This window comes from Pinus tabuliformis, chromosome 7 (genome assembly GCF_031772625.1).
Source record: "Pinus tabuliformis cultivar Carrire ecotype Pingquan chromosome 7, CPIR1, whole genome shotgun sequence".
Lineage (NCBI taxonomy): Eukaryota > Viridiplantae > Streptophyta > Pinopsida > Pinales > Pinaceae > Pinus > Pinus tabuliformis.
In genome coordinates, this window is record NC_142293.1 from 96,954,929 (window position 1) to 97,027,017 (window position 72,089).

At 38.8% G+C, this 72,089-nt stretch overlaps 1 protein-coding gene across 2 annotated transcripts; it reads left to right on the plus strand.

Annotated features, from left to right (window-relative positions):
- Positions 1-11,202: 11,202 nt before the first annotated feature.
- On the plus strand, positions 11,203-19,395 carry LOC149245451 (disease resistance protein ADR1-like). 2 transcript variants are annotated; one of them, XM_089457762.1, is made up of 6 exons: positions 11,204-12,192; positions 15,482-15,891; positions 16,233-16,588; positions 16,685-16,893; positions 18,012-18,887; positions 18,996-19,395. In XM_089457762.1, the coding sequence occupies exons 1-5, from the start codon at positions 11,481-11,483 to the stop codon at positions 18,848-18,850; spliced, it is 2,526 nt and encodes an 841-aa protein (XP_089313888.1). In that variant the 5' UTR covers positions 11,204-11,480; the 3' UTR covers positions 18,851-18,887; positions 18,996-19,395. The 2 variants fall into 2 exon arrangements, with proteins under 2 accessions (XP_089313889.1, XP_089313888.1); XM_089457763.1 differs by having other exon boundaries at positions 11,203-12,192; positions 18,012-19,395.
- Positions 19,396-72,089: the final 52,694 nt, after the last annotated feature.

Consider the following 72,089-nt stretch of genomic DNA (forward strand, 5'->3'; position numbering starts at 1 on the left):
TCATCAGGGCATAGTCATTATACCTTTCAAGTAGGCAAATATGTCACGTAGATCTCTTTCACACCTCATTGTCTTCACCCCTATTTTCTAAAGGTACTTTTCCACTTCTAGGTGAACTCTGACCATTGGTGATGTCCATATCACTGGATTCTTCCTCAAGCTTTTGTTGCTCACTGTTTTCTACTTCTTCTTTATTGTCTTCAACTTTAGGAAGTATGTGCCACCTTTCATAGTTGTTGTCCTTGTTGCCTTCATCTGTCTGCTCATGGAAAATTACATCTCTACTTGCAAACACTTTGTGAATAGAGGGATCAAAAATTTTATAAGCTTTAAATTTTGAACCGTATCCTACAAAAATACATTTGATACATTTAGCATCAAGTTTCTTTCCGTTCTCCTTCATAATAGGTGCAAAGCCTTACACCTAAATACCCTTACATGATGAACTACTGGTTTAAAACCATACAAGGCTTCGAATGGGGTCTTGAGACAAAGATACCTTGTTAGACTTTTGTTCTTTAAATAAACAACGATACTAATGGCCTTTTCCCAAAAAGCATTTCAAAGATTCTTACCTTTGATCATACTCCATGCACACTCCACCATCGTTCTATTTTTCCTTTCTACAACATCATTTTGTTGTGGAGTGTAGGGTATTGTAAATTGTTGCACTATTCCATTATCCTTGCAGTACTTGATGAATTTCCCCAACCTGTATTCTCCCCATTGATTTGAACGGAGGATCTTTATGAACTTCCATGTCTGCTTCTCTACCATGTTTTTGAATTCTTTGAAATACTCAAAGACGCCACTCTTTTTCCCAAGGAAGTACACCCAATTGTACCTTGTGCAATCATCAACAAACAACAGAAAATAATAATCACCCCTAGAGATCTAGTCTGCATTGGTCCACAAACATCAAAATGCACAAGTTCTAATATGTCTCTTCTTCTCATATCAGAATTAGAGGGGAATTCATCTCTATGAATTTTTCCTAATGCATAGCCTTCACAAGCAGCATACTCATTCTTCAATACAGGGGGTTCTTCAACCATTCTTTGTTTTTGCAATAACAACAAATAATGATAATTGATATGACCATACCTCTGGTGCCAAAGACTTTATGTCGACATAGTTGTAGAAGTCAGTGTTCGATGACTTTTGTTGGTGACATCAAGTTGTACAGCCCTCCGACTCCGACTCCTGAAGCAACAGGTTTGAAGTGATCTAGCAAGTCTCTATGCAATGTGTTTTGAAGAACTCAGCCTTCATATTTTGATCTGTAATTGTGGACACGGAGATCAATTTTTTTTCTTGATCTCAAGCATATACATAACATTATGAAGCGCCTAACACTACCATTTGGTAAAGTCACTAGAATATCACCATATCCCTTTATCTGATGTGCACAATCATCTCCAAGATATATGTTTCCGCCATTGCTTATTTCCTTGAAGTTCTCATATCAGTTCTTATTGCATTGCATGTGGATAGAAGCTCCAAAGTCCACAAACCAAGCATTAACATCATCTGTTTTAGAAGACAATGCAACATTAGACATAAACAACTTAAGATTTTTAAGATCAGAATTTCGAACTTCTCCTGCAAAATGTCTTGAATGTCTTCTATGTTTATGCCTTGATTCATCACTTTTCTTCTTGTAGCAATCTCTGGCAAGATGCACACTTCTACCACAATAAAAGCATTTAATTTTAGAATCATTTCTAATAGGTGACATACCTTGATTTGGCTTTGGAAATGGAATTTTCTAAGATAGATATCCACCTTTACTTCCTCCTACTTGTTTCCCTTTGAAGAACTTCTTCTTCACCACTAGTGTTGAATTCGGATTATGAGGCTTCAAGTTACTGTGCCTCTCTTCTTCCTGCATCAATAGACATGTCAATTCCTCAAAAGGGGAGCTTTCTCCTTTATTGCAAGACCTGTAATAAACATTTGATTGTCCTTTGACATTCCATTTAACATGATTGTCACAAGATAAGTACTAGGTATTGATTCTCCTATGTCTCCCAACTTATCTTTCAAATCTTTAATTCTTGAAACAAAAGCACTAAGAGATTCATTTTATTCCATTTTAATATACAGGAGCTTACTTTTTAGAAAGAGGACTCGATTTGTATTTTTTGTTTCATACAATTCCTTCAATGTATTCCAAGTTTCACTATATGTCTTGCAATCACGAATGTGAGGGATTATGTTATCTTTAACATACATCCTTAATAATATCTTTGCTTTGTTCTTCCTCTTCTCCCAATGTTGAATAGATGCAATTGTCATACCTGCAACAGGTTTTGCCTCTTCTCCCTTTGTGATGGTCCAAACGCCATAGCCTTCCATGAGAGACTGCAACTTGAATTTCCAGTTAACATAGTTGGTGCCATCTAATTTATTAACTTCATTCAGGTATATCTCTGCAAGTGGATTCTTCATTTTGACAGAGAATCCCAATCTTCAACAGTGCCCTTCTTTGCACTTCACAAGCACCACTAATTGCTCCAAATATTATGTGAAAAACAAATATAGAAAGAGGCTCTAATAAAGAGCTCACATCTCTCAATGACTTCAAAAGGAAAAAAAAATGGAGCTCAATTGATTTTAAAAATTGTACATAAAAATGTGAAGCCTCATAAGTTGTCACAAGCAAACGTGCAAATAATAAAATAATCTCGTGCATCAACCTTCTCAAGATACAAGGCCTTCTCAAACACTCACGATGGGTGTGCCGCTAAAAAAAATCAATTGTCAGCCAATGCTTCTTTCGATTCGCAGCAAATGTGTTGTATTGCAAGAAATTGAAATTTTGTAAGTTTTCCTCGATCGATGCACCTTCTCCCAAGAGATGTAAGCTCTAGCAATGTAAAAAAAAAATTGTTTTATTGACAGAGTTCTTGGGCACATTGAATGTGTAGACCATGGAACCGAACTTTCCACACACCAATCAATGAGATATTGGCACACGAAATCGAGAGAACATAGTCAAATGGGTAGAGCCTGCTTCCCTGCACTGAGCTTGATTTGGGCTCACTTATGACATAGATCGCGACTCAAATCCCAGTAGATACCGATCAAATCCAATCATATACTCACACATGCTTCCAATTAAATAGCAACTACTCTAAGTGAAATGCACAGTTAAAGGGAAGTAGAGGAATTAGACTGTATACATTGTTTCCGGCAAGGAATGGATTGAACTTGCAATCTCTTGACACCAAGTTTGCGACCACTTCACAATACCATCACCGCTCGACTCAACTTCAACATTACAAACTACGCTACATAGTCTCGTCAACGCCTACACTTTGGCTCTTCTTCAACGCAACACCACCACGCTTCTCCTAGTCTCAGTACTGGCACCATTGACCTCTTGAACTCATCTCAATGTGCAACAACTCTCTTAGCTTTTCATATACGCAACTTGCTCTTCCACAAAGAAAAAGTCAACACTGCTTCCACACTCCCACGTTAGTTATAGTGAATAGCTACACACTAGTGTCAGTCAACTCTTTGATAACTCTTAATCAATCGATAATGCTAAGTAAACCTCTCAACACGTTGTTGCTTCTTCTCCTCTGATAACCGAATCACTGAGCAAAACCTCTCGGCATGCTAGTGCATCTAGGACTATTCCACGTGGCTAACAAGTGTTGTTGCAGCTACTTCAGAGGACATTAGACCTTCTTGGTGATTTTCAACTAATGTACAAAGATTTACATTTAGATATGTATTCATGACCTATAGCTTACATGTTTACCATATATTTGACGAAATGTCTCGTGTGCTCTAGGTAGTCTAGGTCAAGTTTCTGATTCAAGTTTGAATGTTTAGCTTTGTCATAATGTTAAGCATGATTCTCGAAAGTTTTGGGCAATTCTAGGCAAGGGACTAGAGGCTAGGCTGAAAAGGTAGCACAAATATCAAAACCACATGCACATAACTTGATGATTTGAGTCATAATCATTGGCAGCTAGGCTTATGAGTGCGGTTATAGCCTCATAATCACATGCATGCCTTGTTGTGGATGTGGTTGGGGGTTAGGTCAGAGAAAAATCAGTGCCAACTTAGGGATTGACCACCTGAGGTATTTCTTCAGCTCCTAGGTAATCTGTAGTCCCTATAGGATCTTACTTTGTGGTCAGTTTGTAGGCCACACTTCCTTAGCTAGAACTAGGAAGTCGGGTCATGTCATAGTGGCGTTATACTTCACATTTACCCAGAAAGCCTATACAAATGAGTAAATGTGGAGTGGCTTGTTACATTCGTGCTCATGATAATCGTCTCCCCGCCACATTATGGTGAGAGTGCAGTTTTGTAATTTACTCATGATTGTAATGAGGGTCCCACTCTCATTTAGGTGAAATAACGCTAAGCAATTTTCACATTATATGATAAGACCCTTATTGTCGCGCCCCTACCCTGGCGTTACTCTTTCAACCGCATGATGGGGGGTGCGGCACCACCACCCACTTTCTTTTTAACAATACTTGTAAGTGTGGACAACGCCTACTTTCTATACTTAGTTTATTTTTCAACTTTTCTAAGTATACATGCACATACACAACGGAAACATTCAATTATTCATCTTCATCGTTATTACCATTTACACATATGCACAACGGATATTTTAATGGGAGAGGCAACACCCTGAAATATGAGTCTTCCCGATGATAATAATAATACTTTACAAAGTATACATTTTTACAGTGTTTGCAAGAAACCCCAAGTTTCCTTGGTATAATTTCTGTCACAACTGTGCAACCCAGCCTGCACCGTTCGGAGTGCCCACTGGTTTTACCGTCTGTCACAACTCGTTCACCGTTGCACTGTTCAGCATGTTGTTCACCGTTTCACCGAACACCTTCGTTCACCCTCGGCTCGTTTAGTTAAATGCCCTCAACTTGTTCAGGCAGACGCCCTCGCTCGTTCACTCGTTCAGGCTAGCGCCCTCGCCCATTCTATTGTTCAGATTGATCTCGCCCGTTTAATTGTTCATGCCAGCGCCCTTGCATGCCCTTCCCTGTTCAGTCGTTCAGACCAGCGCCCTCGCACACCCTCGCCCGAACGCCTTCGAATGACCTTGCCCGTTAAGTCGTTCAGAAAAACGCCCTCACATGCCCTCGCTCATTTGGTCATTCAAGTCGACGCCCTTGCCCAAATGCCTTCACACGACCTGTGGTTCCGTTTTCGTCGTTTGTTGTGGATCCATTCTTCGACCCAAGAGTCCGCCTACACTTCGCCAAATTTCAGTCTTCCCAAGTAGCTCGCCCTCCTAGCTCGCATGAACACTTGGAAAATTCACTTGAATGATTTTTTCCACCATTCCAACACTCTACTTATATGGCGGTTGGCCCATCGGTTGGGGAATCGACTCACTAAGCCGACCCACCGTTTCGTTTAGCTCTCCCCTCCATCACGTCAGCACATGGTGTGGGTGCCCATGCCCGGGACCACCCCCACATATAAACTCGCCAATACTCCTGACACTTAGTCATTTTTCAAGATGACTTTCGCATCGCACGTCGGCTCGTCTCCTTCGTTCGGTCAACTCGTCGCATCGTGCGGGTGCACCCTAACTCGTCAATTACCTCCCAGCTCGTCGCTTGCCTGTTGTGCGCCCTTCACTCATTTCCTCCGTTGTTCAGCCCAACTCGTCGCATTGTGCGGGCGTGCCTAACTCGCCGGTTGCCCTAGCTCGTCGCCCGCTCGCCTGTCATATGCCCTTCGCCAAACGCACCGTGACTCGTGGGCCTTACATTCTCCCCCACTCTAAATGGTTGTCGTCCTCGACAACACCATCATACGACATCGCAAAGTGTCGCTAGCTCCAACATCAAAATGCTCATGCTGCCTGCCTCTACTCTGCCATCGCATAAACCATAAAGGCTTATGTCTCCATGAATTAGAAAGTCTCCTCAATCCATGATCATCAACCACATCCGTCGCAATCCCCACATGCTACCCCACCATGGAAGGCTGGTCCCTCCAACTCAAGCTACATGCTCACTGCAACATATCGTGTCGACCTCATCATGTATCGTCATCGTGTGAACCACTGCCATGATACTCCAACACAATGCTAACACATCTCAGTACACTGCTCGAGCCCCATGATCTGAACTAGTCTGGTGATCAGTCCAACTATCACGCTCAAACCATGAGAATGCACATCCTCATGCCATCATCAGTGGTTTCTCCTAGCCTCCTGTCACAACATCAACTCGATCAAGAATCCATCTCCATCTCCATCAAAATGTAAGCCATGCCCAGGTCCATGAAGTAACCCCCATCTCATTTGCAACATGCTATCCATGATGTTGGTGTCAATGTGTTGCATGTCAGTCAGTCTCATCTATCCCAACATCATCATCCATATATGTGTAAAATCCATCTCTTCAAAATAAAGAGATCCTCTCATCAGACCGACTCTCGATGTGCCACATCTAGGTCCATGAAACAACCTCCATCATATTCGTAATGTGTCATCCCTCAAGTCTGCCAAGGAAACAAGTATACACCTGTCTCATCACCCATGTGCTGCCCATGATCATAAGCCAATTAGCTCCCATGTATCAAAAGTGGTTAAGTCTCGGTTCAACCCATGCCCAAGTGTTGCCACCAAGGCGATGCAACTCCATCACTCCAAAGTGTCTCATATCGATCCTCCACATCAAGTCGCTCTCTTAAGCACACCCATAAATGTACTCAAAAGTATGCACCCCATACTACATCAAAGTCTCTAACCTCAGCTCCTCAATGCCTCAGATCCTCCAATTCCACCATAATATGAAGTCCCCAAAAGTCACAACCTCATGTCATCATGAGCTCCATGAGTCATCTCCAACCAACACCCTAGCAAGCATACATGTCTCGACCCAAAGGTATCTGCAAGATGCCTCAGCTCTCCATGTAGAAGGAATGCTCCATAGTCTGCTCACGAATCCAGCTAAGTCCATGGCCTTGTTGTACCCAAGTGCACAACATCCCCATCGGCTCATAAGTAAAACATCTCCATGTCATGTCATCAAATCCACTTGCGCAACATTCCTGCCTTGGCACTCCTCATTGGATGCCCATAAGTGACACCTCTACAAGTGCTCCTGCATAATGTCCCTGCATAAGACTGCCATGCTCCATCTCTCCAACTTGATGTCCATGACTCAAGTTTCCCATGTTGTCCAACTAAGTAGACTCATCACAACAATCGGTCATTCTCATCCAAGTCTGCAATCTTGTCTAGTGAACTTGGTCATCCAAACCATATCATCAAGTCATATGAGTCTCTTCCATCATAGCTCCCCCACTAAAGGTTCCACCAAGACTTCCTCTTGGTCTCGGCCATGAGAAGTCCACCCAAGTATCATCAAACTCAAGTGTGTGCCCTTCTCTAATCTGTCCATGAGTCATGCCGGGCACTTAGCCAATTTCTCCATATGGCTAAAGCATGACCCATTCCTCCGCAATGATCATCATGTTCCTCCCTTGTCATGAGCATTTGCACCTTCTGCCATAAGGTCACAAACAACCCCAACAAGCTCTGCAATAGTCAATGGTCCTTGCCTCTCCATACAAGGCCTCATCGTAGACATCCATGGTAAGATCCTCCATCACATTGGCAAACTGATTTTTCCCTTCCTTGCACATGGCCCATCTTCCAAAATCTCAAATGAAACACAAGTATAAGTACTTACTTCATTATGAGGCTCCTCCATGTGAGTATCCTCTTCCACCAATGTCTGCAAACTGCACGATTCTGGTCCAACTTGAACAATTTCAAGTTCATCCTCCATCGTTGTCATATCTGCAACATCCTCAAACATCACAACTTCCTCTTCCTTATCATCGCAATTTGCAACTTTCTCCTTATCATGGATGAAAGCTATGAACTGCTCTTTCTCAAGAGTTAGCCATTCCAGCTTCTTCCGAAGCAAGTTCTTCCTTATCTTCAACTCCTTGAGTTCTGCATCAAATAAGTCTACTTTCCCTGCAAGTCGATAGGCTTCACCTCTATTCATGTCAGAGATCCCTTCCTTGACCAAAGCACGAAGAGCATCCCTCGTTTCAAACAAGTCCTTGCTCAATTCTACAATTCTTTGTTCCAAATCACTTGATTCTTCAAGTAGACTTCCTTCAGATTGACTTGGCCCCGATGTGTGCCCCTGCCATTCTTCAAAGGTCATAATCCCTGCAAAACCCATTTTCTGCAAAATGGACATCCTCCTCGATTCTCTGAATCTAGTTTCTGCTCCTTGTCACGAAGTGCAACAAGATCAACTTCAACTCGTTCTCTGAATCACCAAAACCCACGGAATACAGAGCTCTGATACCATCTATCACGAAGTGATAGTGGGATCAGTGTCTCTTCAAATATTCAACGAAGCCCTGCAGAAAATCAAGGGCTCTGAGACCATCTATCACGCCCCTACCTTGGCAGTACTCTTCCAACTGCACGATGGGGGGTGCAGCACCACCACCCACTTTCTTTCTAACAATACTTGTAAGTGTGGACTACGCCTACTTTCTATACTTAGAGTTTATTTTTCAACTTTTCTAAGTATATATTCACATACACAGCGGAAACATTCAATTATTCATCTTTATTGTTATTACCATTTACACATATGCACAATGGATATTTTAATGGGAGGGGCAACTCCCTGAAATATGAGTATGCCCGATGATAATAACAATACTTTACAAAGTATACAATTTTACAGTGTTTGCAGGAAACCCCAAGTTTCCTTGGTACAATTTCTATCACAACCGTGCAACTCGACCTGCACTGTTCGGTCTACCCAAACCACCGTTCGGAGTGCCCACCGGTTCTATCGTCCGTCGCAACTCGTTCACCGTTGCAGTGTTCAGCACGTCGTTCACCATTTCACCGAATGCCTTTGTTTGCCCTCGACTCGTTCAGCCAAATGCCCTCAACTCGTTCAAGAGGACGCCCTCGCCCGTTCACTCGTTCAGGCCGGCGCCCTCGCACGCCCTTGGTCGTTCCGTCATTCAGACCCACCTCGCCCGTTTAGTCGTTTAGACCGGCGCCCTCGCACGCCCTTGCCCGAATGCCTTCGCACGACTTAGCTCGAACGCCTTCAAATGACCTTGCCCGTTTAGTCGTTTAGACAAACACCCTTGCACGCCTTCGCCCGTTTGGTCGTTCAGGCCGATGCCCTCGCACGCCCTCGCTCGAACACCTTCGCATGACCTGCGGTTCCGTTTTCTGTGTTTGTTGTGGCTCTGTGCTTCGGCCCAAGAGTCCGCCTGCACTTCGCCAAATTTCAGTCTTCCCAAGTAGCTCGCCCTCCTAGCTCGCATGAACACTTGGAAACTTCGCTTGAATGATTTTTGCCACCATTCCAATGCTCTACTTATATGGCGGTTGGCCCATCGGTTGGGGCGTCGACTCACCAAGTTGACCACCGTTTCGTCCAACTCGCCCCTTTGTCACGTTGGCCCATGGTGTGGGTGCCCATGTGCAAGACTACCCCCATATATAAACTCGCCAATACTTCTGACACTTTGTCATTTTTCAAGATGATTTTCGCGTCACATGTTGGCTCGTCTCCTCCGTTTGGTCAGCTTGTCGCAACGTGCAAGCGTGCCCCAACTTGCTGGTTACCTCTTAGCTCGTCACTCGCCCGTCATGCGCCCTTCACTTGTTTCCTCCATCGTTCAACCCAACTCGTAGCACCGTGCGAGCGTGCCCAACTCACCAGTTGCCTCAGCTCGTCACCTGCGCGCTCGTCGTGCGCCCTTCCCCAAACGCACCGACTCATGGGCCTTACACTTATGGTGGCAGTGAAATCTTGTAGTTTACTCATGATTGTAACAAGGGTCCCACTCTCATTTAGGTGAAATAGCGCTAAGCAAATTGCACATTATTTGATGAGACAATAACAATGTCATTAATTTATATATGCAATGACTTAATTTATCACCTAAACATTAGGTACAAATCATATGAATAATATTCAAATGTACATATCTCCGAGCCCAAGGACATGCTTGCCACCTCATGGGCACTCACTTTATAAGATAAACTTTAATGGCGCAACGCACTTATGTATTACATAATTTATAATTATAAAGTGCCCACTCACATTTTTCTTATCTTGCCACTAGAGTCAAATCCCGTAATTTTCGGCTTAAACCATTCAAAGAGATAGAATTCATAATGATCAAGTCCATGGTCACATCATTGTCATAGATTTTTCCTTAACAATAAGGTCAATTCCTTTTTTTGGTCTACTTATTTTTTTTTATCCCAGTAAGTTCAAATATTTTTCTCTTTAATGCACTCTATTCTAGAATAGAATATTTTTCTTGGGCCAGTTGCTTTTTCCTTGGTTTTAACATTATTTTACTTTTCTCTTTAATGTCACTCTATTCTAGATTCTAGAATAATATATTTTTCTTGGGCCAATTACTTTTTCAAGGTTTGAACAATTCATTTGAGGAACAATTTGAGGACCTCTCTTTTTGAACCAGTGCTTTGCATCATAACTTTGAACAACTCTTTTGTGATGGAAAGAGAAGGGGCTCTGGCTGGAAAGTGAGATGTTTCTTCCTTCTTTTTATGTATGGTATAGATTACCTTCTGTGTATTTTCCCTGAGTAGTCACATTAAATGAGGAATGAGGCATTTTCATGGTTGCATCTTGATTTTGAATAAATCCTTTGTGAGGGAAAGTATGAAAGAGAGAAGACTCTTCCTCAATATATAGTACACATAACCTAATCTTCCTTTTAATTGTGGCCCATGTGAATGGGAATCTTAATGGGTTGGCATGCATATCTCCTTTTGAATTAATAATGGTAGGTGGTCAATATTTTAATAAAAATGTGATATGCAACTGCCAAGTTTCAGTGGTGAATATTTAATTGAATGTGATACGCACCTGCCTAGTCGTGTACATTTTGTCTTTGTTATCCATATTTAATTAGTCAATAATGGACAACAAGAATTACAATATTCGTTGTTTGGTGGTTGTTTATTTGGTCACTATATTTAAAATACGTGTATCAATGGAGTTCGAATACCCAACCGCCCATGTGACCAACAGACAATCACTCACGGTAACTTGTAAGAAACCAGCTGGGAAGAAGCAAATAAATTGTTTATTTTTTAATAAAATTCAACGGTCATGTAGGATCGTGCAAGCTTCTTTGAAGGAACGCAGAAATTCTATGGCAAAATAAATATATGTAAATAAATATATTTATGCTGCCCATTTGCAAAAGATCCCAAAGCAAAACAGTATTCATCTGGAAAAACTTCCGATTAGTGTGTGTAAGCTGATATCGAAGTTCAAGACAGCTCGAAAAGATCCCAAAGCAAAGTTCAAGACAGCTCGAAAAGATCCCAAAGCAAAACCAGTGTTGAACTGGGAAAACTTCCACAGCAATCAGTGAAAGCCAATATCGAAATTCAGAACGACTCGAGGAAAAATTACCAGAAGTTGATGATGTTGTCATATCTCGAATCATGTGGTGTAGAAGATCACCTCCTTCCGAGGATGGATATGTTAAATTGCAGGAAGGTATACAGTAGATTTGATGGTCTGGTCGAGGGCCTTATTCCAAAAGTTCAGGAGCTCTTTTTGCTGGAACAACGAAAGCCCAGAAAACAGCAAAATCCCATCTATGAGCAGTTCCTGAACATCCTCAATAATGGCGTTGCATTGGTGAAAAAGTGTGAGAAAACCAGCCGTTTTAACGTTTTCCAGAAACTCAGATATGCTTCTCAAATCCACCAGCTGGAGAAGGAGATTCTTGACTTGGTTCGGTACCAGATGCCTGTCCAATTAAGTCTTGATGTTAAGAATCTTGTAACAGAGATAAAGCGCATTCGCCAACTGAGCGACCAGTCCATGGATGAGAGAATGGTAAATGAAGCAATCGTGGCCAAGCTCACCAATGATCCACTGAAGAATGCCATGATGCTACAACAAATGGGTTCAGATGATATGCTTGATGGAGATTTGGAAGAAGCTCCTGCGTGTAGTTATAATGGCTCGGTGAAGTCTGATTTTATCGTAGGGCTTGAGGAAAATATTTGGAATTTGAAGAGAATTCTGCTCCGGAGAGATGTGTCCGTGGTTGGGGTGCAAGGTATGGGGGGCGTTGGCAAAACGACTATGGCGTTGGCCCTTTCCGATGACCAAGAAATCAAAGGTGATTGGGGTTTTCATTATTCTAACAGTGTAAGAAATTAAAGGTTTTTGAGGTTTTCATTTATTCGAACCGTTTTGATCTCCTGAAAGAGTACTAAAAAGTGTGATTTCTAGCTTTTTTTTTCGTCTTTCATTTTAATTGGTGTGATGATATTTAGTTTATACTTTCAGGTTCGCCATATTGTATTTTACAGTATGCTTTTGGGTATAGCTTAATGCCGCACCCCAACCACAGATGGGTGTCGCTGGTTCTAAGTTTTGGTTCCACTGTCCTTTCTTTCGGTCATTTTTTGGACTTGCCTGCAGCTGCATATGTATTTAGCCTCGAGTTTTTCGATTACTCTGCTTGCTTTTGATGATGTGTGTTGCTAGAAAGCCCGTTTCTTGTCCATTTTTCTGTTTCTCTTACTGCCATATGAAATTTGTTGTATTAACTTACGCAGATGCATCCAACTGCCAGGGCTAAGCTGTAGCTTAAGGTTGCAAAACTCGAAGAAACAAATCCTGACTTTCAATATCTCAGGTCTCTATGTCTTATGAATTCTAGGTATGCATTCTCAGGTCTGAGACCCGGCTTTTGATGGGTTTGTGCTATTGTATTTTACAGTATGCTTTCGGGTATAGCTTAATGCCGCACCCCAACCACAGATGGGTGTCGCTGGTTCTAAGTTTTGGTTCCACTGTCCTTTCTTTCGGTCATTTTTTGGACTGCCTGCAGCTGCATATGTATTTAGCCTCGAGTTTTTCGATTACTCTGTTTGCGTTTGATGATATGTGTTGCTAGAAAGCCTGTTTCTTGTCCATTTTTCTGTTTTCTCTAACTGCCATATGAAATTTGTTGTATTAAGTTACGCAGATGCATCCAACTGCCAGGGCTAAGCTGTAGCCTTAAGGTCGCAAAACTCGAAGATACAAATCCTGACTTTCAATATCTCTTGTCCATTTTTCTGTTTTCTCTAACTGCCATATGAAATTTGTTGTATTAAGTTACGCAGATGCATCCAACTACCAGGGCTAAGCTGTAGCCTTAAGGTCGCAAAACTCGAAGATACAAATCCTGACTTTCAATATCTCATGTCTCTATGTCTTATGAATTCTAGGTTATGCATTCTCAGGTCTGAGACCCGGCTTTTGATGGGTTTGTGCTATTGTCCATGTTTAATTCACTCAATGCACCGTCTAGATTCAAAGTTGAATGGACACAATACATACACACAAATACTTGATGGGTTAACCCACCTCACCTGAACAGTAAAATACACCTTGATTTGCGCGGTGCATTTGAAAGGGACGCAATTACAATTGTAAGCCATGGCTACAGCAAATATTCCTTTTCCCTACCTCCCTAGTTGCCGCATTTGACTTTTTACAATCATTTTGTTTTAGTTCACAGTGTTTTCTATACGGGAAACCAGATGAGCTGAACATTGAATGGATTTTCCGTCTACTTATGGCTCTTTTCAGTCTAGAAACTTATGGCTCCTGGGATGTAAAATTAGTTGGTGATAAAGAGTACTGTCAAGGCAATTGTTGGGACATAGCTGGTTCAAACCTAGAGTAGCTCAGTATTATTGTAGGCTGCATGCAGGGCAGAGTACCCATAAAAGTTAGAGTGATCTTGAACGTAATTAACCCTCGTCACTTGTGTAAGAACCTGTCCTTGTTACTCATTCAACTAAATTTAGGAAAAAAAAAAACAAGCGGATACAAATATAAAAAAAGAAATGCAGAATTTATGAATTCTAATTGATATTTTAGAAAATCTTAATCATTTTAGTACATATCCGCCTACATACCGCAGAAAGATTTGTAGTAATATCCCGAATCTCGAAAGAACAGTTTACCAGCGAAGTTATAAGGCTCTGTAACCAAGTCCAAACTTCCTTACCAAATGGACACTACCAAAACAAGATCAACTTCTTCTTTCTCACAGTAGCTGTAATTTTCATTTACGAGTATTCTTATATGAAGCCTCTTTTAAAGCTGAAAACGTCCTGTATAGCAAGGACCAGGCTAGGAGTCTTATGACGGAAACCTGGAATATTTTGCGCTGTTTATGCTTGTCATCATTGAAATTACAATTCCTATAGTTATAGGACTCGGTGGAGTCTTCTGGGAACTCCCATATTCAAGATGGCTTGACAAACCGAACAAAAAAAAGGGAAAAGAAAAAAGTTAAGCCAAACCAACATCTGAAAGTCTTGGCTAAATTGATGTGAGCGGTAGCCCCTTAATATCGTAGGAAATTTGTTAATTTAACCATTCTTTACGAGGCATGGGTCATGCTTAATGACTTTGCCCAGATTAACCCAAAAATGATATGTCATGTGTTGGACTGTGGAAGCTCCGTAGTTGCTTAAACTAAACAATAAAGAGAACTCTAAATGAATAGTTCACAATGCAAGACACTTCATAAGGCATTGTAATTGGTGTAGCAAAGCTACTTCATAAGGCATTCTTATTGGTGTAGCAAAGCTACTTCATAAGGCATTCTTATTGGTGTAGCAAAGCTACTTCATAAGGCATTCTTATTGGTGTAGCAAGCTAAGTGGGTTTGAATATTGGAAAAACTACATGGTTAGAATGAGAGGAGTCTCTGGGATGGGTGACTTCTTGGGAAGTCTTGCTTATCAGATGTAATGAATGCTAAGTGTGCTATTCAATACAACAAGAAATTGAGTCATTTGACGAATGCTCACGAGATATTGGTCATGTTTTATGACATGTGAGATATATTGGACTGCATGAAGCCCCTTAGTTCTTAAGCTGGTTAAGCTTGTGTAACTTGTTAAGTTTGACTTTGAACTCAGGAGAGGTTGGTAAGATTTGCCTGTACTTGTCAAGTTGATAATGAAAACCAACATGGCTATTGCTTTTGGGAAAGTATCCTATGTGTTTTACTAAATGACCCAATTGTTGCCGATGTTTCCTTTGATTTTAAAGAGTATTTTACCAAATGACCCAATTGTCGCTCATGTTTCTTTTGATTTTAATTTGTTTAAAATAGAAATTATGGTTCAGCTTGGGCGCCATTTAATTCTATTATATGGTACCCATGAACGCAGGTTTAGCGAAAAGTTTAAGATTAAGAAAATCGGATTCTAATGGCAACAAGCTTGGTTTTGGTTGCCATCTCTATCTCTTGTGGATACATGTAACTTGGGACATGCAGAAATTATGTGTGGATTTCAATGTCAATCTCTTTAGTGACTTTTCTGATAGTGAAACTAAATGTATTCTCGTTCAGATCTTGGATTTGATCTAAGCAATTGTCTCTTTATGAATGCCAGGTGCTTTCCGAAACAATATCATTTTCATCACAGTGTCACAGTCCCCAAACCTGAAGGTAATTTTAGAGACTATGTGGGAGAAGATTGTTCGCAGGAAGAAACCTGTTTTTCAGAGTGTGGAGGATGCACACAGACAGCTGCAGCAGCAGCTGCTGAGGCAAGCTAAGCCAACTCTGGTGGTGTTGGATGATGTCTGGTCTAGGGCAAATTTGGAAAACTTGATATTTGAAGGTGAAGGTTATAAGACCCTTGTAACAACCCGAATTCGTTCTATCATACCCACAGCCACCTCTACCCAGATTTATGAATTGCCGGTGCTGGCTGATGCCAATGCTCAGTCCCTCTTTTGCTTCTGGGCTTTTGGACAGAAATCAATTCCAACAGATGCAGATGAACATCTAGTCAAGCAGGTCTGCCTCTTACAGTACTGGAATGTTCTTTATAATTTATATGCAATATATTATTGTACTAATTTTGGTGAGAGTCTGTTTGGGTTTAGGGATTTCAATATTCGCCATTAGACTAAATGCTGTTCACTACAAGCTATTATGATATTGGCATATCCCTATAATTGGATTTCTTCAGTAGAATCAGTTTTTCCTAAAAAGCTATACATTCATCTTCATAAACAACAAAACAAAACCTGTAAATGGGCATTTAATCTTATTTGGCATGATATTCATGCTTTTAACAACAAAAGAATCCACATACAGTATTTCCACTTATTTTGTTATTGATTTATGAATCACAGGTGCAAGCAGAATGCAAAGGCCTGCCACTCGCTCTGAAGGTGATCGGAAGCTCTTTGCGTGGTGAAAGTCGCCCAGTGTGGGAGAGTGCTAAGAACAAGCTCCTGAATGGGGAGTCAATATCAGATTATCATAAAGAAGGACTTCTTAGATGCTTGGAGAGCAGTATTGATGTCCTGGATGAGGAAGTACGGGAGTGCTTCTTAGACCTGGGGTCCTTTCCAGAGGATAGGAAAATATCTGTGGATGCATTATTGGACATCTGGGTTTATGTGCGAAAGATGGAGTGGCACGATGCTTTTGTTATCTTATTGGAACTCGCTAGTAGGAATCTGTTAAACCTAACAAGCAATCTCAGGTAAGTGCCTGCTCTTCTATTTGTTGTATGCTCTGGATCGTTGATCTTAGTTTCTTCCCTTATACATTGTGTGTTCTTGGCATTTGGATCTAGCAGGAGTTGTGCAATCAATTATGGAAGTACCTCGGAGCTCTACTTTTCTCAACATGATGTAATGCGAGACTTGGCCCTATATTTGGCATCCCGAGACTGGATTGTGAACAGGAAGAGGTTGTTTATGCCTAAAAAGGAGGATGGACTGCCAGGGAAATGGGAGCTACTCAAAGACCAAGCTTTTAATGCGCAAGTTGTTTCAATTCACACAGGTGGGTTCATTCTTACCAAAGTTTAATTAACAAAGGGCATAGACAGACACTACTCTCATGGACCTGGACTAGAAACACCAGAGAACATGGCTAAGTATAATCATATGGGACTCATTTATGTTGAGATTTCTTTTAATTAAATTTGGAGAAAATATCGTGAATGTGACAACAATAGGATTTGTTGCTAAATTGACTCCATTTAATCCTGATGAGGAGTTATTGCATCCTATATTTGTTGTGAGTGAATTTATGATTCAGCCTGTAGAGGCAAATGTGTAAGAGGGATGTGAGGTGAGTGGGAGAGCAGATGAGAAACTCTGCTGTTGTAATCTTCCAGTTGATGAATGAGATTGCCGATGCCTCTGTTTGGTGGACGTAGCCCAGATTGGTTGGGTGAACCACGTTAAAATCTCTGTATCTTCATGTTTGTTTATGCTGTGTGTGATTATTTAGTTTCCGCTGTGATTTTTGCTTCTACAATTTATCATTGAATGATTATGTTTTGAGTATTTTCTCTGACTGCATCCAACTCTTTACCTTTATATCATAATTTGCTATATACCCAAAATTGCATATGAACCCAGTCACCAATTTCTTTAAAATTTTCAGCTAATTCTTTTACCTTTATATCATAATTTGCTATATACCCAAAATTGCATGCGAACTCAGTCACCAATTTCTTTAAAAATTTCAGCGATTTCTTTTGCATTTATATCATAATTTGCTATATGCCCAAAATTGCATATGAACTCAGTCACCAATTTCTTTAAAATTTTTCAGCTAATTCTTTTACCTTTATATCATAATTTGTTATATACCCAAAATTGCATATGAACGAGTTAATAATGTATCCTGGATGCTTTTCTACCAGAGTTTACCTTTTCGCTACTTAGGAGTGCAAGATTTTGTTGATCATTCACCATATTATTTCACTTGCAATATTTTGAGTAAATCCCAAGATTTTGTGTGTTTGTCATCCGAGGACTCATCTATGTAAATTTCTAGGTGCTGGTTGTTAATATCAAAAGATCTTAGTAAAGATATGTAATGATTTCATAATTTTTTCGATAATCTAAAAGTTTCTAAATAAACTTCGCATTTGTGGTTTACCAATGTAGGTGCAATGGAAGAGGATCAGTGGTGCGAGATGAATTTTCGACAAGCAGAGGCCTTGGTTTTAAATTTTTCTGCGGGCAGCTACTTTCTTCCTTCGTTTTTAAGTTCTATGACAAAGCTTAAAGTCCTCATAGTACTCAATTATGGATCAAAGAGAGCCACAGTAAACGGATTACCGTCGCCATCTTCTCTTCCACAGCTTAAGACCATTCGCTTGGAGAGGTTGAATGTGCCCTCACTTCAAGAGCAGAGCAAACTCTTTCAGAACTTAGAAAAACTCTCGTTGAGCTTATGTGAAGGACTTGGAAATATGTCCAGGTTTAACACCACCCAGTCCAGCCTAAAGCTTCCCATAATGCTAGATTTTAACTTGGACCACTGCTGTGATTTGGACGAGTTGCCCTCTGATATTTGCGACATGTTTTCAGTGGTAAACTGGTCTATCACCAACTGTCACCTTCTTCAAAAGTTACCTGATGACATGGAAAAGCTTAGCTCTTTAAGAATGTTAAGGCTATCTGCATGTCTAGGCTTGAAAGAGCTACCAGCATCCATTGGAAAACTTGGGAAGCTTGAATATCTGGACATTTCGCTGTGTGAGTGCTTAAAGGAACTTCCCGAGGAAATAGGACAACTAAAGAAACTCCAAGTACTTGACATGAGAGAGTGCTCTCGTTTGAGGAAGCTACCTAAATCAGTGGAAGGCATGAAATCTCTGAGGCATGTTATCTGCGATGAGAAGATTGGGCAGCAATGGTTGCGTGTCAAGAGCTCTGTTCTCAACGACCTTAAAGTTGAAATTGTGGATGCACATTTCAGCTTGGATTGGCTCGATGGTTGATATCTAGCCTAGACAGGATGCAGGTGCAACTAGACTGGTAAGAAATGAAGACATAGATCTAATTTTTGCTATTATAAATACCTGGTTCTCATGTGTCAACAATGTTTACTAACAAACTGACAATATTTCTTTACGAACTTTCCAGCAATTCGCCTGCATTCATGACGAGGACATAGTGCGGTCAATACCATTTCCGATATTAGCATTTGCTGAAGCATTCCAATTACCAGTACGCTCTCTAAGCTTTCTCTACGGCAGACGCCCTCCGGTGACAGCATGGCATTTTGAATCTTTACTAGCGTGTTTATGGTTTTGTGCGGTGTGTGTGCGCACTTTATTTTGAATAAGTACACTTTATTTTAAGACTAAGAATTATGCACGTAGGTTTGACGTATGTGTGGAGTCCTAGGTATTGAGAAGTTACCAAGCTTATCAGAAGTCCTTGGCCTCCATGAATGTAAATGGTGATTTCCTTTAGAATGTCTTGGTTTATATTGTATTTGCAATGACACTAGTAGTTTAATGCGATGACACTATATTTTATATCTTGGTTTATATTTAAATGTGTTTGTTTTTTTCCTTCATAAATTTTAATATTTACGTTTCTCAAGGTTTTATTGAATTCTTTCTTATTGATTACCGTTACTTTTACTAAGTTACTTTACTATAGTTTTTATTGTTGTATTTTTTTAAATGCATTTATATTTAATTTATACATAAATTATTTTAATAATAATAATAATAATAATAATAGATCATAATTTAGTCAAATTTTATTATTTTATTTTTTTTAAATATCTAGAACTTGAGATGTAATAAATTTATATGGTTAGGAATGGTGTTACATGCTACTTTAAATGTATTTATGTTATTTATATATTAATGTTTTTTAATTATTTAATGATCATATTGATAATTTAATATAAAACTATATTTTAGATAGTTATTATAGATGCTTATTGTGGTTTACTATCTTTTTAATTTATATGGATGTCCTTGTTTTAATAGTAGTAAAATGGTTGAGAATCATCTCAAAGATAGTTATGTTTTTTTTGTTTGTTTCTTAATTAAATTAAAAAATGTCATGTTTATATGTGTTATTGGCAGTGTTATTGTTGTTTACTATCTCTTTAATTTATATGGATGTCCTTGTTTTAGTAGTAGTAAAATGGTTGAGAATCATCTTATATGGATGTCCTTGTTTTAGTAGTAGTAAAATGGTTGAGAATCATCTCAAAGATAGTTATGTTTTTTTTGGTTTGTTTCTTAATTAAATTAAAAAATGTCATGTTTATATGTGTTATTTGCAGTGAAAAGGTTGAGAATCATTTTAAGATAGTTACACTGTTTTTGTTTTTTAATTAAATTAAAAAAATGTCATTGAATTCTTATTGATTATTGTTAATTTACTATGTTTTTATGGTTGATTTTTTAAAATGCATTTTTATTTAATTTATACATTAATTACTTTAAATTATAATCTTTTATTATTATTAGTCAATTTTTATCTTTTTTTAAATATCTAAAATTTGAGATGTATCATGAGATAGTGTTTTGATGCTTACTATTAGTGATTTAATTTATATTGCTTTGTTAGTTATGTTTTGATGCTTATTATGAATTGATGGCTATTGTTGTTTACTATCCCCTTAATTCACATGGATGTCATAGTTTTAATAGTAGTAAAAGGGTTTAGAATAATCTCAAAGATAGTTATGTTCTTTATGTTTCTCAATTAAAATAAAAAATGTTTACTATTCCCTTAATTCACATGGATGTCATAGTTTTAATAGTAGTAAAAGGGTTTAGAATAATCTCAAAGATAGTTATGTTCTTTATGTTTCTCAATTAAAATAAAAAATGAACTGTCTAGTGCACTCAGAGGGTTGAGAATCATTTTAAAGATAATTATGTTTTTCTTGTTTTTTAATTAAATTAAAAAATGTCATGTCTATAGCTTTTATTGATTTTTTATTGATTATTGTTACTTTACTATGTTTTTACAGTTGTATTTTTTTTTAAATGCATGTATATTTAATTTATACATTAATTATTTTTATAATAATAATACTTTATAATTTAGTAGACTTTTATCATATTTTTAAATATCTAGAACACTAGATGTAATAAATCATAGTTAAGAATAATATTCCATGTTACTTTATATATATAATGATCATATTGATAATTTAAAATAAAATTATAATTTAGTTAGCTATATTTTGATACTTATGAATTGATGTCTATTGTGATCATTACTTTATATATATAATGATCATATTGATAATTTAAAATAAAATTATAATTTAGTTAGCTATATTTTGATACTTATGAATTGATGTCTATTGTTGTTCACTATCTCTTTAATTTATATGGATATCCTAGTTTTAATAGTAGTAAAATGGTTGAGAATCATCTCAAAGATCTTTTATGTTCTTTTTGTTTCTCGATTAAATTAAAAAATGTCATGTCTATAGGTGTTATTTGTAGTAAAAAAGTTGAGATCATTTTAAGATACATGGTTTTTGTGTTTTAGTAAAATTAAAAAAATGTCATGTTGATAGATTTTATTGAATTCTTATTGATTATTGTTAATATACTACATGTTTTATTGAATTTTTATTGATTAAGGTTACTTTACTATTGTTGCATTTTTTTAAATGCATTTATATTTCCTTTATACATTAATTATTTTTATAATAATAATAAAAGATTATAATTTAGTCCACTTTTATCATTTTTTTGAATATCGAGAATTTGAGATGTATAATGACAGTGTTTTGATGCTTACTATTAGTGATTTAATTTATGTTGCTTTGTTAGTTATGTTTTGATGCTTACTATGAATTGATGCCTATTGTTGTTCACTCTCTATTTAATTTATATGGATGCACTAGTTTTAATAATAGTAAAATGGTTGAGAATCATCTCAAAAATAGTTATGTTCTTTTTGTTTCTTAATTAAATTAAAAAAGTGGTGTCTATATTGTTAATCATTTTAAGATGGTTATATTGTTTTTGTTTTTTAATTAAATTATTTGATGTTTACTATTAGTGATTTAATTTATGTTGCTTTGTCACTTGTGTTTTGATGCTTATTATGAATTGATGCCTATTGTTGTTCACTCTCTTTAATTTATATGGATGCACTAGTTTTAGTAGTAGTAAAATGGTTGAGAATCATCTCAAAGATAGTTATGTTCTTTTTGTTTCTTAATTAAATTAAAAAAGTGGTGTCTATAGGTGTTATTTGCCGTCAAAAGGTTGAGAATCATTTTAAGATAGTTATATTGTTTTTGTTTTTTTAATTAAATTAAAAAATGTCATGTTTATAGGTTTTATTGAATTCTTATTGATTAATGTTAATTTACTATAGGTTTTATTGAATTCTTATTGATTATTGTTACTTTACTATGTTTTTATTGTTGCATTTTTTAAATGCATTCTTATTATAATTTAGTCAACTTTTATCATTTTATGAAATATCGAGAATTTGAGATGTATCATGAGATGATGTTTTGATGCTTATTATTAGTGAATTAATTTATGTTGCTTTGTTAGTTATTTAAGTACACTTATTGAGTCATATGGTTGTGATAACCTCACTTAGATATTCTAGAACATTTTTAATAGTAGTCCTATACTAAATGTGGAGATTTATCTAGAAGTAGGTATGCCTTTATAGTTTAGGAGGCTTTGTTGGTTATATAAATAAATGGAGTTCAATCATGTTATTTCTGGGAATTGAACATTGGTATGGAGGATACTAGTCATTCCTCAAGCTAGATAAACCGAATGAATTTTCTTCATATTTGTTATTTTGTGAAGTTACATCAATTTAGTTGAGACTTTGTATTTTTTGTTTGAAAATCCTATTCGTGATTCGGATTGGATCGTTATATTGGTTGCAATCCATCTCGATGCTTTGAGAGTGTAAAAAAACAAAGGAATCAACGATACTGGGATCATTTTTGCCAATGAGACTTAGTTTGGCAAAATAGGGTTTGAAATCTTCTAGGAGCATTTTGAAGTATCAAACAACATTTTTTGGAGGCAAAATTTTGACGCAAAAGCCCCACATCTTTGTTTTTTTATATTCTACATAGGCCTTTCCAACGACGCAAGAATTGCATCAATTAGAGCCCATATGCGAAACTTATGCCACTTTGAAGTTGACCTTTATGTTTTCACCACTATAATTTATGAGGATGCCACACCAACTTCTATTATTCATGGAAAAGGGGCTAGCCATGTGATTATGATGTAAAATTTTTTAGAAGAGTCCATATTGTAATTTTGGTTAAAAGTTGATATAGTCAAATCTAATCACTAGTAGGCTATTGGGCTGTGTTATAACCTGGCCACTAGGAGGAAAATGGGTCCTATTCTTTCGAGTGCATTCGTTCCATAACTGAGTAAAAATAGCCACAGGATAAGAGATAGAACACACAGATGAATTGTGCATTGTAGCAACCTAGACACACAAGCCATGTTCTTTTTGTTTCTTAATTAAATTAAAGAAGTGGTGGCTATAGGTGTTATTTGCCATCAAAAGGTTGAGAATCATTTTAAGATAGTTATATTGTTTTTGTTTTTAATTAAATTATTTGATGTTTACTATTAGTGATTTAATTTATGTTGCTTTGTTAGTTATGAATTGATGCCTATTGTTGTTCACTATCTCTTTAATTTATATGGATACACTAGTTTTAATAGTAGTAAAATGGTTGAGAATCATCTCAAAGATAGTTATGTTCTTTCTGTTTCTTAATTAAATAAAAAAAGTGGTGTCTATAGGTGTTATTTGCCGTCAAAAGGTTGAGAATCATTTTAAGATAGTTATATTGTTTTTGTTTTTTAATTAAATTTAAAAAATGTCATGTTTATAGGTTTTATTGCATTCTTATTGATTATTGTTAATTTACTATAGGTTTTATTGAATTCTTACTGATTACTGTTACTTTATTATGTTTTTATTGTTGCATTTTTTAAATGCATTTATATTTAATTTATACATTAATTATTTTTATAATAATAATAATAATAATAATAATAAAATATTATAATTTAGTCAACTTTTATCATTTTTTGAAATATCGAGAATCTGAGATGTATCATGAGATGATGTTTTGATGCTTACTATTAGTGAATTAATTTATATTTGCTTTGTTAGTTATTTAAATACACTTATTGAGTCATATGGTTGTGCTAACCTCCCTTCAATATTCTAGAACATTTTTAATAGTAGTCCCGTATTAAAGGTTGAGATTTATCTAAAAGTAGGTATGCCTTTATAATTTATGAAGCTTTGTTGGCTATGTAAATAATTGGAGTTCAATCATGTTATTTCTGGGAATTGAACATTGGTATGGAGGATACTAATCATTCCTCAAGCTAGATAAACCGAATGAATTTTCTTCATATTTGTTATTTTGTGAAGTTACATCAATTTAGTTGAGACTTTGTATTTTTTGTTTAAAAATCCTAGCTGTGATTTGGATTGGATCGTTATATTGGTTGTAATCCATCTCGATGCTTTCAGAGTGTAAAAAAACAAAGGAATCAACGACACTGGGATCATTTTTGCCAATGAGACCTAATTTGGCAAAATAGGGTTTGAAATCTTCTAGGAGCATTTTGAAGTATCAAACAACATTTTTTGGGGGCAAAACTTTGACGCAAAAGTCCCACATCTTTGTCTTTTTATATTCTACATAGGCCTTTCCAACGACGCAAGAATTACATCAATTAGAGCCCATATGCGAAACTTATGCCACTTTGAAGTTGACCTTTACGTTTTCACCACCATAATTTATGAGGATGCCACACCAACCTCTATTATTCATGGAAAAGGGGCTAGCGATGTTATTATGATGTAAAAAACTCTAAAAGAGTCCATATTGTAATTCTGGTTGAAAGTTGATATGGTCAAATCTAACCACTAGTAAGCTATTGCACTGTGTTATAACCAGGCCACTAGGAGGAAAAGGGGTCCTATTCTTTCGAGTGCATTCATTCCATAATTGAGTAAAAATAGCCACGGGGGATAAGAGATAGAACACACAGAGATGAATTGTGCATTGTAGCAACCCAGACACACAAACCATGTTTCTTTATATTCAACCATATTTCCATTCAGAACAAAAGTGGAGTGGGTTCACCTTCTAGTTGGGTTTTTCTCCCAAAAGAATTTACCAAAGACTATTTTGTGTCAAAATATGTATTATTAACAATAAATATACAGATAAAAAAAATTATTAAAATTTTACAAGTGTAAAATTTCAGATTTTAAAAACAATTTTATCAGATCTGTTGTGACGAACTATCCACGACAATTTACGGATCAATAATTTTAAGTTGTTTACATAAATTCAATAGTTATATTCTTTTTATTGTTACTATAAGCATGACTTAGTTAAAAATTGAGTGAAAGCTATTTTAAGTCAATAGTGGTCGTTTTTAGGCTTGCGGTGTTGTGCGTATATATTTTGATGTAATGAAACCTTTAAATAAGCGTGAAAATTCCAAATTGTGTGTGTAATATTTACGCTAATGTTTTTGGTTAATTATTTATTTAATAAGTTGTGTTTGTTCCTCACTTGTATCAAAGTGAAATTTTATTTCATTATTGGTAGGGAATGAGGTTTTTGATTCAAGTCAAAGCAATGTTGGTGTTTGTATGCATTGGTAAAAGAAGAAATGGACATGGTAAGTGTATTCCTAAGAAATCTTGAAGGTAATAACAACACTAAAAAAATGGTTCTTTTATAATGGAATTGAAATTTGTTTTTCAATTTTTCTCAATGGTTCATGGGCTTTGAGATCTGTGACCATCATGTCCATGGAATATTTATACTAGACAGATCCACTTGAAGGGATCAACTTCCTTCTAGTTCAACAACAAACCCTAACCTAGAGGGTGTTGAGGGAATTGAAATCGTGACCTCTCAATAGCAAGGGTGCTTTAACAATGGAAACTTGACCAATTAAGCCAACCCTCAAGGCAAAAATTTGTTTTTCAACTACATGTAAACTATGTACAATTGTAGGCCCTGGTTTAGGCACATGTACCCTTGCTAAATTATTGGTAAACTATAGAGATAAACCTATATGATATGGCCATGTCATATTTTAGAATACCTTGCTTATAAACTTTGAGGGAGGGTAGGACTAAAATAATTACCCTAAGTAAAGTTTAAAAGAGGTAATATTAGGATAGACTTGACTTAGTGAAAGAGTCAATAAGTGAAATGCGTTTTTCAACATGTAAACTATGTACAATTGTAGGACTTGGTTTAGGTACATTAACTATTTGATAAATTATTTGTAAACTATGGAGATAAACCTATATGATAGGGACATGTCATATTTTAGTATCAACTTTGAGGGAGGGTAGGACTAAGATAATTAACCCAAGTAAAGTTTAAAAGAGGTAATATTAGGATAGAATTGACTCAGTAAAAGAGTCAATAAGTGAAATGTGTTTAAGGCCAATAATAGTGGTTTTGAGACCCCTTGTTTTGGTAGCTAGTGGTAGTGTGTGTAGAAATTACGATGTAGATTTGCAATTGCTTGTGAAGTTCTAATCAAAATCACAAGACATAAACCTACTCTACTACTCTGTAGACATTAATTCACAATTTAGAACAAAAATCTTAGAGACGCAATAAGAAATCACACACGTGCAAATAGTATTTTTCCCGAGGAAAGAAAACTGCTAAAAACCCTAATGCCTTCTTGCATTAATCTTATGAATAGAGATGTATTATAGTGGTTTTGCTCAATTCAACACAACCTACAAGTGCATAAACTATCTTTCTGCTCACTGAGAAGCTTTGACCCAAACTTAGTCAATTTCTGCCTCTGCTTGAGCCCTTATTTGTTTGTGTAATTTCTAAGGAAATAAGCCCCTATTATTTAGGAATTTCTTCCAATTGACTGCTCAATTCCTCAAGGTTGATCACCTGACCAACACAATAAACTATACACTCAATCTAGTATATAATTAATTGTACACTGCCTTGGAATCTCCACCACGATAGCTGGAGAATTCAAATTCTCTTCACGTATGAGTGAATTTAGTTGCATGAATAAGTTAACTAGATGATCTCTAAGTTAGAATGTTGTCCCATTACTCAATTGACCATGCACTAGTTCTACTGACTATTGGAACTAGTTTAATTGAGTACAACTAAAACTATCTGAATTGGATTGCTATAAATTAGCAATCATACATGCTCAACTGAATTATCTTTCCTCTAACTCAATTTGATTGAGTAAATTGAGTGACACAAGCCATGTCACACAAGTTAACTGCATCTAAGTTGTCTGTTGATGTGGAAATTCATATTTTTCCAAGGCAAAATCAAATTGAGAATTTCTTGCCGCATTCTTCAACACTCCCTCTGAGCAAGAAAGGGATTATCAACCACCCTTATCTTGTACCTGTGGAATGTGCTGGATGCAACACGTCTCACTGTTGTTGCTGCTACTACAACCTCTACAGCTAAGAAGCATAAAAAAAAAAAAAAAAATTGAATCAACCATGTCTGCGATCTTCTATTGGGAAAATTATGTTGCTATTGACTCTGCTACTGAGCTCCTACTCTTCTGTCAACACTCCTTTGCACTCCTCAGTATATGACTAACAATGATCCTCCTACTACTAAATATTGTGGGCCCTCGTAGAAAGGTAATGATCCATTCGAAGAACATCTCATGGATCCTGCCCAAATTTATGTAACTCTGGGACTAAGGATCTACATCGTACCACCTCACTCCTGGAGGTATAACTACATGTGCTCCCTCTGCCCACTTAGCTTGGACTCTCCTCTTATTGGAGGTTTCTGACTGGTCCTCTTCATCATCATCCCCCTACTCAGACCAACTACCAACTGGATGAGGCTCCATCTTGAGAGCTAAATCGTGCTCCCTCTCACCCACAACACCTCTAATCCCCACCTTGCTCCTCAAGGTTGTGCATGCATCTTCCTCTAATGTGTAGAGACTCTCGATCTTGACACCAAATTTCTTGATTTTACATGAAGCGAGATGCTTGAGGTAGGCCTTCCCATCTCTGAATACTACCTCATACCCTTTGTCTTCAATCCTCAACTTGTTCACGAGATCAAGTTTCCTGGCTTCATTGCTATTTCCGAATAGTTCATTGAGGGTTTTCCACATAGAAGAGGAAGTTTCATTGCCATTTAATTTCGAGACTATGTGGTTTGTCACACCCTCAAGGAGGATCCTCCTGGTTCTAGCTACATATTTCTTCCATCGAGCCAGGTTTTGGGCATCAAATTTTGGTGGTTTTGCAACATATGTCTTGATGTATTCTAGTAATCCATTGTCATCCAATACCACCTCCGTGCGATTCTTCCATGCAAAAAAATTAGAGGTGCCTTCCAAATCATACTCTAGCCTTAGTCCATTGAATACCATCTTCTCAGCGCTGAAGAGATCCTGTTGCACTGAACTCCAAATTCGAACCTCTTGAGAAACAATTTCAAAATTCCTGCTATAGTGTGAATCCTACTCTAATACCATATAGAAATTATGATGTATATTTGCAACTGATTATGAAGTTTTAATCAAGATCACAAGACACAAACCTACTCTACTACTCTATAGACATTAATTCACAATTTAGAACAAAAATCTCAAACATGCAATAAGAAATCACACACATGCAAATAATATTTTTCATGGGGAAAGCAAACTGCGAAAAACCTGAATACTTGCTTGCATTAATCCGATGAATAGAGATGTATTACAGTCACTTTTCTCCACTGAGCACAACCTGCAAGTGCATAACCTATCTATTTTCTCACTGAGAAGCTCTGACCTAGACTTAGTTAATTTCTGCCTCTGCTTGAGCCCCTATTTGCTTGTGCAATTCCTAAGGAAATAGACCCCTATTATTTAGGAATTTCCTTCAATTGACTGCACAATTCCTCAGGGTTGATCACCACAAATAACCCTCCATGCGCTTTAAATAGAAATCATGGACCAATCGGGTGTCAAGCCACGGATCAAGTGTCGGTAATACCGAGGAGAGAATGAACCGTCGGATCACTACATATCGTGACCGTCGGATTGTAAGTTACAAAATGTACAATGGTAAATAAACACACTTTACCTAACTCTATACTAGACCAAGTTGTACTTAACTATTTCCTATGTGTCGGAATATCCTAACATCCCCCCTTAAGAACAACTTGGGATAGGATTGAAGGATTTACAAACATGACACAATAGGAGAAGGAAGGAGGCACTAGAGCCTATCCCCCCTTAGTGACAACTTCCTGAACTCCAACCTGTTGTAGCCAGCAACACCCCCCCTTATTCAATTAAGTATCAGCCACGATACTGGATGAATGGGGACCCTTAGTTAATTTTTTAGGAAAAGCAAGAGTTTCTTTTTGAAGTCACAATCATACGCTTGGAAAAAGCCTCTTAGATATTTTAAAACCTTAAGGTCGCATTGCAAAAGATATGAAACACCTTCATTTCCCTTTTTATGCGCAAGATCCTCGTATTAATAATGACATCGCGTCGCAAATTGGTAACGCTCAGATCCCCCGGTCTGCGATAACGCCGATCGCTAGATCGCATATCGCAGAAATGAGCCAGGCAAGATTTTGTCAATATCAAATTCCTGCGATCTGCGATATTGTGATCGCTGCGATGCCACATCCATGCGATTTGCGATGATGCGATTAGCGATCGCGCGACATGCGAGGTTACGTCAGAAAATCATAAACCACTTCAGTACGAATCCTTCGGGCGCGCCATTCAAAGAAAAAGCCACTTTCTATAATCTGACCCGAAATCATGCGCTTTTAATGATAGTAAATGAATTAGTTGTCAGTTATTAAGTGTATTAAAGACGTGTGCCTTGGTATACGATAAGGACCCCCCAAGGTGCTCCCCTATATAGAATGGTATACGATAAGGACCCCCCAAGGTGCTCCCCCGAGGCCCAAATTGACATCATCCCCGTCGCAAGATGGTTTGGGGAAGAATGGTTTACTTACATTAGAGTTTTTGGAAGCACTGTACCTCCACATGTCCTACCCTTGTATATCCCTGATAAAATTTTGGCCCGGGAAATCGCTTATCAAACTTGTTCTGAAGGCGGTTTAACCAAGGACCTAAAGGACAAGAAGAAGGCCATTTGGCCTCAATTTCCCGTCACTTGTGGGGCCTTCTCTTTGTTCGATGTAGGACACGCTTTTGGCGAGGTGGAGAATGTGACGTGTCTTCAATTATTTAAGGTTCCCAGCGAGGCCATTCGACCCAAATAATGTGGCCCAAGAATTCACAACGAACGTCAAGATAAGAGTGTTCTCTGGAAAGAAAGATCTGTTTGATGATCTCTTTCAGAGTAAGAGCTCGCTCAAAGAAATTTTGCAGGAAGCTCAGTCGAGGTTGTCTTCAGGTGACCTCCATAAATTCACGTTATACAGAGAAAGAAGGTTGGCTAGTATTCCACTAGAGAGGCTGTGAATACCTACTAGAGAACCGACTCCGAGCATCAGCCTGAGTGAAAACACCAGCACTTCCAGGTCTAAGTCCAACGCCGCACAAGAAGTATCTGAGCATCCTGAAGAGTCTGGTCACGAACAAGGAAAAAACGAAGAAACGACCAAAGACACAGCTTAGTCGAGTGCAATGTCTCAGCAGCAAGTTATCGCCTCACCACCAAGAGATGTCCCCCCTCCTGTCATCGAAGGACCCATTGTTACAAGGGAGCTAGATAAAGAGTGGGAAACCTTCAATGAATTAATTAATCTTGAAGGGCAAGTCCCGAAGACACCTGTGAGCAATACACAGGTGGTGCAAGAAGTCGTTTCGACCATGGTCAGTAGCGCCACAGAAGCTAAACACCTTCCTATCGCTCCAGCCTCAGAACTTCTACTTAACGTAGAAGAAATTCCCCCACTGGATGTATTCTATAGTCCCCAACACAAAGCAGTCGTGAGGAGACAGAGAAAGAAGAGAAAGCTTGAGAATACACTATCTCAAAGTGCTGAACATCTAGACGTCTTGTGGAAAGACCCAAATAATAATCCGACCGAAAATCTCACGAAGTTGTCTCAGATTGCAGGAGCGTATGCTTCTGCGACTATTGACAAGGCCTCTGAAGTTCAACAACTCTTAAAGGAACAAGAAAATCATATACAACTGCTACAACAATAGTTGCAACAAGCCAACGCGAACACTGAAGCTTCCAGACAGCTAGAAAAGCTACAGGAATACTTTCAACAGATGCAGATAGGCTACCAGAAAAGTCTTGAAGAAAAAGAAAAACAACTGCAGACGGTGCAAGAAATGCATAAAGATGAGCCTAAACTGGCAGAGTTTATTTCAGAGTCCATTGGCTTGAACGAGCAACTACTGCAGCAACAGGAAGAGTTGGGATGTAAAATATCACAGTGGAGGCACTTTTGTGAGCTGAGCGATAAAATCACCAGTCAGGTGGTGGAATTGCGGAGCGACTATGATCAGAACGACAAGAAGGTGACAAAATATCTAAATTGGCAAGATGATGAGGAAGGGAAAAGAGTAGGAGCACCCAGGATTAATGAAAATCATAAGGAGCTGCTCTTTAATAAATGGGACGAACAAATCACGCAGGCGGAGCAAGCAGCAGAGACAGCGGCGACACAAGCAAGCATTCTTATCGACTGTGTAAATGAAAATTTACACAGGGCCAATTTAATTACAGAGACTACCCCGGGGTACCTACCAAGCAAGTTGCAACTGGAGATAGAATGGAGGCAGAAAGCGCAGGCAAAAGGGAAAGCAATCCAAGCATTGGCTAGGATGAATTGGGAAGGTTACTGGACGTACTTGGTTAAACCACACAGCCAATGGATGACGATGAAGTGCATTACGAGCACAGCCGAGAAGGTAGCGCCAACTCTCATAGATGTCGTTTTCGCAGCCCAGCTCAGCGCAGAAATCAGCCAGCCGACTCTTCTCAAGCCTATGCTGGACACTTGCAACTTCAAAGACCAAGTTCACAAATGATTTCATTTAGAATGTTGTTTTTTTCTCTTTTAACTAGATTAGAAAAAGGACGGTCATTTGAAAACCGTATCCTAAAATTTTGTAATGATACTATTATTAGAATTAGGAAGTAGTATTTTAACCCTTCTCATTGCATTGGAGAAGGGTCCAGAAATTTGTCAAAAACTTGTCCTCGGAACATGCACTTCTGCACCCTCAGAGGAGGTTTTGATGAATGGAAGGATCGAGATTTACTTATGTTTGCATTTTAATGTCTGCTACTGATGTTGCACTTCTGTACTCTTAGTAGATATTAGAAGTAAGTAGAGATAAATCGTTATTGCTTGAAGTTTGTGAGTGAAAATCAGTCATTAATGGTACTTTTATCTCTTGACGAATTTCTGCTTATATTTTTAAAAGCGATATGCAGTTTTAGTTGTTTATATGTTAATGCATGGATGTTTGGGTTACCATTTGGCACTTCTGTACGGTGGAATCATTTGTTTGTACTTGACATATGAATGATTTATTATGCGATATGTTGTTCACAACTGTTCTGCCTAACTTTTTATGCAGAATGGTTTATCTTAAATGGTTCATATTCTTATGATAACTGAATGATATTTATTACCAGTTATTGTTCGAAATCTTTTTAGATCGCATAATATAAGAGACATGTCTCGGGTTAGCGTAGATTAGATGTGTTGTTTTCATTAGATTGCAATAGTATAGAATCTGTTTACTAGTTAGATTTGAGTCAGCTTTCAAATACTTTCAAAATCAACATAATCAAAATCTACCCACACACACATAACCTTTAGATTGGGAAGCTGGTCCCATTATCTCTAGTCGGACCCGCTACACCAAACGGGCAAGGAGCCGCCAACCAGGTTCCGGACTGGGTGGGTATCCCCCTTGTTGTTGACCCGATCTTCGGGCCCTCAACATATTTGGCGCTAGAAGGAGGGCCTGAACATAGTGTCTGTTGGAATGTTTTCCAAATTATAAATCTTGAAACAAGATGGTTGCTTATAGAATTCCTATTTGGAGTTGCAACCATGTTCCTACCTCTTCCAACACTCCACCAGATGTGGTAAAGCTCTTGTCTCAGGTAAAATTCAAGGGTAAGAATAATTCTTCTGAATTTAATCATGCCCTTTAGTTCATTCAAAAAGTTTCGAGTTCTGACATTCAGAGAATTGATGAAGGCGTTTTGTGCAGGATTTTTACTCTTACATTTACAGCGGAAGCTAGAAAATGGTGCAGAACCCTCCCAGTTGCATCAATCCACAGCTGGGACCAATTTGTTAGGACTTTCATCTTGGAATTTGATTGTTATGACTATGACCAGGTATATGATGAAATTGATTATCTACGGAAACAAGATGAACTCGTAAGGGATTTCAATATGCGATTTCATCTCAAATGTCTACAGTGTGATCTCGAGGATGAGCTCACAGATGAAGAATCTTCAGATTATGATGAGTATTTCCTACCTCCTTTATCTGACCAAGCAGAAATTAGCTCGACCTTTGTTTCGTTTTCTTCTAATATAGATGAGCATTTCAAGTCAAATATACAGATCATCCATAATGAAGAAAATCTGCAAAGCCTAGGGGTCATGCATGCTCTAATACCAGAAAATAAAGACGAAAATTCTCAAAGGGAAACTACCTTGGAACCAGAAGATGACTGACATAAAGTCAAACAATATCATTTCAAATCAACGAATGCCTATGCCAAGGTTAGATCAACCAACTGTTTCTCTTTCAGAAAGTATCAGCGCACAAAGATATGATCTAAAGCCCGATGTTTATGATGAATCTGATGAACAAAATATTCTTCATGATGCTTTTAAATGCATTATTCCAGATTCACATTTTTCTCTTTATCCCGATGTTTTTAGTGATGACAATGTTTACCCTCTCAATATTAAGCATATCTCTAAAAACATTGAGGGTTATTCAAACGACTCATCATTAGGTTTGCAAGATAAAGAGACCGCTTTAGCACAACCTCTGATCAATGTCAAACAAGAGCTTCCTGACCTCCCTTGTCTGAAAACATATAATAAAAAAGAGGAACCTAGGGAAATCTGTAGAGTCTTTTGCGATAGTTACTTTGACGATGATGATGTTGTTGAGTTATCTCAAGTAACTCAACTAGGGTCAGATAATAAGGAACATCTTAAATCAGAAATCATATCGGCCGATCCTCATCTCAAAGTAAAAGCTCATTTGAATAATTTTACTATCCAAGACAATACCCCGATCTATGATTCATATCGTGAGGAAAGCTTCATCCCTGTTCGCAATCATAACCTAGTTCCTGATTCACAAAACCTGGCCAGTTCTTGTGAGGAGCAAGATGTTACAAGTAGATCCCAGTGGTGCTGTAACACTATTTCTGTAAATACCCAATCATTTCTTTCTCACTTGCACTCATTTTGTACAAAATCGGATTTCTTTTTAAATTTTCAAACTTTTGATAGATTTTGTTTTAGCGATTTATATATGAGAACTTTCATTTCAAACGAAATCGCTAAAAACTCAGCGTTAACAAAAAACAGGTTACAAGTCGTTAAAACTAAAAAATCATTTTCGCAATATGACTTGTTATCCTTCCTATTAAGAGATCATCAATTCATAACAGAAATTCATCATAATTTTTATGATCCAATAGGTATCCAGTTGGAAAAAAGCTCTCATGAGAAAGGAAAATAAGACAGAATTCCAATTGGGGTTATATGTTTTTATTCCACAGCCAATATTTATGATCCAAGGAAAGTTTGGTTCTTTTTACTCATGCTTGGAAGATTCATACGGCTAGGAATAAAAATAAATACATGGTTCCATTGGAAATATCATTTCACATAGTTATTTCCTGTATATAGTTAGAGTAAGAGTAGGAGTAATTTAGCTAGGTTATTAGGTTTGCTTTTAATAAATTGATAGGCAAAATTATTCATATTCCCTACATAACCCTAGGGAATGTTCGCCTCTCATAATAATGTTGCTTTGGTTAACGGCATTTGGCATTTACGAAAGACACCTTTTTCTCTATTGAAATTTTTTGAAACTTCTGCTTCTACGAACAACAAATCTTTTAGGAATTTGATCTTTATTATCAATAGAACTTTAACCCAGATATGATGATAGTTTCAACTGCAAAAAATTTAAAGAAATCTATCTCAGTGGAAAATTTGTTTTTAGGTCAGCACAATGAAAGGTATCAATATTAAAATAAAAATTCTCTGTGAAAGCAGCCATTATCAAAAACAGCTCTATCATTGTCGTCCAGAACTTTCTTAAGGAAAGAAGTTTGACTTCCTCCATGCTAAAGGAAAACGCAACATTCAGAGGAATAATCTAAAAAGACGCTATATCTCAAAGAATGAGAGGTCTCATCACGAGCCGGCTTATCATGATCACAGATATTATAACTTGCTGACTTTGCCAAAAATGTCTACCAAAACAGGGCAATGACTCAAGATTGTTGCAATCAAAAGGAAAGGGGTCTCATCACGAGCCAGCTTGTTCAGCAAAAGTGTAAATCAAGTGAATGACTGTGTCATAATTTGGCCACCAAACCAAGACATTGTTCTTTAGAGAATAAAAAAAGGAAAAAGTGTCAAAAAAGGATTTTTCTCTGAAAAAGTTGTAAATAACCTTAAGCGGGATAAAGGATCATTGCTGGGTAATAGGTAACCCTGTCGAGGCTATGGACGCCTGCTGGCAGCAGAGGCTCTACCTGCGACAAAGGAGCATATTTAAGAAAAAGAGCTGATACATAGAGAAGACTTTGTTTTATGTTTTTACAAGAACAAGTAATGGCTGGTTTAAATGCAAAGACAAGCTGAAGACGCAAGTAATTGAAATAGAGACAGGTTGAAACGAAACATCATTGACAGTTTAAAGTATTATTTGCTTTATCTTTTTATAATAAATTTCAAGTTTTTCTTTACGACATTTTTCTCAGGAAGTTTGAAAGCATAAATGTAAAAGCAGAGATAACTGGTTCTCCCAAGTGAATCGCCAATTGTTGTAGCGAGTAACACCCCCCCTTATTCAATTAAGTATCAGCCACGATACTGGATGAATGGGGACCCTTAGTTAATTTTTTAGGAAAAGCAAGAGTTTCTTTTTGAAGTCATAATCATACGCTTGGAAAAAGCCTCTTAGATATTTTAAAACCTTAAGGTCGCATTGCAAAAGATATGAAACACCTTCATTTCCCTTTTTATGCACAAGATCCTCGTATTAATAATGACATCGCGTCGCAAATTGGTAACGCTCAGATCCCCCGATCTGCGATAACGCCGATCGCTAGATCGCATATCGCAGAAATGAGCCAGGCAAGATTTTGTCAATATCAAATTCCTGTGATCTGCGATATTGCGATCGCTGCGATGCCACATCCATGCGATTTGCGATGATGCAATTAGCGATCGCGCGACATGCAAGGTTACGTCAACAAATCATAAACCACTTCAGTACGAATCCTTCGGGCGCGCCATTCAAAGAAAAAGCCACTTTCTATAATCTGACCCGAAATCATGTGCTTTTAATGATAGTAAATGAATTAGTTGTCAGTTATTAAGTGGATTAAAGACGCGTGCCTTGGTAGAGATTTGCTTCACGTAAGGTGGCATATTTGATTTATCTCTTGCATTTAAAACTCTCCCATCACCTTTCTGGATCAGTCATTTCCATTTCACTCGTAATCTACAGGGACAAAACGCGAAAGCAACTCAGACAGAAACGCAAGCGAAATGGGAAAGAAGAACAAAGCTCAAAGCTCCGAAGCAAGGGAGAAGACCAAGGAGATGGCACCCCTGTACACAAACACAGCCTGCATAAAAGACACAGGGATATCAATATGGGACGGTATGTACAGGCTGCTAGAAGAAGAAAAGCCTAGAATAATGAAGGTGACTGCTGTCGCGGGCGCTCCACGCTCTTCTGAGTTGACCTTGGAGGACCTAGCATGTTCATTCCTCCACAGAATAGCTGCAAGACCCAAAATTCTACCATACACAGATATGATCAAATGGATATTGGATGATGCAGAATTGAAGGGCAGACAATTCAAAGTTCATGGACATGGGCTTGTAGGATCGTTTGCTGCGCAAGATTTGAAACTTATGTATCATCTTCCTGAACCTCAAGCAACCTATAATGCAGAATTCGTTAGGAAGTTCGCGGCGGAAAATCCAGATCTATCAGACACCACTAAAGAATGGTCTAGAAGAGATGAGCCGCTAAAGAAGGATAAAAACGGTATGTACAGCACTGGTTCCCTCACCTCCCCATATTGTTTTGTTGCGGCTATGCTTTGTAGGTTATTTGGGATGCCAGATATCAACAAGTTTTCATCTGAATGGCTGCCATCAATTGATGCTCCCACTAACGCCGAAATCCTAGATTGGGCCAAAATCCTTTCTGATACTCTATACACAGCCGTTGTCAATTATCGGTCTAAGAGATCCTTTTCTCAAAGGGTCTATCCTCCTTTTTATCTGTCTGCCTATATTATGGATTCTGTTTGTCTTGTATCTAATTTTCCTGTTATGGGTTGGAAATGGACTACCCAAGACCCATTGCCCATCCATGTTTATCACAAGATCTTATGGGATTTCCAGTTTGCCCCCCATTTTTACCAGATTTGCCATGGGGTTATTTTTCCCCTATATAGAATGGTATACGATAAGGACCCCCCAAGGTGCTCCCCCAAGGCCCAAATTGACATCATCCCCATCGCAAGATGGTTTGGGGAAGAATGGTTTACTTACATTAGAGTTTTTGGAAGCACTGTACCTCCACATGTCCTACCCCTGTATATCCCTGATAAACTTTTGGCTCGGGAAATCGCTTATCAAACTTGTTCTGAAGGCGGTTTAACCAAGGACCTAAAGGACAAGAAGAAGGCCATTTGGCCTCAATTTCCCGTCACTTGTGGGGCCTTCTCTTTGTTCGATGTAGGACACGCTTTTGGCGAGGTGGAGAATGTGACGTGTCTTCAATTATTTAAGTTCCCAGCGAGGCCATTCGACCCAAATAATGTGGCCCAAGAATTCATAACGAACGTCAAGATAAGAGTGTTCTCTGGAAAGAAAGATCTGTTTGATGATCTCTTTCAGAATAAGAGCTCGCTCAAAGAAATTTTGCAGGAAGCTCAGTCGAGGTTGTCTTCAGGTGACCTCCAGAAATTCACGTTATACAGAGAAAGAAGGCTGGCTAGTATTCCACTAGAGAGGCTGCGAATACCTACTAGAGAACTGACTCCGAGCATCAGCCTGAGTGAAAACACCAGCACTTCCAGGTCTAATTCCAACGCCGCACAAGAAGTATCTGAGCATCCTGAAGAGTCTGGTCACGAACAAGGAAAAAACGAAGAAACGACCAAAGAGACAGCTCAGTCGAGTGCAATGTCTCAGCAGCAAGTTATTGCCTCACCACCAAGAGATGTCCCCCCTCCTGTCATCGAAGCACCCCTTGTCACAACGGAGCTAGATAAAGAGTGGGAAACCTTCAATGAATTAATTAATCTTGAAGGGCAAGTCCCGAAGACACCTGTGAGCAATACACAGGTGGTGCAAGAAGTCGTTTCGACCATGGTCAGTAGCGCCACAGAAGCTGAACACCTTCCTATCGCTCCAGCCTCAGAACTTCTACTTAACGTAGAAGAAATTCCCCCACTGGATGTATTCTATAGTCCCCAACACAAAGCAGTCGTGAGGAGACAAAGAAAGAAGAGAAAGCTTGAGAATACACTGTCTCAAAGTGCTGAACATCTGGACGTCTTGTGGAAAGACCCAAATAATAATCCGACCGAAAATCTCACGAAGCTGTCTCGGATTGCAGGAGCGTATGCTTCTGCGACTATTGACAAGGCATCTGAAGTTCAACAACTCTTAAAGGAACAAGAAAATCATATACAACTGCTACAACAACAGTGGCAACAAGCCAACGTGAACACTGAAGCTTCCAGACAGCTAGAAGAGCTACAAGAAGACTTTCAACAAATGCAGATAGGTTACCAGAAAAGTCTTGAAGAAAAAGAAAAACAACTGCAGACGGTGCAAGAAATGCATAAAGATGAGCCTAAACTGGCAGAGTTTATTTCAGAGTCCATTGGCTTGAACGAGCAACTACTGCAGAAACAGGAAGAGTTGGGACGTAAAATATCACAGTGGAGGCACTTTTGTGAGCTGAGCGATAAAATCACCAGTCAGGTGGTGGAATTGCGGAGTGACTATGATCAGAACGACAAGAAGGTGACAGAATATCTAAATTGGCAAGATGATGAGGAAGGGAAAAGAGTAGGAGCACCCAGGATTAATGAAAATCATAAGGAGCTGCTCTTTAATAAATGGGACGAACAAATCACGCAGGCGGAGCAAGCAGCAGAGACAGCGGCGACACAAGCAAGCATTCTTATCGATTGTGTAAATGAAAATTTACACAGGGCCAATTTAATTACAGAGACTACCCCGGGGTACCTACAAAGCAAGTTGCAACTGGATACAGAATGGAGGCAGAAAGCGCAGGCAAAAGGGAAAGCAATCCAAGCATTGGCTAGGATGAATTGGGAAGGTTACTGGACGTACTTGGTTAAACCACACAGCCAATGGATGACGGTGAAGTGCATTACGAACGCAGCCGAAAAGGTAGCGCTAGCTCTCATAGATGCCGTTTTCGCAGCCCAGCTCAGCGCAAAAATCAACCAGCCGACTCTTCTCAAGCCTATGCTGGACACTTGCTACTTCAAAGACCAAGTTCACAAATGATTTCATTTAGAATGTTGTTTTTTCTCTTTTAACTAGATTAGAAAAAGGACGGTCATTTGAAAACCGTATCCTAAAATTTTGTAATGATACTATTATTAGAATTAGGAAGTAGTATTTTAACCCTTCTCATTGCATTGGAGAAGGGTCCAGAAATTTTTCAAAAACTTGTCCTCGGAACATGCACTTCTGCACCCTCAGAAGAGGTTTTGATGAATGGAAGGATCGAGATTTACTTATGTTTGCATTTTAATGTCTGCTACTGATGTTGCACTTCTGTACTCTTAGTAGATGTTAGAAGTAAGTAGAGATAAATTGTTATTGCTTGAAGTTTGTGAGTGAAAATTAGTCATTAATGGTACTTTTATCTCTTGACGAATTTCTGCTTGTATTCTTAAAAGCGATATGCAGTTTTAGTTGTTTATATGTTAATGCATGGATGTTTGGGTTACCATTTGGCACTTCTGTACGATGGAATCATTTGTTTGTGCTTGACATATGAATGATTTATTATGCGATATGCTGTTCACAACTGTTCTGCCGAACTTCTTATGCAGAATGGTTTATCTTAAATGGTTCATATTCTTATGATAACTGAATGATCTTTATTACCAGTTATTGTTCGAAATATTTTTAGATCGCATAATATAAGAGACATGTCTTGGGTTAGCGTAGATTAGATGTGTTGTTTTCATTAGATTGCAATAATATAGAATCTGTTTACTAGTTAGATTTGAGTCAGCTTTCAAATACTTTCAAAATCAGCATAATCAAAATCTACACACACACACATAACCTTTAGATTGGGAAGCTGGTCCCATTATCTCCAGTCGGACCCGCTACACCAAATAGGCAAGGAGCCGCCAACCAGGTTCCGGACCGGGTGGGTATCCCCCTTGTTGTTGACCCGATCTTCGGGCCCTCAACACAACCATAAATCGAAGTTTAGTGAACTTTGCCTCTGTGAGAGCCTTTGTGAAGATGTCTGCAACTTGATCATCTGTTGAACAATATTTCACTTCAAGAACATGGTCGTGAATGAGCTTTCTGATGAAGTGCATGTGAAGTTCAATGTGTTTGCTGCGCTGATGTTGGACTGGATCTTTTCATAGTTGAATGGCACTTTGATTATCACACCAAAGTGTAGTCGGATGCTGCTGCTCAAAGCCAAACTCTGATAGGATCTGACGAAGCCACAAGGCTTCCTTAATAGCTTCTACGGCACCACGATACTCTGCTTCTGCTGACGAAAGAGAAATGGCACCCTGTTTCTTGCAAGCCCATTGTTGAGCCTCAACCTTGCACTCACTTAGCTATCTTCCCAACAGCCTTTTCCCATTCACTTCTTCCTTTTTCCATCTTTTTCTCCATTAACTTGTTCAAATTATTGCATTACATGTCTTTTTATCATGGTTTGTTAACTATGCTAATGTTTGACTGTTTGATTAGAATTTTGGAACATATACAGCAATTCCGCAGCTATTTAGAGATTCCGCAGCTTTTTTGTTGTTTGATATACTCCACATGTCTTCTCAAGGAACGGGCCACATGGGCACGTTGGGATGGATGTTCACATGGATCGTATGCTATTGGTTGAGCCAAACCAGTCACGTATGCCCTTGGTCAACGCAGGTGTTCCCTCGGTCAAACGGTCAAGTTCCAGACGGTGGCACGGAAGCCGTGAGCAGCTGAGACACGGAACCATAGCTGGCACTTCCTCCACGCCACGAAGACAGCAAAAGACAGGATCCAAACAAAGATTTACTTCCCATGATGACCGTTTCCTCCAAACGTGCACAGAGTTGCCTGCGTGTTGCTGCATAAGTTAATTAGTTAAGACTGCGTGTTGCTGCGTAGTTAATAAGTTAAGCTGTAGTTGCTTAGTTCACGCAGAGGGTAGTTTATCCCTGTGCTTATAAATAAAGAGTGTGCCAACGCTTATAGATTAGCTTTTTGAATATTGTAAGTGCTGCGCTTATTTTGTTATAAAAACTCTGTTTTATAAGGCTGTTTCTACAACACTTTTTCACTGTACTTTGACATGCTGGTTTTATAAAAGAAGACTGTTTATGTTCACCTTTTCGTAGCTGATCTTTAGCTGGTTGCGTGGATGGAGGGCCCCCATCTATGACAGCCTGTGTACATAGTGTTTGATTTCATTTTCCTGCCTTCAACAATTTTTATTTCTTTCATCATGTATAATAGTGTACCGTTTGATTTCATGTCATTTCATTTCCAGCATTTATTTTAAACTGATCAGTATTGTTTTCTGCAGGTTTTAACCCGGGATTGTTTGTCTTTGTGTATTTGCTTTATCTCTGATGGTATTTTCAGTTGTCATATTCATAGTTGCTGCCTTTACTCTGTTTTTCTAGCTTAATTTCTAGTTTAGTTTCTCAAGCTGTACGCTAACACATTGATGGTCTCCTTATCATAAGTTGTTCATCTTTAAGAGATCAGAATACTAATAAATTACAGCTTGCTTTGAGTAGCTTTTGGCTTATATCACTAACTATTTCTTCACTTGTTACACATAACAATGTATGTTGGAAGCAGAATGCTGGAGAAAGGCACAGTGGTGTTATAATTTGTCATTTAGAGCTTTATCACTTTTTAGACTTATCTCTAACTACTTCCTAATCGTGTTTTACATAGTACTATATGTTGGAAGCAGAGAGTTAGGAAGAGATGAACATTATCATTGGTTTTTAAAGTGGTTTTCTTACCTTTTTATTTGCAGCAGCATGAGTAGTGACTAGTGCCATTAGAAAGTGGTTCTTTGCTTTTAGTTCATTTCAAGTTATTTATTTCTTTCAATCTCTTTCTTTGCAAAGTTTAGAAGGTAGTTAGAAAACACCAGTTACACACACTCACTCATTTAGAAATCACCTTACACACACTATCACTCATCTGTTTATAAAATCATCACTCCATCTTAGGAAGTTAAATTGACCACAAACAACACCCCCAAACGACAAAAAGATCTAAGAGGTTGCTTAAGTACATATAGTACACCTTCACTTCATCAGATTACGAGCTCCTGGTTGACAATTTATGATAGCAATTTAGACAACACTAAATTGACTAAACATTTTGGCGCCGTTGCCGGGGAAGTGAAATTAAGTAGCCATATTCTTAGAAAAAAAAAACATAAAATTTCAAGGAAAGAAGTTGATAACCTATCAAAGTATGTTCTCCTCTTGCACTTCAAAGTGATCTGGAGGATCAGAAAAGAGAAAGTTATTGATTTAGTAGTTTCTTGAGTATGCTCTCTTCTTGCACCTAGAGTGACCTGGAAGATTAGAAAAAGAACTATTAACTTGACTTGAAGAAAAATAATAAAAAAAAATGACATGCATAGAGCTAGAGATTCTAGGGGAAGGTTTTTAGCTAGAGCTCGAAGTTCAATTTTTACAAGTCCATCTGCTTCAAGGGATATACAAGAGACACCTCCCTTATCTCCAACCGACACTCCTAGTCCTAGAATTCCTGGAATTCAAGAGCCAAGAGTTGACTCTCCCACACCTTCTATTGAATTTGAACCAGGAAGAGACTCTTCTCTTTCTCCTACAGAAAGACCAATTGTAATTGAGGAAGTAGAATCATCTGAAGAAGAAGGAGAAATCTCTTCTCATTCACCCTTTGTAGAGGAACCAGAAGATTTTGAAATCCTTAGGAGAACCATCATGGCAGAGGAAGAAGGAGGTGGTAGAGGTAGAGGTAGAGGAGGAGGAGGAAACAACAACAATAATGGAGGAGGTAGAGGTCCCCTTGGAGGAGGAAATAGAGATGGGGATAATTCATTTGGGTTTCCCATTGTTAATGAGGATTCCCGAGCCACTATGAAAAACATATCGCCATCTGTCCTCCCAAATTTCCATGGGTTAAGAACTGAGTACCCTGAAACATTTTTATTTGAGTTTGAAGTTGTGTGTCAAACTTATGACTACCTGGATGACTCTCAGAAACTCAAATTGTTCCCTTCAACACTGAAAGATCAAGCCTTGAAATGGTTCATGGGGTTACTCACTCAATCCATTAGGTCTTGGGATGAAATGAAACAGACATTTTTGGATAGGTATTTGGACTATTGTATGCCTACTAATCACAAGGACGAGGTATTTAAAATGATACAAAGAGAAGATGAGAGCTTAGAAGATTTACTTGAAAGATTTCAATATAACTTGAAAAGAGCAAAAATGAGTAGCTTGGATGAAGAGACCTTAAAAGCCCTCTTGTTAAAAGCCATTAGGGATGAATGGATAGATATCTTAAACATGATGGGGAAAGGGGATATTTCTCAACTTTCACTCAATGATATAGCAGAACTCTGTATCCATCTCTCAAGGGGCAAATCAAAAACTCAAAAAGGGCCTAGAGATCCTTCTCTCCTTAGAGCAAATAAATCTGCAACAGGATCGGTAAGTAGGGCTGAAATCGGCAATATGCTTGATGAATTCAAAACTGACATCTTAGGGAGTCTTAGTGAACAACTAGATACCCTTAAGATTCACAATAAACAAAAAGCAGAAGCTGAGGCTTTGGCCATTTTTTGCCCGAAATGTAGAAAGAAACATGCTTTAAGGGAATGTCCCTTGGATGCACACGTTGTAGAAACATGTGTAATTTGCTCAGAAACTCATGAGACTAAGGATTGTCCTTCAATACCTGGCCTCAAAGCAGTCTTTCAAGAGGATCCAAATACACTTGAATCTCTCTGTTTTATTGCAAGGAGACCTTGGCAAGGGCAACAGAATCAAGGGTTTAACAACTCTATGAATTTTCAATCCCAACCAAATTGGAATCCTTGGCAACAACCTTGGCCTCAACCTCAAAATGCTTTTCAAGCATGGATGCAAAGCATGCAAAATCCTTATGGGAGACTTGCTCAATTCTATCAATATCCTCCATCATTTCAGAATCAGCAGGCTCCACAACTTCCAAATCAAGGTCAACAACTATCATTGCCATAACCTCAACAACAACAACCTCCTCCACAAAATCAAAATTCTCAACTCTCGCTTCAATCCCAGCAGAAGTCAAATCAACTTCCCTCTCAGCCATTACCAAATCCAAATAATAGGAACCCTCAAAATGCTTACATGATGGAAGGTCAACCATTCCCTACCTATATGGTTGTTCCTCTCAATGAAGTACAACTCAGATCAGGTAGAATCCTAGATCAACCTTCTACAAGTGTTCAACAACCAAGCATTTCTGAGGAAGAATCTCTCAAAGTCAATAAGGGTTCTGAAGTATCACTTCAAAACCAAAATATCCAAAAAGAAAAAGAAAAAGAATCAACCTCTACAACTCCCATAGTTGAGCAACCGACATCTTCAGCCATACCTCCTTTTCCTGAAAGATTACAAATTGACAAAGGAGTGGAAAAGCAAATTTGGTTGCCTGATTATAGTTTTCTAGATGAATTGAAGAATGTCTGTATCAAGATCCCCTTGTTACAAGCCATTAAGAAAATTCCCATTCTAGCAAAGACAATAAAGGAGTTGAGTTTGAAGAAAACAGGAAAGAGAACCAGAGATACCAAAAGGATACATCTAGTTGGAAAAATTGCAGACATTATGATGGGTAAGATTACCATGCAAAAGTATGTGGATCCCGGTAGCCCTATTGTCAAGACTCATATTAATGGGGTTGAAATCCCAAATACTTTGATTGACTTAGGAGCCGCTATCAACATCATGAGTAGACAGACCATGGATCAGTTAAATCTTCCTAACCTTCTCTTTACACCTACTTTACTGCAACATGCAGATAGATCAATCATTAAACCTGATGGTGTATTGGAAGACATTCCAGTCTCCCTAGACTCTTGGGAATATCCAGTTGATTTTATGATTTTAACTCCCAAGAACAATCTAGGAGGACATCCTCTTATCTTAGGAAGACCTTGGCTAGCAACACCTGATGCTTTTATCAGTTGTAGGTCTGGGGACATGTATATATCAGATGGTAATTCCACCAAGAAATTCAACTTGTATCCTCCAGCAAAGGCAATAACAGAAATAGGAGAAGATGAGTGGGTTGATGACGAGGATACCATTCAACCTGTTCTGACCATCTCTGAGATCAGTGAAGATAGTCAAATTCTAAATACATTAGAAAATTTTGAAATACCTTTAGAATATGACTCTACACAGTTTCAGTTAGAAGCAGACATTGAATATCTCTCCTCTAGAAAGATGTCTCTCTTCTCAATGGAAGAGTTTGGTAGTTCTACAGTTGAAATCCTTCCAGGAAAAACATTGAACATTAACAGAAACTTGGAAAGACCACAACAAGAAGAATTAACCAAACTTTTGCAAAAACATTCCACTGCATTTGCATGGGAATACACTGACATGAAAGGAATCGATCCTAAGACTTGTATTCATCACATCTATATTGAAGAAAACAAAAGACCTATTAGGCAACCACAAAGAAGGATGAATCCAAACCTTAGGGAAATCGTGAAAGAAGAACTCCAGAAATTGCTCAAGGTAAACTTCATTTACCCCATTTCAGATAGCCAATGAGTTTCTCCCTTGGTTATAGTGCCCAAAAAGAATGGTAAATGGAGAGTTTGCATTGATTATCGAGAATTGAACAAGGCAACCTTAAAGGATCATTTCCCTCTACCTTTTATTGATCAGGTACTAGACACTTTAGCAGGAAAAAAGTATTTCTCATTCTTGGATGGTTTTAGTGGGTATAATCAAATTCAGGTAGCACCTGAAGATCAAGACAAAACCACATTTACTTGTCCTTGGGGAACTTTTGCCTACCGAGTACTCCCTTTTGGATTGTGCAATGCACCCGCTACATTTCAAAGGGCTGTACTAGGAATCTTTTCAGATCTAATTCATGATTGTGTAGAGGTTTACATGGACGATTTCACAATTTATGGTAATACATTTGAAGAAGCTTTGGAAAATTTGGAAAAAGTACTGATAAGATGTAAGGAAACAAATCTTTCTTTAAGTCATGAAAAGTGTTTTATGATGTTTACTGAAGGGATTGTTTTAGGACATCATATTTCAGGAGATGGGATTAAGGTTGATAGATCCAAAGTAGAAGTCATCTCTAAGTTACCTGTTCCAAATTGCCAGAAAGATGTTAGAAGTTTTCTTGGGTTTACTGGATATTACAGAAGATTTATTGAAAACTTCACTAAGATAGCATCTCCTCTTTTCAAATTGCTTACCAAAGACTGTGAGTTCAAATGGGATCCTGAGTGTCAATCTGCCTTTGAAGCTTTAAAGACTAGAATATCTGAAGCACCCATCTTAAGGGGACCAAATTGGAAACTCCCTTTCCACATTTCTACTGATGCTTCAGATACAGCTCTAGGAGCTGTTTTGGGACAAAAGGATTTGATCCCTTATGCCATTTATTACACCAGTAAAAATTTGACTCCCACTGAGTTAAATTATACTGTTACAGAAAAAGAGTTCTTAGCTGTGGTACATGCGATCAATAAGTTTAGACACTACATAACCGGCTATGAAACCTTTGTCCATACTGATCACTCTGCCATAAGATATTTAATGAACAAACCTGTTACTAATGGCAGAGTTACAAGATGGCTTTTACTTTTACAAGAATTCAACATTACTGTGTTAGATAGACCTGGAAAACAAAACACAGTAGCTGATTTCTTGTCTAGAATTCAAAACACTAATGAAGATTCTCTAGTAGAAGATAAGTTTCCAGATGAATACTTGTTTGCAGTAACTACCAAGACTCCTTGGTATGCAGATATGGCTAATTATCTAGTTACAGGGAAGCTACCTCTACACTTATTTCCTAATGAGAAAAGGAAAATCATTCAGGAGAGTTCACATTATTCTTGGATTTCTAATGAATTGTTCAAAACAGGGCCAGATTGTATAATCAGAAGGTGTGTTCGGGAAGATGAAATGCCTGACATCCTTAAGGCATGTCATGATGAACCATGCGGCGGGCACTTTGCTGACAAGAGGACAGCCTATAAAATCCTTTCTCTAGGATATTATTGGCCTTCTCTCTTTAAAGATTCAAAGCAGTATGTTAGAAGGTGTGACAGCTGCCAAAGAGTTGGGAGACCAACTCCTTCAAATGAAATGCCACTACAGCCTCAGGTATGCATCGAACCCTTTGAGAAATGGGCTCTAGATTTCATTGGACCAATTAATCCACCATCAAAGCAAAAGAAGTATATACTGGTTTGTACTGATTATGTTACTAAGTGGGTAGAAGCAAAAGCATTGCCTTCTGCCATTGAAAATTCAGTTGTTCAATTTCTTTTTGAGGATATTTTCACTCGTTTTGGTGTCCCAAGGGAAATTGTGACAGATTAGGGTAGCCAATTTACATCTAAATTGATGGAGAAGCTGATGGAGGAATATAAGATCAAGTACAGAACATCTACTCCATACCATCCACAATCAAATGGCCAAGTGGAATCTACCAATAAAGTTCTTGAAGGCATTATCACCATGACTGTTCATCTTCATAGAAGAGATTGGGCAGAAAGGCTTCCTGAAGCCTTATGGGCCTATAGAACTACATGGAGGAACACAACAGGACATTCTCCCTATGAACTTGTTTATGGGAAGGAAGTCCTGCTCCCCATTGAGTTCCAAATCAAAACCTTCAAGGTGGCAGTCCAATTGGGAATGAGCCTCTCAGAAGCCCAAAAACACAGAATGGACCAGCTAAATGAGCTAGATGAAATAAGACAAGATGCAATTCTAAGGACCGATCTAGTTCAACACCAAATATCTAAATGGCATGATCATCATATCAAAGAAAGAAAGTTTCAGAAAGGAGATTGGGCTCTATTGTTTGATTCAAAGTTTAAAGACTTCAAAGGGAAATTTCAAACTCATTGGCTTGGGCCATATGAGATTGATGAAGTCTTTAGTAATGGAGCAGTTCGAGTGAAAACTATTGATGAATTTCATACTCCTCTTATTGTGAATGGCCATCGCCTGAAAATCTACCAGAAGCCACTCTCAAAAGAGGAATTTGTCAAGTTGTTCAAAGAAGATTTTGCAATGAGGCTGGTGGAGAAGCATTCTTCTCCTCCATCAGCCTAATCTCTGTTTCTTTCAGTTAAAAAAAAAAAAAAAAAAGGAAAAAAAAAAAGAAAAAAAAAAAGAAAAAAAAAGAAGAAAAAATTTCTTGTATAAGCCTGAAAACCAATCTTGGATTGGCAGTCTTATGCAGAAAATGTAAGGTGAAAATCAGGGTCACCTGACACTTTATATTTTCCAAAAAAAAAAAAAATCCCTCTTCTTCCATCTCATTCATTTCATCCATCTCATCATCTTAATTCCATTCCATTTTTTTCAGTCCATTCACTCCATCTCATTCTCATCAATAAAGTCCCCATCAGGACTATTTCATTTAGTCAAGTTGTTTTAATTCTCTTGGTGCAGGAAGAAAAATGTTGCTGCAAATTCTACAGCTAGGAGCCAATTCCGCAGCTGATATCCGAATTCCGCAGCTAATACACTCTGTCCCTGCAACAAAAATAAACTCTGTTTCAAAAAGAAAAAAGTCTGCAGTCAGAAGTACCAGCATCATTAAAGGGTGAAGACACACAGCATATACAAAGGCAGCAATAAATCAAAGGTTAGCATCATGATTAGCAAAGGAATCAAAATACACAAAGGTATGTTCTAAACCTCTAACTAACAGTTATATCATTATGTATGGTTTTCGGATTATGGTATTAGGCACCTAGTGTAATGATTGAACAAGATCTCCGTTCACTCCTCGTCCATTATGCTGCGTAGTCCACCTCACCTCCGTTTTAACGGTCCCATAATCGCTGTGATTCAAACCTGATACGGCCCGCTCCCTTGCATTAATTCTTTGTACCAGAATGACGTGTCCTGTTGTACCACGACTCCTCAACTGATCATTCCGCAGCCAAGTGTATACAGTTACCCGACGTCGATGGGATTCGGCCGTTCTATCCTTTAATATCTTTCTACGCATGCATAACTTCATTCCTATCGCTGTTCACTCCCTCGATTTCATCGATTTCACTCTCGGTTCTGTTATCACAAAATCAGGTACTGAGGGCTACCAATCAGCAAGATTTTATGTAACTATTTCAGACCAGGCTTTAGACTAAGGCTTAGCCTCCTTAGTCAGAGAGGGCTCTCTCACAGATTATTAATATGGACTACTGACAAGGAAATATGGCTAACTCTTCAAAAAACACATGAAAATACGCTGGCTGGACAAATATCAGATTGATTCCCATTGGGCTTATGGAGTCTCACACCTCTCAGCACACAAAAACACCATCTTTTCATAGAAATCAGGGCTCTTTACATCTACTGTTCAAACACAACTTGCATAAAACACAGTTTGCCAAAACATACTGGAAGTCAGAGCATGATACATGAGTTCTGAGTGATTATGCAATGACAAGACTGTAAAGGAACACTAAGAGAATAAACCACCATACATTTGAACAATAAGATCTATTGAGAATCCTGAGAATAAAACAACAATCATTTGCATTACTGAAATCTGCTTTACATAAACCAAAATGGACTAGTTCTCTATCAAAACATCCAACCCTTATTACATCCAAGTCTGATCCATATATAGGAATACATGCTTAACCACCTCGAGCTTCCTCCTCCAGCATGAGGGGAGCATCGAAGGTTGCTATTAACTATCCTTATCTACTGTGTAACTAATTCATTAATTACATAATTGCTGAACTGTAATTACAAAAGGTCTTAATTTATTCAAAACTTAAAATCTGTCCTCCTCGTAGCATGATGCTTTTCTGACTCTTGACACATGTCTTCTTTCTGTTTTGGTTGAGGTATCTTGGAGGAGAATACACTGAACAAGTTGGCTTTGGATACTGGTTGCGTAGATGGCTCATTAATTGACCAAGATAAGTGCCCTGTTTTCACGGTCTCTGTCTCCCATCATTCTTCACTACTTAAAGAACATGTTTCCAGCTCTTTAATTCTTCACAAACAACGCATATCACCATACTCTCCAATGAGCTGGAAGCCTTATGAACTGAACAGGTGTACAAACAAACATCTCCGGTAACCTTAACCAGAACCCTAACAATTCGGTCATAAAGTACCTTTAACGAAACTTTAGCTAAAAACAAAATATTTCACCTTTTCCAAAATGCACATCTGTCATTCTCTGAATAGCTAGGAGAGTCTTTTACGGTTTCCCTTATGTCCTTGAGGCTTTTCCTTCAAAAATTTGCTGACCTCATCATTAAACTCTTTGATTTTCTAATAAAACAACACCTACAGCAGTTTTGTAGCACGCTACGAAACTGCTATTTTTGCTAAAACAGAGTACATTTGCACTAAAGCATATTTTGTTTGAACTTATGACTTTTCAAACTTCCTCTACAGGTGTCAAAGACTTAGATGACTTCAAAATAGTGGAACTTAAACAAAATTGACCAAAACTAAGAATATCACCTTTTCCTCAAATCAGTGAGCTAGCTGACCTAGCTGTGTCTTCAAATTTGCAATCTCCTTCTTCAAAGCTTTGTTTTTAGCTCTCAGGGTCATGTTCATTTTTCTGATGAGTTTAGCTTGCTTGAGGGCTGGAACCGTCCAGGTATATACATCAGCCACGGAATCTGTCTGACCCACTAGGCTTTTGCTACCCTTTAACACAGCTCTTTTATAGTTGGCATACCTAACTGCACGCTCCTTAATCACATTCTTTGCTTTGAAAACTTCCTCTTTGGCTGCTCCCACCTGATCCTTTATGGTTGTTTCCACTTGATTCTTTATGGCAATCATATTTCCTCCTTGGGTGATGATGATCTTTCTGTTTTTGTCTTTATGTTTGACTGCCTCGACCGTTTTGGTCAATACTTCAATTACCTCTGTTCTGGGTGACTTTACAACTTTCTTTCCTTTATGCACTTTCTCCTTTACAACTTCTTCTCCTTTATGCACTTTCTCCTTTACAGCTTCTTCTCCTTTATGCACTTTCTCCTTTACAACTTCTTCTCCTTTATGCACTTTCTCAGCCTCTTTAATTTGTTTCCTTGTAACTGGCCTTCTTGGCTTGAACATAAACTCCTCACTAGGCTCATCAAACCTTAATCTCTTTGAGGCTTTTGATTTCTTAGTGCTCTCAGGAGAATATTGGGTCAAATCAATATGCATGGGTTCAAGATGCACTGGTTCTTCCTGCTTAAATTCAATAGCCTCAAGTAGATCACTTAGGCTGGCCTTTGAAATTGGACTTTCCTCCACAGCTACTGATTTACCTTTCTCCTTGCTTAATTGACCTCTTGTTTTAACTCTTGATGCTTTTTCGGATCCAGTTGATCCCTGTACATCTTTCTTCTGCTTGACCTTCTCCTTTGATGATGACTGAGGTGGCTGAGGCGGCTCTTTAATAACCAAGGGCTTGACTGGTTTGTTCAACTGAGATTTAACCTTCTTTTTCTCCCTAGCCTCCTTTCTAAGCTCAGCAATAGTAGGTTCCTCCACTGATTCTTCTTTTTCTCTAAGTGGCTGTGGGGTGAGGCCTGTCTTACTCTGGAAACCGGCCATATAGATGAAAGGACTCCAATCCCTACCAATCTTCTGCAAACCATCTAGCACTAACAATTTAACTAGGCCATGGTGAAACAATGATGTCTCACAATCATCCTTCCTCAATTGGATTTTGTCACACATCTTGCTGAGGCTTCGAAACAAGTAAAATGGGAGGTCTATAGATGCTTTACCCGTGAAATGAAGCAACAACTTGAAATGATAGGAATAAAATTTGTTATATCTGCCCTCACAAGTTACATATTTTTGAATACAAGTAAGAAGCATAGCATAACTCTCCTTAACATAACTTCTAGGTACAGCCTTGGTTAAATCTTCATTCACATAGGCTTCCTTCAAGAATACTTTACAGGGGCTCATATCAAATTTGAAATTTTTGAACCACTCCTGCCCTCCTCTAGGAATCTCAGTTACCCTAGCAATAGCCTCTGGAGATACTGGGAATTCTAACATAGATACCTTGGAACTTAAGCCTATAAAATTCAAGGCAAATTCTTTTGTTACCTGAGTGTGTCCTCCCTTCAGCTTTTCACAGAAACTCCAGCAACCAGCGTCTTTGAAGGCCTTTTTAACACCTTCATCCCTCAATGTCAGGTCCAATCCTTCGGGCTCTGCCCTTTGACACCTTCCAGACCGATGCTCCTTCTTCTCCATTACGCTTTGAAAACTTTTGCACAGAGAAACACCGACAGTCTCAACTCGAAAAGCAAATTCAAATTTTAGAACGCAGGCTCGCTTGCAATGCAGCTCTCTTGAAGAAGAAACTCGGGCTCATTTCAATTCAAATATCTTAACATATAAGCTGGCCACTTCATGTAATACTAACAGAACATCATGACACAACTATGCATGACAAAAACATTTGAATGAACTTAATGTGCATGACTATGAACCTATTGGTGGAATGATGGCTCGTAAGTGCTTGGAAGGTACAGTAACTGACAACAACCGACCAGACACAATGACTCATCCCCGGACATGACATTTCAAAGATCTGCGCTGCAAAATCCCCGAATCCGCGATTTCGTAGCGCAGACAGTTATAACTTAGCGACATGTGCTGCAAAATGGCTGGCGCTACGAAAAGGCTAAAACATTATTGCGCTTCAAAATCAGCCAATCAAACTGCGCTACGAAACTGCGAAAAGGACAAATGACATATACGAGATAAGACATGTCTTAATCAATCATGATGGAGGATGACTAACGGTTTTGAAAATGATTCTCATCAATATCATTGAAAAACATGACCCCTAAGTAGTAAACATAGGATAACAACCATTTGACATCCATTTTTAACAATGAAATTTTGGACTCAACTTATATACATGTGACTGCAGTTCTCAGTGATAACAGGTTCATTCACTACTCTGTCTCACCGTAAACCGACGCTGCTCCATTCTCCTCATCTCTCCGCTTAAAACCCTGACCAATAGGCTCGCAATTGCATCATGGCCATTCTACTGTAGCCGTAATACCCACTATTGAACACTGTTTTCCCAATTTCCATTACGGCCATTCTACTGTAGCCGTGTAGTTCTCTGTTCCAGCCGTAATTTACGCTGAGGAGCACTGTTTTCCTGCGAAGTCTCTTTCCTCTAGCGTCCAAACAGTATTGTCAGAGCAGCAAGAGAAGTTGGTAACCGAAATGGGCAAGCTATTAAGAGCAGAGTCGGAAGGTTCTAAATTTCTAGACGGTTACCCACAAACAAGGAATGCCCTGCAGAAGGCCAAGTGGTTAAAATTTATTCAGAAATTCAAAGGATACCACAAAGAGGTTACCAAGGCCTTTGCTCAGTCGTTTGATGGGAAAACAAACACTGTGGAGATTGGGGACCTGCAATTCACTGTCACAGAAAGCAGCTTGGCTCAAGCAATTGCTTTGCCTCGTACTGGAGAGCGATGGTTCAAGAATCGAACTGTTGAAAGCCAAGAGTGGAAGAACATATTGAAAAATCCAGGTATGGATACTACTATCTTCACCAAAGGAATACCTGTAAGTAACATTAAAAAGGAATGGACTGCCTTACTTTTTCTAGTGCAGAAATTTTTGACATGTGAAGGCAGATTTGGTACAATGTATGTTTATCACACAAAGATAATGATGCATTTTATGGGTGAACATACCATCAATCTCCCTTATTTCCTGCTGTCTAGTTTAAAGAAAATGAGTGCTACTGTGCAAAAACATGTGGGTAACATTGAGCCACACCTATACCACCATGGCCTCATCAAAATATTAATTGAAGAGCAGTTAAAAATCAGGAAGGACACATGGGAGAAATTCCTTATTAGGAACCATTTTCAGGAGGCGGCTGAAACCTCTGTTAGCTCTCCTAAAGTACCAGCCTCCATTAGCTCTCCTAAAGTGCCCCGGAGAAGTAGAAGAAAAGAAAAAAAAACTGCTGCCCAAGATACTGATGTAGAAGAAACTGTCCAAGAAATCATTGCAGAAACTCTTCAAGAAATTGCCCAAGAAACCGTCCTGGAAACTGGTCAAAAAGAGAAGGAAAAGGGCAGCAAAACAAAAAGACAGAAAAGGGATAAAGGAAAAGCTATTTTGCAAACACCATCCCCTTCACCCGAGCCTTCAACCGAAGAAGATACTCAAACATTAGCTCATAGGCTTGCTCAGCTTCAGGAAACTGCCATCTCCAAGAAGAAAAGCACTAGCATACAGGTAAGAAGAAGTAGAAGGCTCATAGAAAGGAAAAGTGTAATAAAAGGAAAACAGTCCCATTTTGTTGACTTGAGCACACCTGAGAAGAGGCAAATTCAGCTAGACATTGACTCAAGTCCTCCAAGAGAGGAAAGCCCTTTTCAACAAGAAAGAGAGAGCAACTTTCAAGGGTTTGAATTCAGACCAAGGCAAACTCCAGATATTGACCATGTTCAGCAAGAAGCATATGACTATTTAGAAACATTGGAGCAATCTGTTGGTGGTCCTAGCACAGTCTTGCCCCTTGAACAACAAGTTCAATCTCTGAAGCAAGAAATATTTGAACTAGAAGTCTTAAATCGCCACATCAAAAATGAAAATGAAAAATTGAAACAACAAGGTAATGTGGACAAGATGATCCACGACAATACCATGCTTCATTTGGGCCTTTGGCAAAGAAAGAACAGAAAGTTGAAGAGAAAATGCAAGAAGTTGAACCGGGCATTGATCAACTTAAAATTCAGGTGCTTGGTAAAGAAACCGAGAACAAGTTTGGCAACAAAGAGGAAGAGAAGAAGGTTGGATGTCTTGGCAGAGGCATCCGAGCATATGAATTAAAGGATTATGCAAAGTTTTGGTTGCATGAGGACATGCAACACCCTCAGAGTGGGGGTATGTTGAGCCTCAACCTTGCACTCACTTAGCTATCTTCCCAACAGCCTTTTCCCATTCACTTCTTCCTTTTTCCATCTTTTTCTCCATTAAATTGTTCAAATTATTGCATTACATGTCTTTTTATCATGGTTTGTTAACTATGCTAATGTTTGACTGTTTGATTAGAATTTTGGAACATATACAACAATTCCGCACCTATTCAAAGATTCCGCAGCCTTTTTGTTGTTTGATATACTCCACGTGTATTCTCAAGGAACGGGCCACATGGGCACGTTGGGATGGATGTACACATGGATCGTATGCTATTGGTTGAGCCAAACCAGTCACGTATGCCCTTGGTCAACGCAGGTGTTCCCTCGGTCAAACGGTCAAGTTCCAGACGGTGGCACGGAAGCCGTGAGCAGCTGAGACACGGAACCATAGCTGGCACTTCCTCCACGCCACGAAGACAACAAAAGACAGGATCCAAACAAAGATTTACTTCCCATGATGACCGTTTCCTCCAAACGTGCATGGAGTTGCCTGCGTGTTGCTGCATAAGTTAATTAGTTAAGACTGCGTGTTGCTGCGTATTTAATAAGTTAGGCTGTAGTTGCTTAGTTCACGCAGAGGGTAGTTTATCCCTGTGCTTATAAATAAAGCGTGTGCCAACGCTTATAGATTAACTTTTTGAATATTGTAAGTGCTGCACTTATTTTGTTATAAAAACTCTATTTTAGAAGGCTGTTTCTACAACACTTTTTCACTGTACTTTGACATGCTGGTTTTATAAAAGAAGACTGTTTCTGTTCACCTTTTCGTAGCTGATCTTTAGCTGGTTGCGTGGATGGAGGGCCCCCATCTATGACAGCCTGTGTACATAGTGTTTGATTTTATTTTCCTGCCTTCAACAATTTTTATTTCTTTCATCATGTATAATAGTGTACCGTTTGATTTCATGTCATTTCATTTCCAGCATTTATTTTAAACTGATCAGTATTGTTTTCTGCAGGTTTTAACCCGGGATTTTTTGTCTTTGTGTATTTGCTTTATCTCTGATGGTATTTTCAGTTGTCATATTCATAGTTGCTGCCTTTACTCTGTTTTTCTAGCTTAATTTCTAGTTTAGTTTCTCAAGCTGTATGCTAACACATTGATGGTCTCCTTATCATAAGTTGTTCATCTTTAAGAGATCAGAATACTAATAAATTACAGCTTGCTTTGAGTAGCTTTTGGCTTATATCACTAACTCTTTCTTCACTTGTTACACATAACAATGTATGTTGGAAGCAGAATGCTGGAGAAAGGCACAGTGGTGTTATAATTTGTCATTTAGAGCTTTATCACTTTTTAGACTTATCTCTAACTACTTCCTAATCGTGTTTTACATAGTACTATATGTTGGAAGCAGAGAGTTAGGAAGAGATGAACATTATCATTGGTTTTTAAAGTGGTTTTCTTACCTTTTTATTTGCAGCAGCATGAGTAGTGACTAGTGCCATTAGAAAGTGGTTCTTTGCTTTCAGTTCATTTCAAGTTATTTATTTCTTTCAATCTCTTTCTTTGCAAAGTTTAGAAGGTAGTTAGAAAACACCAGTTACACACACTCACTCATTTAGAAATCACCTTACACACACTATCACTCATCTGTTTATAAAATCATCACTCCATCTTAGGAAGTTAAATTGACCACAAACAACACCCCCAAACGACAAAAAGATCTAAGAGGTTGCTTAAGTACATATAGTACACCTTCACTTCATCAGCTTACGAGCTCCTGGTTGAAAATTTATGATAGCAATTTAGACAACACTAAATTGACTAAACACCCATGTAAGTGAACACATAACCGACAGTAGACTTCCGATCATTAGGGTCACCAGCCCAATCAGAATCAGTGAAACCAACCAATAGAGGAGCTGCTTTGGCACTGTAATGAATCCCAAACTGAACTGTACCTCGAACATAACGAAGTATTCTTTTAGCTGCTTTCCAATGACTTTCACGTGGGTTTTGCATAAACCGAGAAACAAGGCAAACAACAAAGGAAAGTTCAGGACGAGTATGAGTTAGATACAAGAGTTTTCCTACAAGTTGACGGTATAAGGTAGCATCAACTTCAGGAGAAGTACAAGTGACTAAAAGTTTGACTCCAGACTAAAAGGGAGAAGGGGTTGGCTTACAGTCTTCCATGTGAAAGTGGCGTAGAATATCACAGGCATACTTGGACTGAGAAAGGGAAATACCTTCCTTGGATTGCAAGACTTGAAGACCGAGAAAATAATGTAAGTGTCCTAAGTCATTCATTTCAAGCTTCCTTTTAACGCTAGACTTCACATGGTTTATAAGGTTAGGATCACTACCGATAAGGATAAGATCATCAACATAAAGAACAATAATGATAAGAGACTTGCCCACTTGCTTGGTGTAGACAGTATTGTCAGAATGACACCTAGAAAATCCAGATTCTAAAAGAAAGCTATCCATTTTGGCATACCAAGCCCGAGGAGCTTTCTTGAGACCATAAAGGGATTTCTTAAGTCGACATACAAGGCTGGAGTCTGTTTGTATGAAGCCAATGGGTTGTTCCATATAGATTTCTTTATGCAAGTCCCCATGCAAGAAGGCAGATTTAACATCCATCTGATGGACTTCCCATTTGAACGAGGCAGCAAGGGAAAGAACAAGGCGGATAGAGTTTATTTTGGCAACAGGGGAGAAGTAATCAGTGTAGTCAATGCCTTCAACCTGTGAAAAACCTTTAGCAACAAAACGAGCTTTATGTTTATCAACTTTCCCATCTGGTCCATACTTGGTTCTGTAAACCCATTTGCATCTAACAAGTTTTCGTCCTTTTGGTAGAGGAACAAGATCCCATGTATCATTTGCCAAAAATAAATGATATTCTTCATTCATAGCTGCTTCCCAATCTGGATGGCCTGAAGCTTCTGCAAAGGTGTCAGGATCATAATTTACTGGAGCTTGAGCCAGTAAAGAAGAGGCTCTCTCGAACTGAGAACGTGTACGTCGCTGATCTGTAGGATCACCGGCAAGATCACTTATTGCATCTCGAGTAGCACGAACCCATTTTGGAAGCTGAGGAGCTGAAGGAGGATCCTGAGATGGTGGGGGAGGATTGTCATCCTCACTTTCATCATCTGAAGAAGAAATGTTTTCAAAAGTAGAAGAGATAGAGAGAGGTGGCATATCCGCCGGACTAGGCTCGTAGGCCGATATATTTTCATCAAATTTTACATCTCTTCTAATGATAACATTTTTGGACTTAAATGGAATAAGTCTATAGCCTTTGACATCTTCAGAATATCCAACAAAAGTACATTTTTCACTCTTAGGTTCTAAAGCTTTATGCTTTTCATCTGGAATATGGGCCCATGCTTCACTTCCAAAAACACGAAAGTGACTTACATCTGGTTTGATTGAGCTCCATGCTTCTTCTGGAGTGATATTCTTTAAAGCCTTAGTAGGAGTGTGATTTATTATGTAATTTGCACAGTTAATTGCTTCTGCCCAAAAACTAAGATCAAGTCCTTTAGATTGTAGCATACAATTAGCCATTTCCTTTAAGGTGCGATTATTCCTTTCAACTACACCATTTTGTTGTGGAGTATATGGAACAATATGTTGCATTTGAATTCCATTCTTAGTGCAATAGTTGATGAATGTGTTTTTAACATATTCTCTGCCATTATCAGATCTTAGCTTAAGAATTTGATGTCCAGATTGTTTTTCAACAAAGGCCTTGAAGGCCAAAAAAGTGTTAAATACTTCACTCTTGAGTTTTAAGAAGTATACCCAAGTGCGTCTGGAGAAATCATCAATGAAAGTTAAGAAATACTTGCAGCCAGAGAATGACACAACTGGAAGTGGACCACATAAATCACTATGCACAAGCTGTAAAGGGGCTGAGGCGTGCCAAGAGGCACGTTTTTCAAAACTGTCCCGATGATGTTTTCTGAGTGCACGTCCGAAACAAACACCATCTCTGCAAGATACCATAGGAAGACCTGTCACCATATTTTATTTACATAGATGCTGAAGGGAGCGATAGTTTAAGTGACCAAATCGCTCATGCCAAAGTTTGCTCACTTCATCGTTATGAGCAACAAATACTGAGGCAAGATTTGATGACCCAAAGTTGTGAAACTTATACAACCTCGTAGAATCATCAGCAATGCCAGTAGCCAAAATCTTTTTAGGATCTCTTAGGTCCTTGATTACAACATCATGAGGTGAAAATTCAACAATTTTACCTTCACCTGAATGATTCATCTGATATACAGATAGAAGGTTGCAGGATAAGGTTGGAACACATAATACATCATTAAACTGCCCATTGTCTAGATAAACAGTTCCAGTCCCTACAACACTAAGAGATCTATCATCACCAACATATATATTTTTGGTGTTACAATCATTTAAAGAAGAAAACATGGCTTTGTTTTTGGCCATGTGATAAGAAGCTCCAGAATCAATGAGCCACTCATGAGAATGAGAAGAAGAAGATACATTTAATGCATAACCAGACCGAGATGCTTGACAACCACATGCAGAAAGTGCCATTCCTGAAGATGAAGTTGAAGTTGAAGATTGCCCCAAATGGATGTTATGCTTCTTCATTGCTGCTTCCAAGGCTTCCATCTTCTTAAAGCATTTTGATTCTAAGTGTCCATCTCGATTACAAAAATTGCAATGTCTATCAGTCTTCTTCCCTTTGTTTTTATTTGTCTTATCATTTTGTTGAAATGATTTTTCATTTTGGGGCTGAAATTGCTTAGGACCCCTGTTTGGTTTAGGACCATTCTTTTTAGGATATGACTTCTTAGGATTCTTTGAATTTGGTTGTTGCTGGGCGGCTAATGCTTTCTTGGAAGAGTTCCCAAGATTAAGAAGACCAAGGTGTAAGAGTTTTTCTTGTTCTCTTATTAAAGAATCACAAAAAGAGTCAAAGGAAGGGGACTTGTAGTCTGTTCCTTAAGAAATGAAGGCTTCTCTTGTAGAATGGAAGGTGGAAACAAACACAGAGTAGGCTGGTCCCAACTTTGTAAGAATGTAATAGATAAGGTTATTATGTTCTTTCTTAACTTTAATACATTCCAAAAGATATCTAAGGGTCTTGAACTTGGAAAAGAAATATTCAATGCAAGAAAAATTATTAGGGTCCAATGTAAGCAACTCATTTTCAAGTTGATGGGCTCTAAGTTCATTTTTAATCCCAAAAACTTTATTGATTTGTTTCATTGATTCATCAGGAGTATCAAGTTCTGCAATATAGAATCTAAGATCTGGAGAAATAGACATCCCTATCAATCCACGTGCTTGATCTTGCCTATTTTCCCATTTAGCAGCTTTATCTTCATCCTTCGGTTTCTTTTCTTGGTCTGAGGCTATTCTGTAGAGACCTTTACTTCTAAGTAAATCCTCAATGTAGGCCAACCATTGGAAGTAGTTGGTGCTGTCAAGGGTGAATTGGTATTGACTTTCCATTTCAACGGAAACTGAAGCTAAATATGCTGAAACTAAGTGTTCCAATGGATAGATCTCGAAAAATTAGGTTGGTTTAAAAAAAAACGGCTTTGAAAACGGCTTCCGGATGAATAAGTTATGGCTTTTTGAAAAAACGTTGTTGAAGTTGCCGACGAAGTGCGGGAATATGCGGAAATGAAAAAGTCCGCCCCCACAAAATGGAGACTTGAACCCAAGACCTCTACTCTCTTAAAATATCTTTGAACCAATTGGGCTATACAAAAAATTTGAGAGAGAGAGAGAGGGAGAGGGGGGGTGCTTTGGGTTGCGTGCTTGCTTTGAGAAAGCTCTTTTTCCCTACAAAACAAAAAACACAAAACCCAACACGGACATATAAAGAAAACAAACCTTACGGCTCGAAGTTAGCTTTAGCCGAAAAAATAAATATTTTCAAAAATGAACCTTGCGGCTCAAAGTTAGCTTTAGCCAGAAACTAAATATTTTCCTCAATGTTTATGATTTTCCGAGATCACCCTAAGGCGCAGGGAAAATAGCATACGCATGAGAAAAATCCTTCCTTTATGTTTCTAATTTGCCCAGATCGCACAGATTCGCAGGGCAAAGAGCATACGCAAAAATGAAAGGTATAGATCCTGTAAATAAAAAAGCTAAATAAACCGAAACCAAAATAAACAGAGAGAAAATAATTGTAAACTGCAAATAAACACTGTATACCTCCAGATCTTAAAAATGACGCAGCTAGGGCTACCGGAAACCTTTTCACCTGAAACGAAAGGGTTTCCTCACTGGAACAGATGCTCCCAACACAACAGAGCAGTCCTCTCGGCCCGAAAGCAGTCAGAAACAATAGATCTAGGAAACGACAGTCGGATGCAGTTCTACCGGCTTCAGATTTGGATCACCAACGGACGCGGCCCTCAAATAGCTCTGATACCATGTAGGAATTTACAGAGTAAGTTCCTCAGACAGAACACCAAAGGACACCGCTCACAACCAGATCGCAAATCAATAAACCAGTGTTTTGACGTGGTTAAAACCCTCAAAGAGGGAAACAGTCCACGGCCTGAGCCAACGCAACCACTTCAGGAAATTTATTAATAAAAGAATGAAAATTTACATATGCTTCTCTCATGCACGGATTACCCTACAAATAACCCTCCATGCGCTTTAAATAGAAATCATGGACCAATCAGGTGTCAAGCCACGGATCAAATGTCGGTAATACCGAGGAGAGAATGAACCATCGGATCACTACATATCGTGACCGTCGGATTGTAAGTTACAAAATGTACAACGGTAAAGAAACACACTTTACCTAACTCTATACTAGACCAAGTTGTACTTAACTATTTCCTATTTGCACTCGGTCCCCCGTAAAAGGGACAGCAGTTACCCTGTTCTTGTCTTTTTCTTTGGAACAACAACTCCTCGTTTTCACCCTTTCCTGCACAGGAGAATGACAATTATCAGCAGTTAAGTCTTTCATATTAATTCTTACATGTTTTGTTATAATTCTGTATTGTTTTCCAAGTTCATGATGCAAAAAGGTTCACAAGTTCCACTGAAAAGCCATTGAAATGATCATAAAAAACATACCTTTTTAGTACTCCACAGTGGATAGGGATGAGTTGATTTTCAAGATTCTTTCTGGGCCAAACTCTATATTCTTAACTCAGAGAAAGGTCGGGTCGGCCACACAGAAATCAACTAAAGGATTGGCTTAGGTTTCTTTCACTAGCTCTTCTAATGGCAACATACTGGGGGGTGGATTCTAAATCAAGTTTTCAATGAGATCATCCTCAGTTTGTGGTTCCCCCTCCATGGCATCTTCTACTACACACAGAGGTGTAGAATAGACTTCATCCTTATCTTCCTCCGCCAGCCAGAGAGGTAGATCATGTTCTAAAAAAGGTTCGGCAAGAGGGTATAGGACTAGCTGCTTGGACATATGCCCATTCTTGATTATCATGTTCCCAGCTCGAAAGCTGATGTAGGCATCTGTAGTAGCCAACCAGGGTCTTCCTAGGATGAGAGGATACCCAGTGAGCTTTGCCTTCGGTTGGAGAACCAGGAAATCAGCAGGGTACTCCCAAGAATCAACGGAGACCATTACATCTTCCACAATCCCTTAAGGGGTCACGGTGGAGCGGTCTGCTAACTGCAGTACTGTTGTGGTATTTCTAAAGGAGCCCTGGAGGTTGAGTTTGAGCATAGTTTCCTTGGTCATCACATTAATGGCAGTCCCCAGATCAATACGGGTATGGGGGATCATGGTGCCATTGATGTGGACATCGACTACTGGGCTTCCAGGGTCCAGATATTTCGGACAGATTACCTGCCCCAACATCAGGTCGAACAGTTGTCCTATGACATTGATGGTTGGGGCATCTCTCTTGCGCCTACCTGGATGTCTGAAGCACTTCTCTTTGATCATCTTGTTGTATATAGACACATCCTTTATGGCTTGGAGAAGTGGTATCTTTACACATAATTGTTTCAATTCCCCCAGAAGTTTAGTTTCTTCTGGGGTAGGCTGTGTTGTTCCGAATAATCTATTAGGAAAGGGTGGAATTGCTTTCGGTTCACTTTCCTCTTTATCTTCCTCATCCTCCCTAGGGGGAGGCTGGCTATCTGGGAGAACCTTCCCATATCATAGGTTAATCTCCTGAATCTCCACAGCATAGGTGGGGCATGATGGTTCCCCACTATATACTTGTTGAGCCTGTCTATTATTCAGGTTCAAGTTCAGTTGAGCAGGCATTTAGGGTTGCCTTGGTGGAGCAGGAGGCAATGGTTGCAGTTGAGTAGGTGGCGGAAGCAAAAGAGAAGGAGGAGAGTTATACTAGGGCCTCCACCCCTGATGAGGTGCATTCCACTGAGGCTGTGGCTGAGCATAGGGGTGAAATGAATGAGTAGCTGGTTGAGCATGATATTGAGATGTGAAGGACCAAGGAGGAGGTGTGGACTAAGAAGGATGAGCAGGGGGGCCCCAAGAAGGTATGGATGTGACTTGGTTAGGGTTGTAGTATGCTTGAGATGTCCCTTGCATTCCTTGTTGATATGGTCTAGGTCCATACAACCTCCTTTGGTCTATGTAATAAATCTATTCAGTGACTCCTTCAGCCCCTCGGTATAGAGCTTTAAGTCCGGGCAAGGACGGGCACTTGTCTATAGAATGATTTTCTTCACAGATTGAACAAAACTCTATAGAATTCAATGAGCATTCATTCCTAGGATGCCTCCTGGTGAATCTAGGACAAAAAATGGCCAAAGCCCTCTCTGTTTCCTCTTTTTTTCTTTTGATATGCATGGCAATAATCTGCAGCATCTCACTCTTGAAGTCTTCCAGCATGTTTCCAAATTCACCTTTGAGGGATGAACTGGAGGAGGAGGTGCTGGCCATGGGTTGACTCCCCCTACCTCTCTTTCTGGCTGCCCTAGAATGGTTTCTAAAGACAGTCTTGATGTCTTCATAAGATAGCTAGTAGATGTCTCCCTCAGCCAGTAAATGGAGGGTGTCTAGAGGGTCTTCCAAAATTCCTCTGAGCAGGACCAACTTCAGAGATTCGGGGTCGAGTGTACACCTGGCCCTTTTATAACTGCGCTGGAATCTCTCTTAATAGTCCTCCAAGGATTCATCACTTCCCATGTTCATTCAGAAGATTTCTTCCTTTGTATCTTTTGACCTATAGTAGTCCCGATATTTGTTATTAAAGTCTTGCTGCATCTGAGCCCAAGTTGTGATGTTGTTGCCAGGTAACCCCATGAACCAGCGCAATGTTGCATCCTTGAGGGTAGAAGGAAACAGTTTCAACTTTTGCTCGTCTTCTGCATAGTCATAGTTTCGACAGATAATAGAAAACTCAAATATGAAGGTGTCAGGATCTTTTATAGTTAATCCATGGAAGTGAGGTAGGGCTCAAGGGCTTATGTTCTTCATTTTAATGTCCCCATTTGTCTCTCGGATGGGAAAGGTACCTTCTACTCTTTCTCCATTTCCCCTAGAATTTCTATTTTCAGCCATTGTCTTAGGAGGGATGGTTTCTTCCTCTTCTTCTCCTATAGGTTCTTCAAATATTTCAGGTTGTTCTCTTAAAGGATCTTCTAGATCACTGCCACCGAAGAAGAGAGAAGGGTGGCTTTGTGATGTGGTGGGGGTGTTGGGTAGGAATTTCCCTGAATTGTCTTTGTTCCTACGAGGTATGAAAGGGAATCTCTTTTTGGGTGATTTTTTTCTTTTTTCACTGCTTGTACCTGCAAAACTGAAACTGATTGAACAAACAAATTGCAACTACTGAAATGAACTTGCTGAAAGGAAATTGCAAAATTAAAATGAAAGCAAGGAAATGACTAATCTGGAATGAAAATTGCAGAATTGAAAAAAACTAAACTACTTTTGCTGAAATGGAAATTGCAGAATTGAAATGAAAGCAAGGAAACACAGAAATTGAAAGAAACAACTACTCTACTTTTGCTGAAATGGAAATTGCAGAATTGAAATGAAAGCAAGGAAATGCAGAAATTGAAAGAAACAACTACTCTACTTTTGTTGAAATAAACTACTTAGCATAATGTTGCACTAGGAAATAGAAGAAAGCAGTAATCACAAAATACTCTGACGCTTCCCCGACAATGGAGCCAAAAGTGGTGAGCACCAGTATTGCAGAAATAATGTTGCAACTCCTGGGGCTTCCTACTTTACTTTTATCAACCCGGTAGTTCGTAACAAACTTGGAAGCGATAGTGTTGTATGCACAAGTACTAGTTCTTACTGCAGGCTGTCACTTGGTCAACTAGCGCAAGATCACTAGGAGCTCAAGCCAACTTTTATGAGTTTCCAGAAGAAGCTTTTAACTGTGATGAAAGAAAGCTAACTCTACAAAGACTATTCTACTTGCAGAAAGAGAAAGAAGACTGGATTGTAAAGCAAACCCTAGCAAACCCTAATTTTTCCAACTAAACCTACTTTTGCAGAAAAAGAGATGAAAACTGATGAAATGAGTGCCATTGACTACTGAGAAGGTAAATTACATCTATTCAAGCTACTTCTGAAAGGAAATGAGAAAAGAACATCCTTTTGGGTTTTTTTATGTATTTTATGTGAAATTGCTATGCTTGTCATTTATCTTTTTGTGGTTGTGGCAGAGATTTGGTGGTGATGGAGGGAGGATTTGGTTTTTTCAGAGGTGTAAGAAGGTGTGGAAGGGTCCTAAGAAGCCTTTGGTAACCTTCTGAATACTTCCCCTGCAATCGGACTTCAAAAAATCACTCACAGGAAATTCTATAGAAAGTTATAGGGGATCTACATGAGGATGCCAAGAGCTATTTTTAGAGGTTTTAAGAGAGGAACAATGGTGAGAAAGAGTAGTTGAAAACTAGAGGGATGCGTTGAGGTGTCTAGGGCTTAAAAAGGAGGATCAGGAAATAAAATGATGGTTGGATTTGTTCAAATGACGAGAGGAAAGCTTATGGAAAAAGTGCAGAAATTACGACAAATTCGTGGAGGACTGTGAATGACTTGTGAAACCTGCGAGAAATGGGATGATGTTGGCTACATTATTTATGGATTGTGATCTAAGGTGTGTTGTAAGAGATCTACACATCTAACTACTGAAACTGAGCAAGAAAAGGACTAGCTGCACCAAGAAAACAAAACCATATCTCTTGTTAACCTAATTTCTGACCTGGATACATGAAGTGTTGAATACCCTATGAATAGAAAATCTTGCAAAGAGATTTATTATAGAAACAAGAAACAATATTGGCAAAATTAATCTGAAGCAACCCTTTAACTTTTCAAATCAAATTATCACACTAGAAATTGCATGGAAGAAGCAAAACTGTGTTTTTGGTGGCAACAATGGTGCCTTGATCTCAAATCATGGTCCCAGGAAGGGAGAAAGGATATCAAGGCCTGTGTTGACCTTTTTGAATCTTAGCCTATCACATTATTAACCAACTTGAAACAAAAATCATCTATGCAAACCATCAAAAGCAACCTATTCTAAACAAGGTAAAATGAATCTATGTAATAGAAATTAACTCATGAACTGAAGCAAAACATATAAGTACAAACAAGAGGTGTTGGGCAACTTGGGTTGGGCCCTAACCCAAGAGCTTCAGCCCTCTGAAAGAAATCAATGCTGGCTCAGAAAATATGTCATCTCCATTATCAAAATAAAAGTCACATCACATAAACTGTTCACTAAAATAAGCTCGAAAATGAGTTGAACAAGAGTTGTACAAAAGTGCAAAAATTCTACTAATAATTGGCTAAACTACTGAGGCTCTAAGTCCCCTTATTCATACCAATGGAGTCCCCCAACAACCCTCCTAAAATCAAGGGACTCGGCTTCCTAGAACTATAGATAAACAATTGTTCTTCTTGACTTGCTCGGTTGCCCCTTGGATGCATCGATGTGGCTGTTTGTGCTCCAAGTTTCTGATGGAAGATTCGAGGTAGGGAGTCATAAATGAGGGGGACACCCTCCTACAAATCCTCTCCCTTGTTTTCCTCAAATATTGGCTGCCAAATGCTCATTAATCCTTTGACTTTGTCCCAAAATTGACCAAAAATCTGCATAAAGCACACATTAAACTTCATGGCATAATGACTAACCCAATTCACTCTATTGGCATAAATATAATAAAAAACATGCAATAAACTAACGATAATGGTGGATTAAGCTGAGTTAGGAGGCCAAATGAGCCCATATAATTACCCATTTCTAGGGCTCATCATACGGCAAGCACCATCAGCGAAACCAACATGAGGAGTAGCAGACATCTGCAAAGCAAGAAAAGCATAGTAAACAGGAAGGTTGTTTGAAAACTAACACACAAAACCACGTTGTACAAAAACGAATCACACACTAATGTACACAAGTAACCATGCAAGATGACTTAAGCGTAGTGCTTTGTGAGGGAGTCCATGCTAGGACTCGGGTAACCAATCAACACAGAAAGACACCGAAGTTTTACCGTTGACATGACGAGTAAGCATTGACTCAGCCAAATAATGGAGTACAACTCATATAAGGCTTTGCCCCCATGCCCCTTGGGCGAGGGAGGGTTACGAGTCAGATGGCAACCCCATTGCAATAATGGGAAATCGATGAAAACTTGGGGATGGAGAAAAATTTTGAATCCATGAAGGGATAAAGGTACCCTTAGTCGAAACATCTTGATCACGTCAGGGTAAACTGACACATCAATGAGCATTGGAGAAGAGAATTCTTCAAAAAAGGTATATGACCACCGAGCGAGGCAGGAATGAGGAGCGATGATGAGTATCGACCCAAGGTGGTTCCTGGAAAGACATGATTTCCATGATACCTTTATCAGTCGGGAAGGTCTCGGCTAAGGGATCAGATGATTCCAAAGTGTTAAGCCTCGTGGATTGAGAGTATGTATAGAAAGAGGTCTTTGACATATGTGAATCAAAGGATGCAGAGTTTGAAGCCGAAACAATTTCTACATAATTGACTTCGGCAAGACTAAGAGGCATAACCTCGCCCCAGGTATCAACGAGATCTAGTGTAGGTATTGTTAGTGCCTAGATTTACCTTAGGCTGAGGAAGGTAGGATCTAGGGCCAACATCAAACCACGCTTAACCTAGTAGCTAGCCCTACCAGGTCAGGAGAGGGCTCTCTCTGGGTCAATCTCAGCAAATTATAATCGATGAGGGCTTGAGATGACTGATAGAAATACTGATCTTAGGCTAGGTATATGTGTGAAAAAATTTGATTGAATAAAATGATGTTTTTGTTGGCTCAGATGGAAAGGTAGATTTTGGGTGTGGGGAATGAGGCTCAGTCTTGCAGAGATCTCAATGGGGCAAGGTAGGAAATTGTTTTTGGCACTTAAAATTGAATGAGATGGAAGGATTAGATAGGTGAGGAGTTGAAGAGGGCAAGAAAGCTCATGGATCCTCTCCAAACAGCTGAAAACATCAAAGACTAAAACAAACCTCAAGTAGAGCACTGCAATTTCAATGGATTCTACTTACACTCTTGTTTGATTTAGCTGAGAAGAAATAAGAGAGATAATGGCATACAATCACATAAATAAATTCAAAATTACAAAGGAAAGCACTGTACCAAGACAAATTTCCACATGGATCCCAAAGAGTGCTGCAAATCCTGGTCTCAATTCCTTAGCCAAAAATGCTGATATGAATGTACAATGAAGCTCAAGGCTTTCTCAAAAGTCCAACCATGCTAATGACTGAAAAACCACATAATATAAAAAAATCATAGCTCATCCTTGCCTCTAGGGGTCGATCTCACATGTTTAGGAGTTGTTTCAACTAATTCTAAACTAAGAACTAGAAATTAGGCAACAGAACAACATGCCTCTAGAAACAAGGGAACTGATTCATTCAGTTTCAAACAACTTTTAAATTGATGAATCTACCTCTACAAGTAAACATGTGACATATTTACATCATGATCCATCAATTTACATTAAATTACATCACAAATTTTCCATTAAAAAAGTGAAAGCGTCAAACTGGCCAAATCTGGGCGAAAAACAGAGCAATACTTGGTCACACTGGCAATTTTTCCTCTATGCGCCGCGTCTGATTCTCTATGCGTAGCGCCTGTTTGGACCCACTTTTTGAGGCCTTCCTGGTGTCCAAATTGAGTGCACAATAGCTCCTTGGAACGCGTATTGAGTCTAATTTCCAACCCAACTGGAATTTTTCAATTTTGACTTCATTGCCCCTGTCCAAAATAAATCTCTCAAGACTGGTCAAAATGTGAAAAATGAGGCTGCCTAAAGGCAGAGTGATATTGCAGTCAACTTTTGAAAGTCTTCCTCAACTTCAAATTGAGCTCATGATAGCTCATTGGAAACATATTTGTGTATAGTTATCATTTGACTTATCAATAAAGTCATTTGGCCAACCAAGCTAGGAGAAAACTTGATTTTCCCAAGGTCACTTCAGAGGTGCATCAATTCTCCCGAGGCAACTCTGTTTTTGACATTTCTCTAAAACCATGCCACCTGTGTAAAAAGTGAAGGATTTTTTTCTTCCTTGGCCTATTGTGGACAAAAAACTCTCTCATTTTTCCCAAATTCATCTTTTCTTGCTCAGAAACATAATTGGAGTAAAACCTATCCCGATGTGTGGAACAAGGGATTTGTCGAAATGAAGCGAAATGAAGGGGATAAGGGGCTTGGCTTCTAAATTCTTGAGAAAATTTTTGGAAGTAGGGAGGGATGTTAGGAAGCAGGGGAAAGTATAATTTCAAATATTGAGTGAGGGGAAGGGGTCCAAAAGGGCTAAACACAGGCTCAACCTAGAAAATTGTCAAGTTGTAGTAAGAAACTACGCTTTGTGGAAAAATGAGGAATTTGGGGGATCTCAGTGATGGGAAGTGTTTAATAAGGTACATTAAGGATAGGGGAAGGTGTATGAACATGGAAAATAAATGGAGGAGTCAAAAAGTGAGGGAGTGGTGGAGTTGACTTAGCAGCAAAATCCCAAATGCAAACCTTAGGCAATGAATGGCAAGGAAGTAGGGTTTAAGTTTTTTCACACAACCGCCATAAATTTTTTAAGAAAAACTCTTTCACTAGCAAGGAAAAGGGCTTGGATTACTTGCACACTAGAAGGTTTGAGAAATTTTTGCAATTTGAGGGAGTTGTTGATGAAATAGGGCTTGGAAGCTCTATGTGTCGCGCCATGAACCCAACGCGCCGCGCCTCCTGTATGTGCTACGCCAGTGAAAATTAACACTGAGGAGAGCGGCCCTATGCGTCGTGCCTCCTGTATGCACTGCACCAGTGCAAATTAACACTGAGGAGAGCGGCCCTATGCGCCGCGCCACTCACCCAGTGCGTCGCGCCTCCAAAACTGAGTGCCTTTGCTACGATTTGCTCTCCCTTTTCTAACACAGTTTTTACTTTGCTCACTCTTTCTTCTTGGAATGCCAATGAGCTTTTGAATTGTAAAAAATGATTTATATGCAAGAGATTTTTAATTTTTGATTCAAAAACCCACTTTTATAATGTTTGCAAAGTGACTTTACTTTTCAACTCTGTTTTTTGAGCAGTTCATTTTATTTGAGCCCTTTGATGAACTGAATGACTTGATTTTTGTTTGCCTTGCAGGGGATGGAGCAGCTGAAGCTTGGCAAGGTGACCAGGGTTGCCACTGAAGTGATTTACATACAAGAGAACTAAAATTACATGAATTTATACAACAAAAACCTAGAATACTATGTTTGGAAAAATACATCTCTAAGCACTTGATTATGAAATTTATTGGTACTGGAACCTCCTCATGTGCCTACTGGCTGTTATTGGACATTTTAAAACCCTTTTTGATGAAACCCTAGACCTAATGACAATGAAACCCTAAAACAAAAACCTTTGCAATCTTTAAGACAAGAAGATGACTATATATGCTTTGATGAACAAACATGAGCCAGCAGGTAAATGACATGAGGGAAACTGTAGGAGAAGCCACTACCGTCAGATGATCCATGCTCATAATGGAATGCAGTTGACTGAGCGAGACACCTAATATGAAATGAAACATGAGAATTTTATCTCTGGTGGAGGGATGAAGATATCGACATTAACAGGTATGACCCAAGGATCAGGTTTGACCGAGATCATGTTGACAGAGGCAACATGTGGAGGTGGGAGCGGAAAAATTCCCATTAAGGCAGAATCTTTGAAGAGACCTGCCCCCACACTCTCATAGGGAGCACCAGAGTGCTTGACGTACAGAACATTGCCATCAGAGGAGGAAGAGGAAAAGAAAGATCGCTGATTAACGGTGACAATTTTCCCTTGATGGGGAAAACGAATTACGCGAAACAAAGAGGAGACCATGGCATGCATGGCATGAGTCCAACTTTGGCCGAGTAGAAGATTACAATTGAGATTGGCGTCAACAATTTCTACTTCTACTTGCACTGTCTTGCCTTCCAAGGTGATGGCTAGGTTAGGTAAGACACCGAAGGGTCGCGAATCACACCCATCCAAAGCTTCCAAAGTGTTTGGAGATTGGTTCAGTGCAGGGGAACCAATAGGCTTCCA

Coding starts and splice junctions, on each gene's coding strand:
- LOC149245451 (XM_089457763.1), top strand. CDS start 11,481: ATGATGTTGTCATATCTCGAATCATGTGGTGTAGAAGATCACCTCCTT. Junction 16,589..16,684: donor AACCTAACAAGCAATCTCAG/GTAAGTGCCTGC, acceptor TGGATCTAGCAG/GAGTTGTGCAATCAATTATG. Junction 16,894..18,011: donor AGTTGTTTCAATTCACACAG/GTGGGTTCATTC, acceptor TTACCAATGTAG/GTGCAATGGAAGAGGATCAG.